At 46.2% G+C, this 58,606-nt stretch overlaps 3 protein-coding genes across 3 annotated transcripts; 1 reads left to right on the forward strand and 2 right to left on the reverse strand.

Moving 5' to 3' along the window:
- The first annotated feature begins 4,057 nt into the window (after positions 1-4,057).
- CCDC78 (coiled-coil domain containing 78) lies at positions 4,058-17,820 on the forward strand. The gene is made up of 14 exons (XM_078152600.1): positions 4,058-4,274; positions 4,940-5,026; positions 5,479-5,658; positions 6,860-7,039; positions 7,691-7,741; positions 8,541-8,629; positions 9,651-9,729; positions 10,121-10,246; positions 10,778-10,992; positions 11,369-11,534; positions 12,450-12,493; positions 14,471-14,531; positions 16,981-17,081; positions 17,737-17,820. Exons 1-14 carry the CDS (start codon positions 4,206-4,208, stop codon positions 17,789-17,791), a joined length of 1,503 nt encoding a protein of 500 aa, XP_078008726.1. The 5' UTR covers positions 4,058-4,205; the 3' UTR covers positions 17,792-17,820.
- Positions 17,821-18,313: 493 nt separating this feature from the next.
- ANTKMT (adenine nucleotide translocase lysine methyltransferase) lies at positions 18,314-24,628 on the reverse strand. The gene is made up of 6 exons (XM_021006672.2): positions 24,106-24,628; positions 21,436-21,599; positions 21,247-21,351; positions 20,325-20,465; positions 19,344-19,394; positions 18,314-18,813 (listed from the first exon to the last, which is right to left on the reverse strand). The coding sequence occupies exons 2-6, from the start codon at positions 21,595-21,597 to the stop codon at positions 18,613-18,615; spliced, it is 660 nt and encodes a 219-aa protein (XP_020862331.1). The 5' UTR covers positions 21,598-21,599; positions 24,106-24,628; the 3' UTR covers positions 18,314-18,612.
- A 1,734-nt stretch (positions 24,629-26,362) lies between these two features.
- Positions 26,363-46,086, reverse strand: METRN (meteorin, glial cell differentiation regulator). The gene is made up of 4 exons (XM_021006703.2): positions 45,715-46,086; positions 40,387-40,808; positions 38,219-38,278; positions 26,363-36,753 (listed from the first exon to the last, which is right to left on the reverse strand). The coding sequence occupies exons 1-4, from the start codon at positions 45,810-45,812 to the stop codon at positions 36,437-36,439; spliced, it is 897 nt and encodes a 298-aa protein (XP_020862362.1). The 5' UTR covers positions 45,813-46,086; the 3' UTR covers positions 26,363-36,436.
- Between the last annotated feature and the right edge of the window lie 12,520 nt (positions 46,087-58,606).

The raw sequence follows: 58,606 nt of genomic DNA on the forward strand, positions 1-58,606 counted from the left end.
TCAACTGAAACTACCCTTTTCAAGGTTAACATATAATCTAATTGTCAAACCCAAAGACTTTTTCTCAATTCTCATGCTTTTTGATCTCTGTGTAGCATCTGATACTAGTAAACACCTTCTTCTCTGACAGTTTCCAGGACCCTGCTCTCTTGGTTCTCTTCCTGCACATCTAATTGTTCCTTCTCAGTCTACTTTAAGGGTTCATTATATCACACTTTCTAAATGTGGATATAGCCCAAGGCTCTGTCCTGAGAGCCCTTTTCTCTTTTCTCTCTGTATTCTTTCACTTGGTGACTTCATTAGCTCCTATGAGCAAATGATATATGAAGATGATACCCACATCTATTTTTCCAGCCCGGATCTCTAACCTGAGCTCCCATCTTGCATTACTACCTGCCTATTGGACAGTTCAAACTGGATGTCCCACAGGAATCTCGAACTCAACATGTGCAAAATAGAATTCATTATCTTTCCTTGAAAACTCTTCCAAAGCTTTCCTGTTTCTGTCAAGGGCACCACCTTTCTTCCAGAATCCTAGATTTACAATCTTTTCATCCTTGATTCCTCAGTTTCAGCCCACATATTCAATCAGTCCCCAAATCTTATCATGTCTATCTCTACAACATCTCTAAATATGTCCCCTTCTCTCCACTCATACAGCTACTACCCTAATTCAGGCATTCATCAGCTTTGCTTTCTAGTTTAATCGACTTCTAATTGGTCTCCCTGCCTCCAGTCTTGCCCCCTACTCCAATCTATGCAGCCACCAAAGTGATTTTCCTAAAGCACATGTCTGACCATGTCACAACCTCTACTTTTCTCCCCAGTAACTCCAGTTAACCTCTACTCTTCCAAATAACTCCTTATTACTTCGAGAATTAAGTATTAAACTACTAAGTTTTACATTTAAAACTCTTCACAACTTTGCTCCAATATACCATCCAGCTTTATTACACATTACTCCCCTCCATACCCTCTTATAGTCCATCCAGACTGGCCTTGTTACTCAAACAAAACCCTCCACCTCCCTTATCTGTACCTTTTACACTGGCTGTACCACAAGCCTGGAATGCTACCTTTCCTCACATCTCTCCTTGGGTCTCTGGTTCCTTCAAAAACAACTCAAACTCTACCTTCTGCATGAGGCCTTTCCTGGTTCCCTTAGCTGCTAGTCCCTTCCCCTATTTTACATAAGCCTGTTTATGTACTTGTTCTCTCTCCAGATAAAATAAAAGCTCCTGGAGGGCAGGAACGAGCTCTATCCTCTGTACTAAGCACAATGCCTGAACTGATTGACAATGAAACCCCACATTTGGTTTATAACATCACAGTCCCATATATGAGAGGTAGCATTGTGTAGTGGAAAGAAAAGACTCCGAACCCTATTCTGACATTTACTATGTGACCTTGGGCAAGTCACTCAACCTCTCTGAGCCTCAGTTTCCTAATCTGTAAAATGGTAATAATAATGCTTGTAGGGGCAGCTAGGTGGCGCAGTGGATAGAGCACCGGCCCTGGATTCAGGAGGACCTGAGTTCAAATGTGACCTCAGACACATAATATTTGCTAGCTGTGTGACCCCAGGCAAGTCACTTAACCCCACTGCCTAGCCAAAAAATAAAATAAAAAATAAAGGATGTCATCAGAGAGCTCTATGCCCAGAAAAGAGAGTGAGCCAGTCATGGGACAAGAGCAAAGGATAAGGAACGGAACAGCCTACACACATGGTCCAAACTGTCAGGAGGAAGCCCCTCAGCATGTACAGTGAAACCCCTCTAGAGGATTTATAGTCAACAAGCACTGATTAAGCACCTACTATGTGCCATGTATTGTGCCAAGTACTGGGGATACAAAGAAAAGCCAAAAAAAAAACCAGTCCCTGCCCTCAGGGAGCTCACAGTCTCAATGGGGAAGTCAACATGTACTATGTACAAATTGGAGATAATCAACAGAGGAAAGGTACTAGCATTACAATTAGGAAAGACTTATAGAAGGTAGGATTTTAGTTGAAGGAAGTCAAAGAAAAGGCATAGATAATAGGTTGCACTATGAACCACTGTTTACATGAGCTCATAAATCTATGGAATGATCAAATTATCCATCTTTAGTGCCCACCATAGTGTCTTGCACTTTGTAGGCACTTAATAATTATTTATGGCAAAGAACAGAATATCTCTATGAGAAAGATCTTACTATTGTACATTGGAAAGAGGCTTGGAACCCCTAGTTTTCAAGTCCCCACTAACCCACTGTGTGACCTTAGGTAAGTCACTTTTTTTCTGAGCTTCAATTTCCCTATCAAAATAAGTGATTTGGGTGAGCTACTGATGTTCTATGGTTCATGCTTCCCTCTTCCTTTTTATAAAAGAGGAAACTGAGGCTAAGAGACACTGTGACTTGCCCATAGTTCACATGCACATATATGTCCGTGGACTGTGTACAAGACATATTGACACAGTCCTCCTTTAGGCATCTTCTGGAATGCTGGTAACATGCCACCCAGGGGGAGCTTCATCAGGTGACGAACAAAGATGCAGGCAACAGTTCCCCCAGCAACCGGCAGGTGTTGGCAGTAACCGTACGGGTGACTAAGTGGGGAGGTGGCTTCCCTTCCACACATTTCCTCTGTTCCCCTAGACCAAGCTCTACTCGTCTAGAATTTTCTGTGTTTCATACCACAGAGAACCAGAAGGCAAGAACTATCCAGTGGGCACAGGCACCGCAGCACAACAGCTAACAGGCAAGCAAGCGAGTCCCTGCCCATCCCTGGGGGTGGGAACTCATCACCCAGCCCCACCACCCTCCTCTTCCTTTCAAGCCTTCTGTCCCACACTGGAAGTTGAGAAGGGGCAGGAGTGTTTCTGCTCCAATTCACAGATGTTGGGAAGTATGAAGTAATGGAGTGTTGGACTTGTAAGCACAAGCCCTGGGTTCCGATCCCTGTTGCTGTATGACTGCTGGAATCACAACCTTTTGGGGGCTTAGTTTCCAGATCTATAAAATGAGGGAGGATCTAAGATCCCTTCCAGTTCTAATACTTTGTGATTCTGAATCAGAAGCCTAGAGACATTGAGGGATAGGGTTGCAAAGTAGAATTGTGTGTCCATCATCATCTGACTAGATGGTTGGTAGAGGGAGAGGGGCATAAAGTCATCAGAACTGAGATTGTATAGACAGACTCAGAAAGTGTGGGGAAGAGGTTTGGGGAAAATCTGATTTTCCAGCCTGGGTATGACCCATTCCTGCAGGCCCTTTGTTCCACAGGAATCCCTGCCCTGTGGCCTCTCCATGGGGTGGTTTGAGGAAGGCCAGGAGAAAAGAAGTTACCTATTCAGCTCCTGTATGACCAGCTCTAAGGAAAGGTTGAGGAGAGAGTGCTGCTATGGCTAAACTAAGGTTTGGGGATGATCCATGTTTTTCAGTTCTCCAGATCTTTCTCCTGCACCTATAATGGTGGGCTGGAGGATGTTCATTCGCATTTACTGAATTCCAGCATCTAATGTCCTTGGGATGAAGGGGATTGGAAGAGAGTGGGGTGGGGTGCTGGGGAAAGGAATGAAAGACTCAAGGGAACCAGAGATGATACAAATGAATAACACCCTAGCTCTCTCCTTTTGTCTCTAGAATTATAGGACATCAGAGGTCAGCATTGGAAGGTACCTTAGAAACCATCTTGTTCAATCTCTTTTTTCAAAGAAGAAAATAGGTCCAGTGAAGGGAAGGGACTCGCCCAGGGTCCCACAGCTAGTTAGTGGCACAGCTGGGACTAACTACAGTACCTAATTTCCAGGGCAGGGTTTTTTCCTCTCTAAGACCACATGTGTTAAATACATATGGTAAGGGGAGGCCCCTAAACCATACATAAGGATCCCTGTGGGCCACATATTGACTTAGTTTTACAATGTAATAATAATATTATCTGTTTTCTTGTACTAGTACTTATTTTGTTAAATATCTCCCGATTGCATTTTAATCTAGTTCTGTATCTGACACTTCTGTTCTGACTGAAGAAGTGGACTGAAAAACAGTCTCCCCTGTCTGGTCGGTCAGAAGGTGGTAGAGAAGGGTGTAGGTGGAGGGAGGGAAGAAAGAGACTCTCTAAGATTAGTGCACCCGATTCCCCCTTCTCCCTGCTGGCGTAGGTCCAGCTGCTGTAACGGATCCATCAGCTGCCAGGAAGGCTAGGGGAGCTCCACGACACCACAATGCAGATGACCAACTCCAAGACTAACCCCTCCCCCCAGCTGGTGCTGAGTGAGGAACAGAAGCTACAGGTGATCCTTGCAGGGGTCAGGGAGGGCCCAATACAAGAGTACTAAGCAAAGCTGGGTACCCATGGGAGCTCATCCTCCATCACAAGACCCCAACAGGAAAAAGTTCAGGCCCCTTGTTTGGCCATTCAAGGCCCTCTTTAGCCTGCCTTATCTCCCCCTCCTCCCTCACACACACCTTTTGCTACAGCCTGTCTCCTCAATGTCTTTGAATATGCATATCCCCATCTCACTGCTTTGCTCACATCATTTCCTTTAACTGAAATGCCTGCCCTCTTCTCTACTCAGCCTGACCCATTCTTTCAGGCCCTGACCATTCCATAAGTCCTCCTCTGAACTCCTAATTTTCTTGCTGTATATAACCCTCATTTGACATATGCCATACACTCACAGCATATATGTTCATGTGTGAGTTTTGTCTCCTCCTCTAAGCTGTGGGTGAGCTCTCCAAGGTCAGGGGTCTAGGTCCCCAGAATATGAGCTCCCCGAGGACAGTGAGCCTAGGTCTGTTCCTTGTTTGTTTCTGTAACAGTGTGCAGCACATAACTGGGCACGCAGGGCTCCCCATTTCCCACAAAGTACAGGAAGCCACACAAATAATCTTTCCCCCAAGAAACTCAGGACTCGAGTAGCCTTATGACCCACCTTCTTCACCTCCTTCCCACCAGATTCATAAGGCACTCATCGACCTCCAAATTGAAACCAATCGCTTAAGGGAGCAATATGAGACTGAGAGCTTTGAGCTGAAGTGTGAGGTGCCTGTGTCTATGCATATTTGTGTGTATTTGTGTCTTCGTGATACCTTCTTCCCCATCCTTCTCTTGGACTAGAAACAAGGACCTGACACAGAGTCCCTAGTTGGTAAAATGGCAAGCAGGGGAAAGCCTAATTAGCACTATCCTAATCCTCATCCCCACCGAGATAACCTTTTGCAATTAATGTTGTCCCCATTTTACAGATGAGAAAATGAATATGAGTTTGCCTAATATGTCCAAGATTGCATAGAATAAGAAGTAAAACCCAGCTCTCCTAACTCCCATCCTAGAGCTTCTTCCATGGAACTGTTACCAGTCCTAGAACCTACCAGTCACCCTGCTGGGTGACCTTGGAACCTTGGATGGGGAGAAGGATAGGATGGGGTTATAGATGAAGAGAGGGGAAGAATAGGGCCATTCTGCCCTTTCATTGTGGCCCTGCTCCTCCACAGATTCTAACGCTGGAGAGCAGAGTCCTAGAGCTGGAACTGACTGGGGAGAAAGCTGGTCATGAGCAGGCAGGGCTGGCAGAGCAGCTGAAGATACTGGAAGGCAAGCGTCAGGAGCTGTCAGATGCTTACATCAGCCTTGAGAACGACTACCAGACCCTGGCCAAGCAACATGAACATGAGGTAAGGGTATAAGAAGTGAGATGGGAATCCTGGGCTTCCTCCTTGGGTTTCTACCCAGCCCTTAGACACCTAATTCATTTTGGGTCTGCCCCATGAATTCAGCCTCCTCTGAGCTGTCCTGTCCTGTCCCCAAAGAGCCAGAGTAGGCTGTGCAGCAGAGAGGCTCAGGTAATGGTTGTTTCTTCCCTATCTCTACTCCTAGGAAATGACCCACTTGACAGGGTCCCTTCTAGGAATAAGCTCCCTTAGTCCTGAGGAATTCACCCCAGGCACACTGCTCTTAGCTTCTCTACCCACCTCAGTTCCATCTCTTCTGGGCCACATCTGGAATAATAACAATGAGTAATAACAATATATCTTTATATCTTTATGTGTCTTTATGTCTTTAAATGTCTTTATATCTTGCTTTAAGGCTTACAAAGTGTTTTACACATGTTATCTCATTAGCTTCCTAACTCTGTGAAGTAGGTTGCTAATATCTCCATTTTACAGATTAGAAAACTGATGCTAAGAGAGAGTTTAAATTATATGTTATATAATGTCTGAGCCAGGTTTCTAATTCAGGTCTTCCTGACTCTTACATATTCTGCCACCTAACTGCCTGAGATGAGAGGAAGAAATCTAGACACCTGAGTTCTAGTCCTTACTCTATTTAATTTCTATGTAACCTAGACTAGATCACTTCCCATCTCTGAGTCTCATTTTCCTCTTCTGCAAACTGAGAGGATGGACTGAGTCTTTAAGGATTCTCTCAGCTCTAACATTCTATAATATGAGCTTCCCTGATCACAAAGATGCAAATCACCTAATTTCAAATATGTAAAACACTCACATGACTGGGATAGTGAGAAGGGAGAGAAATGTAACTTAACTTACTCATTTTTTTAAACACAATATCCTTCCCACCTCCATGTCCTTTCCCAAAAAGTTACAATCAAGTTGGCCTGGGCCTTTGGTAGAATATCTTCTGCATTCATCATACTGGCAAAGATGGTATTCATTTTGAGTACCTCAAAACCTTTCCTGGTAAAAGGGCTCATCCTGCTCCAGCAGCCTAGGTGAAGCTGAGACCCAAAGAATAAAGACCTATCCTTGGCCCCAGGATAAGGCAGGGAGGAACACTGTTGTGAGTGCTGAGCACAAATGGAGGACCAAGAGTTGGGGTACAATACAGGCCTTTCTTCCCCTTGGTGTCCTGCAGGTGCTCCAGAGGAAGGAGCTGAACTTAGAGCTGTTCGCCACATCTAAGAAAAAACACTCTTTTCCAGCCCAGCCAGAACCATCATCTTCTTCCCAACCTTCAGAGCCTGGGGTAGCTGACAGGACAGCTGCCAAGCCAGAGAGATCTTTGGCACAAGGGCTCACTCACCAGAAACTCAAGGTGGGCTATCCCAAGAGATCCCTCAGCCAGCACCACTAAATGAGAGTTTCCATTGAAGACAGATTCCTAAACCAAGAATGCTAGGAATTGGGGCAGGGGAGGGGGGCGGGGAGGACACTAATAACAGGAACTAGAATTTACACAGTGCCTTAAGGTTTGCAAAGTGCTTTACATGTACTGTCTCAGTTGATCCTCACAACAACCTTGTGAAAATATGGGCTACTATTATCCCCAATTTCAGATGAGAAAACTGAGGCTCAGAGTGGCTAAATGTTTTGTCCAGTGTGACACAGCTAGTAAATTTCTTGGAGTAGAATTTGAACTCAAGTCTTCATTGCATCACCTAGCACTTCTAAAAGTCACTGCCCCGACCCTCACTGAAGTAGCTATTTGTTTGGAGGGTTGCAGGGAGAGGAAATTGTATTATAACATTTGATAGGCAACATATCTGGGCAAATGAGCGTAAGTTTCCTGAAAGAGCATATAGAGTAAGGCAGCGGACTAGAATTTAATCTGGGATAACTTCCTGAAGGAGGAGCATTTTGAACAGATGTTTAGGAGGACAAGGACACAGCTTAATAATTAAGACCATGGAAGCAGCTGTTCCAACAGAGCTAGACATCTTTCACTTGCTTTTCCCACTACCCTCAGACAGAAGACGTCATTGCCTCTGAACAGGAGCAGAAGAAAATGGAGAAGAAGGTAAGTGTATGAAGCCCAAGTTCCCCTCCATTTCCCTTTGGGGAAAACAAGGAAAGAATCTGAGCTTCCCTGATCACAAAGACACAGTCAAATTTCAAATGTACAAAATACTCACATGACTGGGATAGTGAGAAGGGAGAGAAATGTAACTTAACTTACTAATTTTTTTTAACACAAAATCCTTCCCACTTCCATGTCCTTATGATCAAGTTGAGCTGGGCCTTTGGGAGAATACTTTCTGCATTCATCATACTAGCAAATATGGTGTCCCTGTCCCCAAGGAAGATCACAGTGTAGTCAAGATGATCAAGAATGTTTTCATGAGTTCGAAACACTCTATATTTGGGGAACAAGGGAGTGATCAGTAGATCAAATGGGTAGGGTTTCTCCAGGAGCATGTCCCAGAAGAGAGGTGAGTTTGGGAGAGCATTATCTAATGCTTGGGTGGGTCCCTGAGTCCCTAGCAGCACTGTGCTCCCAAACACTGCCCTCAGAATATCTCAGTAGTCTCTGGACCAGAGTTTTCAGGGCTCTGAAAACTGGACTAGAAGAACATAGGTCTGGGCATGTGACCTACAGTATGCCAAGTAAGGCCTTAAAAGATGCCCACTTCTAATATACAACCTGAGGCTGATATATACAACAGCTTCCAACAAGCCAGTTTATGCCAACTTTGAGTATGCCATCACGTATAAAGGAGTATGTAACTAGAAGCAAAGCAGTGGCCAATGACTGAGAACAAGAATTGTCTCACTACAGTCTTTACCACCTGTATCTCTCTTTCTGGGGATGGCCATAGTTGCTGGCTAGCCAAGAGTACCTTCAGGATGAGATGGAAAAGATGAAGCTACTGCAGAAGATTCATCAGGAGAAGCTGGAGGAGAGAGTGTAAGTGGTCAGACCAGCAAGGGGGGGTAGCCTTTGGGTTCCAGTATGAAAGAGATTATTTTGAAAGGAAATCAAAAATTGTTCTATTTCATCTGCAGAGCAGTACACTTTTTAAAGAACTTAGAATCACAGCACATAGATTGTTAGAACTGGAAAGAACCTTAAAATATTCAATACCCAAACTAGAAAAGGGACCTTGGAGTGAGATCCAGAGGGAAAATAATTTATATAAAACTTCTCATTGAGTTAGTTCTAGAACTGGGGCTAGAACCCATGGTTTCTTATTCTCATTACAGATTCTTCTCATACCACCACCACACAACCTTTCGTTACATCCACACATACCCCCCAAGAGACTGTATAGGTCCAAAATATCAACCAGCTATAGAAGGGTAAGGTGGGAGACAGATCCCTACCCATAGATCCATGAGACCAGAATCATTTCCATCTTGGCAGTGTACTACCATTGGCTCCTTGGGGGGCCTGATGCAATCCCCCAGGGCCAAGTCAAGGGTCCGAGGCAAGGTCCAGCTGCTAAGTTCTGCCTCTCTCATCAGCCTAAGCACTAGAAGGTCAAAGTGATGAGGAGATCCTTCAGGCTCTTGCTCCCTTCTCAGAGGATGAAGCCAGAGAAGAGAGCATGAGCTGGGCCACCCAGCCATCTAACCAACCATGATTCCACCCTCTGACCACCTCATCCTTGACTGCTGAAGCAGGGCCATTGGTGGAGAGGAAGAAAAAAGGACAGACATCCTGAGGCATACCTAGGTATAGAAAGATCTCATGTTTAGGCACCAGAGAAATAAAGAGTTTCCCCCAAAGTGTCTCTCAGTCCTACAAACACACACACACACACACACACACCCCACCCCACCCCCCATTAGACTCTAGATTGGAAAGACTTTAGGGATGATTATGTCTGGTCCCATGGATTGTGTTTGTCAGAGCTGAAGAGCAGGATTGCTAGTTTATGGCAATCACTAACCCTGCCATGACTCATGTTTGCCCACCCTGTCTTCAGGGCAGTGCTAAGAAAAGAACTCCAGGATGCCAAACAGGAGATCCGTGGCACACAGCACAAGATGGATGAACAGGCTATGGTGAGCCAGCAATTACTTTTTTCCTAGTGACACTTCACAGGATGGATCAGAGAACATTTGGAACTGAAAAAAAAAAAAATATATATATATATATATACACACACACACACACACACACACATATATATGTATATATATAAATATGTACACACACACATATATATACACATGTGTATATATGTATATAATATATATGATATATATTTATATATATGTTATATATATATACATATACACACTCACACACACACACATATATATTTTAAAATATGCAAACTAGTTTGAGCTATGGCCCAGGAAGCCATGTAGAGGTTAGGAAGGAGGACCTTGGCAAGTACCATGTTACCCTCAAGCCCCTGCCTCCTAATGTGTCCTTCTCTACTTCCTCCAGGCACTGTCTGCTTCCCAGAAGCAACTTCAAGAAGTAGAAAAGGAGAATTCTAGACTGCAGCAACAGCTGAAGATGATGAATGAAGAGTATCGCACCAGGCTTCTGCACTATGTGAAGAAGATGGCTGTAAGAACCTACAAGGACAGTGAGATAGGCAGGAGACTGAATGGGGTCCGGGGGAAGTGGACAAGGCCATTTTTTCATGAGGATTGGGTAGGGAGGGATTAAGGGAGACAGATCCATGTCAGGGCTTATCTGAGTCAATTGTGGTCCAGGTTGACCCAGTCTATAAGAATCCTGATGACTGGATAATGGATTATCCAGTATGAAGTACTGGGATAATTCTTGCAATCATGGAACATTTGGGGGTGGTTTGAGGCTGGGTTTTAGAGAATTTCTAGCAGAGTTCACGGTAAGTCCAAGTAGGTTGGCAGTGGGTTCCAAGAGTATTACAGGTGAGTTCTGACCATGCCGTCACGATGATTTTTCTTAATGAGAACTGCTCTTAGGAGAGCCCTCCCTAAGGCAGTCTCACAAGCCCTTGGAAGAAGTCTTGTTCTACCATTGGTCCAGTTCAGCAACATTACCTACTGCCCCTTGGGCTTCCATGGCTTGTCCAATTAGTCATGGTTTCCATTTTTCTGGGGACATGGATAGTCTTACATGGACAGCACTACCCAGGGCCACCAAGGGCCTCATCAGACAGATGCTGCAGAGCCAGGAGCAATGAAGAAACTCTTGGATGGAATGCTAAATGACATGCAAGCCTCAAACCGAAGCCGAGAACAACAACTAGCCAAGGTTGCCCGGAACTATAAGAAGAGGATGGAGAGCCTGATGAAAAGTCACGAGATCCTGCTCAATGCCTACAGGTACAGTCTTCCAACACCTTCCCCTAAATGGGCCCAGAGCTCCACCAGGCCAACCCTCTCCCAGCTTTCTTCCCTAATGCTTCTTCCACAGGGTAAAGAGTACAAAGTCAAAAGCCTCAACCGTTTTTTTCCTCTCAAGAAAGAAAAATCTGAGCATGTCCATTTTAGTCCTTTTGTTGGGGTAAAGCATGAAGGGTGGGGACCTCCTTGCAAATATAGCCTTCATCAGGAGGAAACTGTACAGAGAGCTTACTGGGACAAGCTGGAGTTGGGTAACTACCAAGTCTGAACAGGGCCACATCTAGATCCTTCTGGGGTTCTGTGGGCAACCATCAAAGAAATGGGTGACAGGGTAAGCCTGGCTTAGGGTCCACAGGGAGCAGATTAAGGTCCGGGGTGGTCCCAACATGGAACCTGGTCCTCCGGAAGTCCACTTCACCATCAACAAGGTTGATCTTCAGTCCAACCTAACCCAGGAGCTCAACAAGCTTCGTGAAGACAAGGCTCAATTGGAGACTCAAATTCAGGAACTGCAGGCCAAGGTAAAGCTCTAAACCACCTTGATCTCAACTGAAGCCACATGACACCTCAAAAAGGCTGTAGAATTTATTTACTCACAGTTACACAAGGCATCAAATACAAACCAATGTTTCTGGGTGTCCCACACAATTCTATTCAGCCAATTCAGAAAATCATAGAATGTCAGAGACGGAACAAAGGATAGAAGTTACTGAAAGGAAGATTTTGACTTCATGAAAGGAAAAATTAGCCAGTAAAACTATCCAGACAAAGACGGACTACTGAGATAGTGAGTTTCCCATCGCTGTTCAAGCAGAAGTTAGATAATAACCATTTGTTGGGAAATATTCTAGGAGAAATTCCTGCTTGAGGTATTGGTGAGACTAGATGAACCATAAGATTCCTTCCAACCCTGACATCCTATGATACGTGGGACATAGCAAAAGCCTGGACAATCCAAATAGTCTATTTTAGCCTGTAGTTTCATCCTCCTTGCCCAACACAAAAGCAAAATGGAAAGGTTTTCCTTCTTCTTGACCTTGTGCCCCCAGGAAAGGGCTCATCTTCATAGATTATAGATTTATAGTTGGAAGGGACCCAAGGAGCTGTCTAATCCAAACCTTTCATTTTACATATAATGAAACTGAGTTGCAGGGAGCATCACACCCAAGGTCACAAAGGTAGCAAGAGGCCAAGCCAGGAACCAAACCTAGACACCAAATCCAGACCTCATTCCGCTGTGCTATGAGTTAATTGAAAGGTAATCAAATACCTTTGGAATACGTTCCTAGTTTTCTGAGGCTATCTCCAAGGGCTATTCCACAAAATGTCAATGTCAAAGATGTCATACAGGATTGAATGAGTCAAGGACCCGAGAAAGGGAATAGGGAAAGAAAAGAGGTACTAGAATTGTTTGTGACTTTTTTTGTTTCCCACAGAATGGATCCATCAAAGCCACTGATTTGGGGGCATCTTTGCCACAGTGAGTGTCCCTAATATGTCTGGGACCAGACATGCTCTACAGCCCAACACAGGATCTGTGGTAGAGATGAGTAGGAGTGATAACTGTACCTTTATCTCGGGCTAACAGCCCGAGTTAAGTGCTGACCATGAAGAGGGGAAAAGAGGCAATAAGAAGTGGATGGGACAAGTCAGGGAATGGGGCAAGAGATATGTGGGATAGACCTTCCTCCTCCTGACCTCATTCCTCATAGACTTCACCTCCTCTCCCTAACTGTGCCCCACCTAGGAGGACCCCAGGCAGACCCAGAAAGCACTGGGCTCAGTCAGGCAACCTGCATTCTAATCCTGGGGCAGCTACAGCACAACTATTTGATGTTTGATGGGTCATGACAATTTTTTGAACTTGAAATTCTTCATCTATCAAGTGGAAATAGTATTTGTCCCATCCCTGCTCATTTAGGGGCCCAAATGAGCTAATAGGTGCATAACCACTTATTTACTCATTTAACAAGTATATATTGAATACTTTCTGTGTGCACATCTTGTCCTTGATGCTGTGTGGATGGGAATCAACTAATTATACACCAGGAGGTTAGGGTGGGCATGTTACTGCCTGAAGTCAAAGGCAGGGGTTTTCTCAAGTGAGCCCAGCTCCCTGCAGGAATTCCACTGACCACCAGAGAGCATCTGTGCGGTAGCAACGAGACCTTGGAGGCCTAGAAAACAGACTTTGAAAGGAAGGGCCCTCAAATGTAATCTTATCCAATTGTTCTCGAAGCTTGGATCTCTTTCCTATAATATCCCTGACAAGAAGTCATTCAATTTCCAGTTTAAATATCTCCAGTGACTATGAATTCATTACCTTTCAGTGAAGTCCATTCCTTTGTGGGACAGCTGAAATTTCTAGGAAATTCTTCGTAATACTATGATTAAGCTAAAATATGCCTTCCTATGAGTTTCCTGTAACAAATGTTACATTTGGGGGCAGCTAGGTGGCATAGTGGATAGAGCACCAGCCTTGGAGTCAGGAGGACCTGAGTTCAAATGTGACCTCAGATACTTGACACCAGCTGTGTGACCCTGGGCAAGTCACTTAACCCCAACTGCTTCACCAACAAAGGGAAAAAAGTTACATTTGATACTATATTTCCATAACTATAGAATTACACTGTATTTCACGTAGCACTTTTTAGGTTGACAAAGCACTTTCTCCACAACAATCCTATGAGGCAGGCAAAGCAAGTCGTATCTTCATCTTGCAGATGAGGAAGAAGGGCTTAGAGATTCATCATGGTCATACAGCTGGCTAAATGTTGGAGGCAAGATTCAAATCCAGTTCTCTACCTCCTGCATTCTTCTCACTCTTTTGTCAAATATGGCATTCAAGACCAGACACACTACTCTAGATATGGTCTGAACAAGGCAGAAGATAGAGCATGGTCACCTATCATGTTCTGAATCCTCTGTTTCCATTATTACATGCTGGCTACAATCTATAATAACCCTGTATTCTCCATGATGTTATAGCAATACCTTGATCATTCTTTTCATACAAGTCATTCTTATCACTTAACACGTAACTTCAGAAGGAGGATTACAATACTCATAGCTGACATCCTGATAGCACAAAGCACTTCACATTTCCTCATGTGATCTTCACGACAACCCTGTGAGTTAGGTTATGTATTGTTGTTCCCATTTTACAGATAAGGAAGCTGTGGTTAAGCTTGGAGCCTATAAGTGGCAGAGGTGAGACTTTCCACAGTACCATGAGGAAAGTGGTCAGATCAAAGGAGGCCCAAGGGTGCCAAGTTCTTGCTCCACCACAGCAGAGATCTATTATATAACAAACTTTCCAAAGCAAGGGGCAATGAGTAGGGAGTGGGACCAATTGAAGCCAGAGGATAATCTCCAAATGAGTGGTGAGTCCCATTGCCTGTCTTGTGAGATCAGAGACCTTCTTGCATTCCCCACAAGCTCTTTTCTTCTCTCCTAGGGATGAAGTGGTCTGGGCCAAGATCCAGAAGCAGCTTCAAGAGTTCACCCAAAACACTCAGGTAGTAGATGTTTCAGAAAGAAGACTCCAGGGCTGATCCAGTTATTTCCTTAGCCTAACAATCTTCTAATCCTCCTCTACTCACCATCCACCATCAAGGAGCCAGTCCAAGGGGTGAAGGAGTTAGAAATTCAGATCAAAGATGCTTCCTCCTCTTGAGAAATGACAGAAAAGCTAGGGTTCCCATGTCAGATCCTTGGACACAAGTCTCACTGTAACCTGGGACACCACCCTCTGTCAGGGAGATATGCTAAGGCTATAATTGACCTCCAGTACAGATGATGAGTATGATCTAGAAATAGTTCTCTATTGTCCCAAGATCGACACTTATTTCTTTAGTTCTGTTCTGACTAGAGCTAAATGACAGTTTCGTAAAATCTTACCATGAGGCCATCTAGCTTTCTTCCCACTTAAAGCAGGAATAGGCAACCATATTGCCTCTGCTTGAGCACCTCCAATGAAGAGGAGCCCATAAGGTGTCAGTCCATTGCTGAGCAGTTTTGTTTTTTGTTTGGTTTTTTTTTTAATCAAAGTTCTTTCTTATATTGAGCTAAACCTGTCTCCAACTTCCCTCTATTGATTCCAGTTTTGCCCAATGAAGCTGAACAAGCCAATCCCTCTTCCCCCTAAGGGCCTTTCAGACATGTAAACACTCTGATTATAGTTGGGATTTGGGAGATCCATTCCCAATCATCACATTTAATTCTAAGTAATTTAGCATTCATAACCCAGCCAAGATCATTTGCTAAGAAAGGGATGAGCCAAGTTTGGCTGGGCAGAGGGCGGAGCAAGGGAAGAAGCTGCTGCCCCTGCTAACTCTAACGAGTCATTCTGTTTTGGGGAGGTCATTACTTGAATCAGCAGGGAAAGTAACAGTCTGAAGGTGACAGTGCGCTTCCCTGCTAAATAAGACCCTAGCAATAGCAATAGCACTGTTGCTGTTGTTTCATCAGTCACGTCCAACTCTCCATGACCCCTATCCATCCAGAGGGTTTTCTTGCAAATATTAAGTAGTTTGCCATTTCCCTTCCCTGTGGATTAAGGCAAAGAGAGGTTAAATGATTTGCCTAGGGTTCATACAGTTAGTGTGTGAGGTCACATTTGAATCCAGGTCTTCCAGAGTCCAGGCCCAGGGCTCTATCTACTGAGCCACCTAGCTACCCACCAACAGCATTAGCTATTAGCAATAGCCACATTGTAAAAGCACCACTGATTAGCTGGATTATGCCCACAGCACAAAGAGGATGGTGTGGGAGAGGTCCAAACCCACTCAATAAGCCTGTGTTATCTAATCTGTGCCAACCCCAGAGTTCCTGTTCTCAAGGTGTTTGAAGCTAATAGCTTGGGTTGGGGGATGGGGAGAGAAGAAAAGGGGGGGGGGAAGGGGCGGGCAAGAGGAGGAAAAGACATGTGTACCAATAGTTCACTCTCCCTTTTATCACAAAGGAGAGGTCTAGACTAAGTCCTATGAGAAATGTTGAGGGTGGAGAGAGAATTTTGATTAGTGGGATTGTTTATAAAGCATGGAAATGGCAGAGGGCAGGGCAAGAATAGGGAACAGAAGGGGCAGCTAGGTAGATCTCCGGCCTTGGAATCAGGAGGACCTAAGTTCAAATCCAGTCTCAGACACTTGAAACTTACTAGCTGTGTGACCCTGGGCAAGTGATTTAACCCCAACTGCCTAAGCAAAAAAAAATTTAGAAAATAGAAGGTAGTTTAATTTGGCAGGAATAGAGGTACATGAAAGGAAGTTAACATGAAATAAGACTGGAAAGATAAGCTACAGCCAGTGTATAAAATATTTTCAATATGAAGACTAGAAGAAGCAGGTTAGAGTAGGGGAATGAGTGCTCAGCTTGAAGTTAGGAAGACCTGTGGTCTGAGTTCTGGCTTAGACACTTACTAGTTATGTGACCCTGGAAAGACATTTAACTTTTCCCAACCTGTTTCCTCATCTGTAAAATGGGGACAGTAGTACCTACCTCACAAAATTGTTGCATCAAATGATGCAATATGTGCAAAATGCCCTGCAATCAACTTTATTTTGCAATCATAACAGACAAAGATCAGTTGAAGTTACTGTAAACAATTAGCCTGGAAATGAGAAAATGGCAGGGGACATTACCACTGGCTTCTAATATCTGAAAGACTACCATGTGCAAGAGAGATTAAGCTTGTTTTCCTTGATCCCACAGGGAGGAACTAGAACTAGCTGGTGAATGTAAGAAACAGGACCTAACAACTATAACTATTAAAAATATGGAATGGGCTACCTCTTTAGGCAGTGAGTTTCCCATCACAACAAGTGTTCAAACTAAGCTGAATGGTCAATTGTCAGGCATGTTGTAGAAGGGCATCTTGCTTTAGATAGAATTTGCACTAGAGGACCTTTGAGATCCTTTCCATCACTGAGCTTCTGTGAGTCTGTTTTCTCTCCTTGTCACACTCAGAGTAAGCTAGAGAAGGAGAGAAGCCATTTGTGGAGCCGGGCCTTGGTGGCAGAAGAACAACTCTCACAACTGCAAGAGTATGTGGATAAACACCTAGGCAGGTGAGCCAAGGTGGAGCTGCCCAGGGGAGCCCAGCACTATGGCAGTATGGCTCTGCTGGGATGGCAGGGCCACTCTCCCCATCTGACCCCTTAAGAACCCTCAGACTTTTATCATCTCACCTCCCAAAAGCCACCTTCATCATTTCACTTGATGAGGCACAAGAATGTAGCTGTTACTCTGGGACCCTTATCTCAGGTTATTCACTACACTCAACAGCCCTTCTGTCCCCCCATCTTCCACAAAAGGAGTACAGAGTAATAACCTTCCTTTTCAAAATACCAGGCAACCAATAGCCTAGTGCTAGCCCTATCAAAACCAGGACCCAGACCTCCTGGGGATTGTATGTTCTCTCCCCATTATCCTTCCCTGCCTCTCTTGGCAGAAGCAAGTAGAGAAGAGTATCCTGGGGGTGGGGATATTGTTACCTAGAAATTTAAAGTCACCTAAGAACTAGGATGATGCCACTGGAATAGATGCTAATCCCAGCAGCAACATAAGGAAAATGTGAGTGGTCAAAGCTGGCAATGTTCAGAGGCCTAGTCAATCACTGAGGGAAAATGACCCCTTGAGTGAAGGCTCAGAGCTCCCAGGAGGGGTTCAAAGGGATAGAGACCTGACCTAGAGCAAAACTGTCTTCCCCAACCCTCTCTACAGGTACAAGCAGGAGATCTTGAGGCTGAGGAAGCTCCTGGGGAATGAGTCCTCATAGGCAGAGCCAGTTTCCTTAAATCCCCAGAGCCAAAGCACCACCAACCACTAGCTGTGCCTGCTCCGCCTACTCCCAAGAAACAGCTGGAGGAACTGGCCCTAAAAGCCTATGGGCAGGGAGCTCCACATGGATTTCTGGAGCATTAGGGATGGGAATGTACTCTAAATCTGCAGATGGGAGGAGTCCAATTTTCTCAGAATTCTGTGCCTACCATTACTGTTAATGCCTTATGCCTTTCTACAGTGGTGCTGGACCTTGAACTAGGCCATCACTGCCACACCAGGAGCAACCTGGAACAAGACTCCAAACTTTGGGGCCTCGTACCCTGGAGTGCTCTGAGTTCTCTGTGCCCTGACGCCCACCCACGTTAAGGTATGACTGGGCTACCTAATTTGGTGTCTTTGAGGGGAAAAGATATCAGAGAAAATGAAACAACCTGGAGTTTAGAAAAAACCACAGGGGGAAAAAAGTAAAGTAGTTGTGGGGAGGGGATCCTAAGTTCCAGTGGCAGTCAAAAGAATATCAAAATGAAAAAACTTTTATTGTGTTCAACTGTGAACCATAGGAAACAAGTTTCAGTTCTTGACCTCAAGTTGCCAGTGAAACTCTTCAGAAGTAGTACTGGACTTCCCTCAATGTTGGCTCCTCATAATTATTTGAGCCTGAAGTACAGTGACTAGGATCAGCTCTAGCTTGGAGCACATCCTGCTTCTCTGTGGTTAAGGGAGGTGAAATCCTTGGTTCAGACAAAAGCTGCTAAGGTACCCTTACACGTAAGGTAGAGTGCCCCTCTCATGAAGGGAGCTCTATTTCCCAAAAACCTAGACAGGTGTTCCCTGTAGAAAGGTAGTTTCCCTCATCTCCATGTTTTGCCGGATGAGTCCAATATCATAAGCCCAAACCTTGTCCAGACCCTCACCAACTGTGGCTATTGGCTCCCAATTGGGAAGGGGGAATCGACCAGATACCACTCGGGCCTCGTTGGGCAATTCCGCTAGTAATTTGGTTTCCAGGAGAGGGAGCTGTGGAAAAAGGCCAAGTCAGAAGAGAAGTAACCTGTAAAGGGGATTTGGGGATGGAGGAAGGGGAGGCGGGGAGTGAGGGGGTAGTGAGAAGACCTGGTAATAAGGATAGGCTGGTTTGAAGCACAGGGTCATAGGAGCTAGGAAAAAGTTGATTTGGTTTCAGCAGGCTAAAGTTCAAAGCTAGTAACTTTGTGGCTGGTCTGCCACCCTAGGGTCAAACAAGGTCTTCCAAAGGATCTTTAAATCTGGTTGCTACACTTTCCTCCAAAGTGTTCCCATTCCATCTCACAGACATTGAGATGTCTTTGGGGTTCCTAGCAACATCCAATGCCAGCCCATTTGGGAACAGCCTGCTGATTTTTCACGGGGACTGCTAGAGAAACAAGCAGATGGCTTTGAAGCCAAACAGATGGGGCACTGGCCCACAATGCAACAATTACTTCAGTTTGAATCATTCCCTAGCCCTGGGAATATTTTAGTTCAACAAATCCCATGGCCCTAGAGCCTCTGAAAGTGCTCAGACATACCACACTGGGAGCCAAGAAGACTGTGATGTTTTTGCAGTCAGCCAGGTTTACCTGCAGAAGAGATAGGTCTGCTTAGAAGAGATGAGGACAAGATGACAGCCACAAGGGACTCAGAGACTGCTTTGCAGAGGTCTTCTACTTTTATAACACCTAGAAAAGGGAACCTTTGTGCTCTACCTGGGGAGCCTAGAAACCTCTAAATGTGTATATTTCATGTTCCCAGCAATTAAGATGGTTTCTTAACTCCAGGGGAACCAGGAGATAGTAGGCTATTGGCCTAAGGCATCTTCCCTTGCTCTTCTTCCTCTGTTGATGGCCTCCAATTCCAAGGCCAAAGTTATGCTAAACCAATGACTGTTTCTAGCCTTTGAAAACATCTACTTGGCTCTGCTTTCCCTAAAACCTAAGGAAGTATCTTACTAGCAAGTGAGGAAATATCTTAAAGTCATCCAAACTAGATTGTATTTAGTCAATTCAAAAAGCAAAAAGGCCAAAGGTCCAGAGCTCATTTCCAAGTGGCCTGGAAATCTATGTTATTCCTCTAACACAGATCTGACTAAAGGTGCTAGATAAAATAAGGTCATGGAAAGAGGATTAAACTGTGAGTCGGGAGACCTGGGTCGAAGTCCCAGCTTGCCACTGATTCACTGTGATCTTAGAGAAGTTATTTCCCCTCTCTGGGTTCTCATTTCCTCCTCTATAAAATGAGGGGAGTGGGGGTTGAGCATATGGTCTCTAGGATTCTTTTCAGGTCTGAAAATTCTTAACTCTTCAAGATGGGTGGGAAGAGGAGAAGGATAAAATAACTACCTCCTACAACCAGAATCACTAAGTAAGTCACTGGCCCTGGCCTCATAACTGTAGCTTTGAGCTTGCTGGTTTCCTGGGCCAATCAGTACTTACGTGCCCCCTGTTGCCCATCCCAACTAACTGGAATCCTGAACTAAGGAGACAGAAAGAAGAGTACAGAGTTGCAATTACCTTCCAGAGATCCTCCTTCTGGTAGGAAACCTTTCGAGCACAACCAGCCCGCCATGCATAGAATCGGGAAAGCCGAAGAAGCCAGGGGTTCAGTTCATAACCCACGACAGGATACAATCCTTGTCTGTATGCTGCCAAAACCTGTAGTACCAAACAATGAGCACTCCCTTCCATATATATATATATCCCTCAAGGATCAGGGAAGGTGTTGGCTAGACAAGGCAAAGCTAGGTGTCATGAACTCGAACAAATATAGGGATAGGGGAAAAGCAGCATAGAGGGAATGGTATCCAGAAGAGCCTCTCACCTGATGCAAGGGACTGGGACCTACAAGATGGAACATGAGAAAAGAAACCCCATTCTTTAACCTGGCACTCAAGGCCTCTACATTCTAGCTCCAAATGACTACTTATTATTCTCTGAGTTTGGACTACTTCATGCTTTGGCTGATACCCTTCCCTTTGCCTGGAATGTTCTTCTCCCTGACTGAGACTCAGCCCACTGAAATCCTACCCGTCCCTCAAGACCCAATTCCAATGCCATCTCCTCCATGAACCTGTCCCTCTCTCACAAACTGGAAATGATCACTGTCTCTACAAATCTCTCATTACATTTTGTTTGTACTTTTCTTATGCATTCATTATTATTTTGTATTAGCTAACCCATGTGTATATTTTATCCCTATTCTCTAATAACTTCCCCTGAAAACACTAGACTGGACTCTCCTTAAGCATAGTAATGAATTGTTGATTTCTATATATCCCCCAGTGCTGGACTCTGCTAATAACAGGTGGTCAATAAATGTTTTCAGAATATGCTGAAATGAACTGAGAGTAGAATAGTCTGAAAGGAACTCTATGCCCTAACCAGAAAGAACAGACAAGGGAAGGAGCCGAAAGGGGAGATTTTTTTGCCTTCTTACAATCCTGCCATCACCAGAGCCCAAGTCCACCATCTTGCCAGAGCGGTCCCGGAGAAGACTTAGAACATTCTCTACCTGCTGCCTACTTGATGGGACATATGGCACCTGGAAAAAAGACAGAAAGAGCACAAATTTGGAAGCTGCTCTTCAATTATCATCTTCCCCTCCTCCCCACCGAGGCCAACTTACCTGAAGCTTCAGGGGCACTCTTCGGAAACCAGGCATAAGGAACCCTGCCCAGAAGGTATAGGCAAATAAGCCAGTGCCAGCTGCTACTTCTAAGATACCCAGTCCCCCAAGGTGGCGCTCCTGTAGTTCTGCCATGGCTTCTCCAGGATCATCTTGGTCCATTTCTAGGGGAACAATATGTAGACAAGCTTCTAATACCCACCTTTCGGCCCCTATTCTCTATTGGCCCTTGATTATACTTCTTCTCCTCTCTCTTCCCCATCCCCCTCCATTTCCCAAGTCTATACCCTGTTGGGCACAAACCCCTTCCTATCTGAGGAGGGACCTGACCAGTCAAAGCAAGGACAGTCAAGCCCTAGGCATACAAAAAGCTTAATAATCACACTGATAATGAATTACCCCATTCTACAGGCAAGCATATAAAAGGAAAAAAAGTGTGATTCAGAACCACTGAGTCAGCCTGCACAATACATTTTATGACCAACTCCAGTGTATTGGGTCAATCTGACAAAGAACAACCCACTTTGGAAGCCACTGGAGCTCAAAAGGTATTAGCACATGTTAGGACAGTGGTTCTTAAACGTTAAAGTACTGGGGCCATGCTGATTTTTTGCACAACAGAAAACCCACTAAAATTTTTTTAAAATCATTATTACCACTGGTAAAAAAATAACTACTTATTATTGTTATTAAAATAATTGACTTTATTATGAAATCAGAGGAATTAAGTATAAAACTCAAGTCAGCTCACTCCCAGCTCCTCAATGCCCCCCAAACCATGCCCCTATAATCATCTACAAGGCCTGATCTGAGCCCTCTACTCCATACCATATCCAACAGAAGACTGATTAATGCAATGTGGATGTGCCTTACTTTAGGCAAGAGATTTTTACAAAATTATAGAAAGTCAGAGATGGAAGGGGCTTCCCCTTAAGAGAGCCTCTAATTCAAACCTCTGTTTTGCAGTAGTCACTGACATCCAGAAAGAGGAAGAAATTTGCTCAAGCTCCTTTGGTGAGTCAGTAGCAGAACCAGGTTTGCAAACCTGGGCTCCTTCCATCATGATGAAAACATCTAAAATGAAATTCTATGATGCCAACTCTATTTTAAATATCCTATTTGGATTTGCTATTTAAAGGGACGATGTGATGTATCCTTTTATAATCACCCCTTCCCTCAACCTTGTTTGTCCTTTATGCATGCAATTTTTAACACTTGCCTAAAGCAAGATTCAGAATCTGAGAGTTGGGTTAGACTATCTAGTCCAAAATATACCTTAATAAGAATCCCTTCTACAACAAACCAGACAAGTAAAGAAACATTTTAAGTCATTCAAAGGAGACTCTCTAACCAAATCATGGTCATCCAGCCTTTCTTTGATGACCTATAGTGACCAGACCCACTACTTGGCAAGGCAGCCTATTTCCACTTTTGGTAGATAATTGTTTGCTAGTTTTTCCTTCCTAGAGATCCTAAATCAGGCTCTCTGATACTTTCACCTATTGCTTCTAGTTCTGTCCTCTGGGGTGAAGCAGAACAAGTCCATTCCTCCATCTGACAACCACTCAAATAGTTGAAGTCAGCCATCATATCTCTCCACGTTTTCTCCAAATGACCCCCAATTCCTTTCATTGATCCCTTTAAGGCATGAATAGCCCTTCATCAAAGGCTCATTTGGATGCTAAAAATGCTCTTCTTTAAATGTAGTGTCCCAAATGGAAATATTCCAAATGTGGTCTGGGAAAGGTACATAGAATACATCGGGCCTATTTATCACATTCCCCTCTCCCCACTTCACCTCCTGGAGATTGTGCCACTTTTTTTGGGGGGGGTGGGAGGCAATCAGGTTAAGTGACTTGCCCCGGGGTCACACAGGTAGTTAACTATCACGTGTCTGAGGCAGGATTTGAGGTCAGGTCCTCCTGACTCCTGGGCCAGTGCTCTATCCACTAGAGGCTGTGCCACTCTTAATGGAGCCTAAGGATAATAGCAACGGTGTGCCTTTTCCGCAGCTCCACTCTGCCCTTCTACTTTGCCCAGAATGATCTAACTGTGGGGAAAGACACACTGGGCTGAAAGGAAACACCTATTCGAGCCTCCAGCCCCAGTAGAGAAGTCTATCAATGAGTGAATGTGCTTGGGGGGGAAGGGAAGAGGGGGCAGGAGAAAGGGTAACACATGTCAGTAGAAAGCAAAAAAGTGTGCCTAGGGGCAGCTAGGTGGCTTAGTGGATACAGCACCGGCCCTGAAGGCAGGAGGACCTGAGTTCAAATGTGGCCTCAGACCAAACACTTAATACTTACTAGCTATGTGACCCTGTGCAAGTCACTTCACCCCAATTGCCTAAAAATAAATAAATAAAAGTGTGCCTAATAATCCTCCCCCTCCAGTGCACACTGAAGATCTGGGCAATATGGGCCTCTTCATGGCACTTGCCTGCCTGGACCTCAGTTTCCCCATCTGCAAACTGGGGGTATAGTACTGGATAATCTCTTTAAAGAAATTCCCTCGAGAGGCTGGGGCCACGCCGAGGCCCGGGGCACACAGGCGCCCGCCTCAGGCCTCTCCCCAACACCTACCCCTCCAGGCCCTTTTCTCCGCGTCAGGAGCCTGGGGGCGGGGTCTCTAGCGCTGCGGCAGCGCCATCCACCATCCCTTCCAGGTTCCCACCTCATGCAGGGGGCCGGAATCGGACCCCGCTCCCCTTCACCACTGCTCCTGCGGGGGAGGATTCAGCCACGACACGCCCCGGAAGCAGCAGGCAGAGCCTGGGCGGAGAGAGACTCTGATCCTCCGTCCACTCTGTTCTGCCTGGAACTCAGGGCCCCCCCTGTCGAGTTCGGGGCCAATCCCCTCAGCAGGGCGGCAGCCGTTGGGGCGAAGGGGGCGGGGGTGAGCGGAAGGACAGGCAGGTCGCCAACTGTCACCCGGAAGAGAGGGCGCTTGCCCGGTCGTGGCGACCCGGCGCGTGACCTCCTCAGGAAGTGGAGCGCGTGCGCAAGAGTCGAATGTGGAGGTAGAGAGAGCTGACTGTTCGCGTCGTTCGCCGTCACCTAGGAGACAACCAGGGGTGGGAGCGGGGGCGGGAGGAGGAGGAGGAGAGGAAGGACGAGAAAGTGGAGCGCGTGCGCTCACTCGGCGACCGCGCCCCTCCTTCCTCGCGCACCTAACGGTCAGCCGGCCCGCAGAGGCAGCAGGGGGAGGAGCACGTGGTCAGCCTGCCTTTATCTACGCGGCTGACGGGGGGAAGTTGGGGGTACGGAAAACCTGGGCAGTTAGTTATCTTCTGGTTAGCCCCAGACGTGCTCCTCCGGTTTGGCACATCCTCCTCACAAGCCCTTTCTTGACGTTATTAAACAGCTGTAAGAGACTTTCCAGCTCATTTGAACTAATCAGTCCAAGACAAGCATTTATTAAACGCCTCTTAGGTTGCGGGCACTGCCCTAAGTATTTGGAGCACAAAGACAGACGTGAGACAGCCCCTGCCTGCCCTCGGGGAGCTTATATTCTGTGGGAGGGATGGGGGCGCACAACAGGTACACACACTACATAAAAAAATATGCAAGAAATAAAAGGGGCGGGGCAGCACGAGGAGCTGGGGAAATCAGGAAAAGCCTCATATAAGAAGTGGTTGGTATAGCTAAACTTTGGACCAACACTCAAAAGCGCTTCTGGAGTCCTGTGTACCAGGTACCACGCTAGGTGCCGGGGGTACAAATGCAAAAAGGAGACGACCCCAACCGAGTACCAGAGTGTTCATTAAAAAGCCTAGGTTCCCTGCTTACACAGCACTGACCTTACTGAGACAGAGAAGAGGCATAGCCAAAACTTAGCCCCAGGCTTATCTAGAAGGCCCCCAGATTTCGAATCTTAAAAAATCATTGATACAGTAAAAAAAATAATAATGAATGCTGGGGTTCAGCAGCCTAAAGCAAAACAGCTCGTTCCAGTTTTAGGTCCGCAGTCCTGATTCAAGTGCCTGATTCCTGTACACACAAAGAGAGCTATTGTTGCTTGTGACCGAGCAGTTCTCCAGAAGAGTCCTCTCAGAATGCGGAGGACCGGGTGTTGAGGGAGGAAAACTCACCACCACCACTACCCCCCCCCTTGGTGCCTAATCTCAAAGGAGAAAACAGAGCTCATTATATATTAACATTCCACACCTCCACTGGTTCCAAGTCCAGAGTTCCAAAGACAATACTTCAGAAAACTGCATGATTTTCCTCTATGTGGCCCCTTGGTACTCCCTTTCCTGATGCAACTCTCAAACCTAGTAGGTGGTCTGCTGGAGTTGTTGTAGCCAAAAATGCTCATCGTCTGGTGGTCCACTTCTGGAGCTGAGCTTCTCCACAGTGAACTTGGCTTGTTCTTTTACTACGCTTGTACTGGTTTAGCCTGACTTTGCATCCTGATGACATAGCCTTAGGGAGCCCAGGGTCACTTCTGCACCATTATACCTCATTAGAGAAAGACTAACTTAGTGGATGCTTACAAAAGATAAGAACAGAGACTGGACCTGTGATTTCACTGGTGTTGGGGAACTTCCAGGGAGGAAACTCCTTCCACCTATGTATGTCATCACCCCTCATTCTTAAAGAGTAGTGTAGAGCACTTAAGAGTTCAAATGACTTGCCCAGGGTCACAAAGCCATCATGTCAGAAGCAGGACTTGTTTTGAACCCAGGTCTTCCAGGATCTCAATTCACTGCACCATGTTGCTTCATATACAACAGTTGTCAATGTTTTTTGATGAAGGCCAAAAATAAAGGCACAGCAGTACTCTCTATCTTGGCACAGTATTAATAAATCATAATCTTTTATACATTTATATGGGCCTTTAAAATTTACAAAGTCATTTCACACATATCAACCTTATTTGAACCTCAGATCTCCATCTTACAGACAAGGAAACTTGAGGCCAAACAAGATGAAGGAATGAATGGGGGGGGGGGAACCCAAAAAAACATTTATTAAGAGCCAAGCACTATACTAGTTTGTGGGGATACAAATGGAAATTAGACACTCCCTGCCCTCTAGGAGCTCACATTCTACCTGAAGAAGACAACACATAAAGGAGGGTCCAACTTCAGAGCAGATGCCCAGGGGTCAGCAGGGCAGGTGGTAAGGCCCAGTGGGCCAGAGGCTGCTGGAATGGCCCGTCCCACAAACACTAGGAAACAGACAGTAGGTCTAATGGTCATAGAGCATCAGGGGCTTTGGCTTCTTCTCCTGAAGGAGTGCAAATGGGAAGGGGGTTAGTGTACAGATCTGTAGGGCAGTAAATTCAAGGGTACCAGCTCCCGGTGGGCCCTCCAGCTTTAATACTTTCTGACACTTAATTCAGGTTCTTTTTGCTACACCGATGTCATCAGCCCCAGCCCCAATTCCTGTTCTACACCACCTCACCATTGTTGTTTTGATGATCTAAAGGCTGGGGTGGGGGGGCAAGAGTCAGGGGGAGTGGGAAGAGATTGTGATAGTCAGAGAGGGTTGCTTTCCTAATAGCAGGTGATATAAAGGCCTTTTCTTCTGATCCTATCCCCCTTAACCCTTTATCCTCTTTCCTATGCTACTTTCCCCATCTCTTCCATCTCCCTGAATCAGAATTCAACTGGAATTTTCTCCTTCCAGGTGTCCACCCATTCTATTCTTTTCTGTCCCTCAGAGCACTTAAAAACCAGTGCTAAATTAAAACAAAGCTCTTTCCTTTGAGGTCCCATCTTGAAAGATTGAAATTTATATACATTATCATATTTGATTATCACAACAGCCTTGTAAGGTAGGTACAGCAACTATCTCCATACCCATTTTGTAGATGAGGAAACTTGAGGCTCAGAGGTGATATAATTTGTAAACAGTAACACAGCTGTTTAGTAGTATCAGAGGAATGGAACTTTGTTTCATTGACTTTCAAGTCCAGCCCATTATCCTCTATGCCATGGTAATTCTTAAATTCTCTAATCTAGCCGTATTTGGGGGCCCACAAAAGGAGTCAACCACCCTCACCCTCACTGTTTAGTTCAGTCCCAGGTATACAGCCAAGGGTATTTCAGAGAGCTGAAAGTCTGAGAGGCAGAGAATGAATGGTGCACATTTTTAGCTTGAAAGGAACCCAACTCGTTGTTTGACTTTTTGGTGAGGTAGAAAGAGGACTGGATTAGGAATCCTAGCTTCTTTCAAATCACAGCTCAAATATTGCCTCTTCCATGAAGCCTTTTCTAATCCCTCCACCTGCTAATTTTTTCCCTCCTCAAAAAAAAAATACTATCTTGCATTTATTTTTTAATATATTTCCTTTAATAAGCTCCTTAAAAACAGACAAGGACTGGTTCATCTTTTGTCTTAGTAACCCTAGTGCCTATCCTAGCACAGAACATCCTTTTAAGTAGGTGCTTAAAAAAATATTTCTTGATTGAAACCGGGGTTTGACTCCTAGGTCTGCCACATGTGAGCCTTGTGACCTTGAACTTCTCTGGACTTCAAGTTGCTCATTTGAAAGTTGAGGCTTTTGGACTAGCTGATCTCCCAAGTTCCTTGCTGTTATAAAATCTTATCTTTCTCTGTTTTGCAAGAAGGTTCTCTAAAAGAAAGATGGTTAAGACTTGAGTTTTCCACTAGCTTTAAGATGCTGCTTTTCAGAGCTAGTGACCAAACTCCTAAAGAATCAGATTTATCTCTTAACATCATCAGAACAGTTCCATGTTCCAGGCATGTATAGCACATGTCATTAGAGTACGTGCCCAGGGATTTGTATTTATTTTTTTAGAGGCAAACATTTATTGAATACTCATTCATAAAGGACATATTTTATTCATCAAACTAAAATTTAACTAAGCTCAATTTTTAAAATTAACAACTAAAATTTAAAAGTACAAACTTTGCAAAGTGCTCCTTTTAATCAAACCCTTTCCCTTACCCCAAATATAGAATAACCTTTTTAGCCTTATCTTGTCTAAAAAAAAAAAAAGCACCACCTGGACTATCCCCCTGTTCCCACACTTTGCCTAAAGAGCAGGGTACATCCTTTTAAAGCTTAGTTTTTGTCTTATTTGCCTGAATCAACCACAGCCCCAGAGTCCCACACTAAAACAAATTAGCCAGGCAAAGGCAAAGGGGGAAAAAATGTCTAACTGATTTTTCCCCGACCAGGCTACAGGGCATTCTAGAGGTGGGGAGGAGGGCAGATCAACCATCTAATCAATCCTAATAGGAACCAGATTCTAACACATAAAAGCAGCACCATGAGAACAGCCCAGGCAACACCTCAGAGAGATTCAGGAGGAAGGTGGCAGAGGGGCTTCAGACCTCCAGATGACCAAGTTACTAGATAAACCTGCATCTTCCTCCTGCACGAGAGAAGAAGAGGAAGGAAACAGGAGAAGCACAACAGCTGCAATAACCAGGCATTCCCAGAGATAGGGAAAGACTATTTGTTGCTACAGGCTTCAGATCCCAGGTGGCCCTATTGCAGCAAGAGGCCCCAGCCCGTACACATGCCTATGTTATCACCAACTGCTTTTTGGACATCTCGGACTGGATGTCTCATAGGCCCCTCTCAAATTCAACATAACCGAAACAGAACTCATTTTCTTTCTTCCCAAACTCTTACCTCTTCCCGACTTCCTTAAGATATCACCATCCTCCCAGTCACCCAGGCTCATAACCTCAGCATCATTATCCTTCACTCTTCTCTCCACATATCCAATCTATAGCCAAGTCTTGTCACATCTACCTTCATAACATCTCTCTACCTATGTAGCCACCATCTTGGTGCAGGGACTCTTCATCACCTCCAGTATGAACTACTGCAAAGAGCTTTCTGGTCTTTCGGCCTCAAGTCTCTTCCCCCTCCAGTTCATCTTCCATTCAGCCACCAAAACGATTTTCTTAAAGTGCAGGTCTGACCATGTCACTTCCCTACTCAAACTCCAATGACTCCCTATTACCTGGAGAATCAAATACAAAATCCTATTTGGCTTTTAAAGCCCTTCACAACCTGATCCCTTCCTGTTTAATCTTTTACCATACACTTTCCTCCCCTTAACAGCAACACCTTCAAACCATTTTACATGATTATCCATCTCCCAAATCCACCTATTTTCACTGTCTCTCTCCCATGCCTAGAATGCTCTCCCTCCTCTTCCCTTTGGTCTCCTGGGTTCTCTTCCATCAAGATTCAGCTCAAATCTCCCCTTCTGCTAGAGGTTATTTCCTGGTCCTTTCCTCTGCCTTCCAAAATTACCTTTAGTCTACTCTGTATGCATGTTGTATGTACATAGCTGTTTGCATGTTGTCTCTCTGACTAGAATGGAAATTCCATGAGGGCAAGGACCATGTTTTTGCCTTACTTTGTAGCTCCAGCTCTTAACATAGTGCCTGGTACAAGGTAAGCACGTAACAGAAATACTTATTGACTGACAGATGATAGGTGGCAGAGCTGGGACTGGAGCTCGGGTCTTTCCACCATATCATATTGGCCAAAGCTCTTTTCTCTGGTGGTCCAGGTGGGGAATTTACAGGAAGTTAGAAATCTTTTCCCAAAGGGCCAGCAGACAGGCCTTCTGGCCCACTTTCAAATGGAGGAGGGAACTTAAATGGGACTGGGAGTCAACCTCCTGAATTCCATCATTAGCTTCATGCCCTAGGCTTTCATACCCCTCTTGTTTGTGCTGCTGTCACCATCAAAGCTCACTAGCAGTGGAAGGGCTATGGAAATTTCTGCTGAGAAAGCATTTTGCTTATGTCCAGCATGCTGTAGAAAGGCATAATCACTGGGCTTAGGCAATTTGAATTGGGTCCAGAGAGGAAGGACAGATGCACTGGGAGCTGGAGGGGTTGTTGATCATAGTGGGCCTGTCGAAGCGCAAAGAGGGTGATAAACTTTATACTCAGGACTCTTTCCACCAGCCACCCCTAATTAGGGCTGGGGCCTTGGCCCCTCCTAGCTCCTGTTCTGGGAGAACCAAATAGGGCTTCGCTAAATAAAACCATCTTGAGCCCTAACCCCAGCCAAATGAACCGCCACGGAGACTTCTCTGATTTTCCGGTTCTCTCCTGCAGCTGGAGGCAATTAGCTTGAAATCTGATGGAAAATCAGGCAAAGAGAAAGGGGGAAATGGGGGGGGTGGAGGCTCGAGCGGGTGTAGTACAGAGAGAGCAGGAAAACAGGGAAGTATTGAGGCAAAGGGAGTGTGGAGACGGAGTGAGCCCTTTGGGAAGGAGAGAGAAGCCAACAAAAATAAAGGCCAAAGGACTTAGCGAGGGGGCTGAGGTTAAGAAAGATGATGTGTAAGTGAAACTGAAAATGAAGTGAGGGGAGAAAATGAGGCGCCTGAGTCCAGTTGGGCGGACAGGAACTGTGAGAGGAGGGGAGGTGGAGGTGGAGGGAGTGGGGGAGGAGGGATTGGCAGAGCGAGGCCATTCCCTAGGTTCAGGCTGGATCCTTATGACTCCTCACTTCTGAATTTTCCAGTTGTCCAGGGAGAGAAAGAAACTGGAGAAATTTCCCACCCTAGGCAACATGTATAAAGGGATTTAGGAATACCAAAGAAATGACCTTTCCCAGCCTGGGGGTGGGAAGAGGGGCCACTATTTGGATTCCAAAGGATTTAAACAGGGGCAGGTGAGGACTGAGTAGAGAGGCTTTTATGCTCCTGGTAGGAAACCTCTCAGAGCCAAAGACCTTTAATCTTTCACCCTCCTAGGTCTTTTTTTTTTCCCTCCTCCATGCTGTAAAGTAGCCATGAATGTCAGGAATTTGTCACTATGTGCTGGGAATAGCTCCCTCCCCAGCTGCCTGCAATCTCAGCCGCAGCCCTGAGAGCCAACAGCCAAAGGGAGAAAAAAGCAGATTAGATGAGGGGAGGCTATTTCCCAAGCCCACCTGAGTACTCAAAATCTTGAGAGCCCATTCCCAGGCACTGGACATAGCCTCAGGGAGAGGACTGAGTCCCCTAGGCCTCAGGGCAGAGAGCCATCTCATTTAGCTTCCCAAGCACACACAGCCTACCTCCCCCACCCCCATACCCCCACTCCCACATGGGGCCCTGGCTGAGGCTGCCACTTAGATTTCTGCAACTACGCACTCCCAGATGATGGGAAAGCCCTGGACCTTGGGAACAGCTCCAGAAAAGAGAAGTGACCTGGCAATGTTCTAAGTAATGGAGAGAGAGCAGGCCCAGAGACCTCAGCCCAAGCCCACTCACAATAGCCCTTCCCCTTTGGAGACTGCTATTCATTACTGGCCTTGCCACCCTGGGGTGACAAGAGGCTGCCCCTTCTAAACCTTAGAAGGATTAGTCTGGTGCGGATCAATAGCAGAATGAGTCCCAGGAAGCCACATGTGGAATTTGTACTTAATTCTCTACACTCTCGTCCAAGAACCAATTACACAGAAAAGCTCCCAGGCATGCAGACCACTTTCTCACACACCCACAGCCTCACCCAAGATGTGTCCCAGACATTCTTGTAGAACCTTACTCCATACCCTTGTCAACGTGAACCCACCCCCACAACATACACTGGGGTACACATGCATGTGGGATCACATTTGCCACCAGAGGCACAGGAAGGTACTCACACCCACACGTTCTTTCACACGCATCTTCTTCCATGAAGACCAATCTTAGTCTCAACACTTCTACCACTGCAGTTAATAGAACCAGCAGTGAAAACCCCGGACAGAAAGCAAAGCCAGAGCATCATTTTTCAACCCTTCCTTGTGGGCAAAAGACCTACAGCTTTGATTAAAAAAAAAAAATCATGGATCCTCTGGAGTCATCATCCCCTGGTGGAGATGAGTAGGTTAGGCTCTTCCAGCCCAGTGCAGCCCACCACCTCACCTACCCCCTTTTTCTTTCTCTCTGGAAAAAACAGAAATCATTTGTAATCTCTTCACTACCAATCATTTCCAGGGCCAGAACTCCCAAGCAAGTGCAGGTTCAGATATGTGGGTGGGTACTATAGGTGATGTGAATATTAAAAGCTGACATTTACATAGCATCTTAAGGCTTGCAAAGCATTTTATAAATGTCATTTTTTCTCATTTGGTCCACAGAAAAAACCCTGAGGTAGGTGCTATTATATTATCTCCATTTTTCAGATAAAGACACTGACGCTGAAATTAAATGACTCCCCCAGGGTCATATAGCCTGAGGTAGGATTCAAATTCAGGTTTTCCTGACTCCACTAAGGCTTACTGCCACCCTAAGGTTTGGGTAGAAGGTGGAGCAGTGGGATGAGGGTTAGTGATAGGGATAGTTAATTTAGAGCTGGGAGAGACCTTATAAATCAACTAGTTTAAGCCCCTAATTTTACAGATCAGGAATCTGAAGACCAGAGTTCAAGTAACTTGCCCAAGATGACCCAGCTCTTGTCACAGCTAGATAAGAACACAGATTCTAAGCTTTAACTCCAGCCCCAAGCTTTCAGGCAATGAATCTTGGTTAGCCCTTGCCAGGGAAGCCTCTAGTCCTCACTTAAATTATGAAAAGTCTTTCCCCAATACTTGTCGACTGCCATCTCTTGAAAAGACTAAGTGAGGGCCACTGGTTACCAGGAAACGGATGGTTTCAGACACTGGGATGCAATTCCATAGGGCAAGTTGGGCCAGAGTCTGGTCCTGAATCCTGGCCTCAATGGAACTAGTGATTTTTAGGGAAGATGCTCTTTTCTCCCTGGCCTGAATGCTTGGCTGCTTTAGAACGCAGCTTCCTGTTCTGTCATTTTTAGCTGGGCTGCTCTGCAATCTAGCCCGGAGAGACCGCCTCAGACAGTCTCTAGACCCTAATGTCTGAAAACATTAAGAGCACCTCTCTAAGCAACATACTGGTCAGGGAACCTGTTTCAGAGGTGAAACCTGAACCCAGGTCATGCTTGCTGTGAGGCCTAGTTTCCCTCCTCTCTAGCAATAGTGACAGGAGGAGCAGCCTTAGGCAGAGCCTCCTTTATCTCTGGCTGTCCTCCCTGCTCATCCTCCCTGCCCATCCTCCCTGCCCCCCCAGCTGCTTCCCATGAACTCATCTTGATTCTCCCAGCTCCCCACACACACATTTGTCCTTAATCCTCTGTGTTGGTACCAACTCTCTCTCCACAACAGAGTACCTTGGGGCCTCAGAAGGGGGTGAGGGAAACCTTGATATGATATGTGATCCTGGCATTTTCTCCAAAATAACTCCAGCTGCTGTTTTGGTTGGTTTTTTTTTTTCCCCAAGAGGCACTCTCTCCTCACTCAGGCTCTTGAGAAGCTGTGGTGGGGTGGGGGACTGGGGGAGTGGGGTTCTCCCCCTGTCACAGGGGACTGGGAGGAAGTCAGCTATGCCACCAGAGGGATTCTGGGGTCATCCTTCTTCCTGGCTTTGGCTTCATAGTTGGGGGGGGGAAGAGACAGGGGAAGCAGCCACAGTCCTCTGCCTCTTTCAGGCTTTGTGCCGCCTCCTCTTTGTAACCCACCAATTCACCAATTCAGCCCTTTATCTGCCTGAAAGAGCAAGGAGGAAGGAATGGGGGAGGGAGAGAAAGGGCAACAATGGGGGGAAGTGGCGGGAAACATCTCCTTAGAGACCCCATTGTGTGGCTCCCCCTCCGGGGCTGGTAAGTGGGGGGGGGGGAGTTTGAGGAGAGCCCTGAGCCCTTAGCCCAGCTGGGTGAAACAGCTCCCAGGCCCCTGCAAGGAAATTCAGCAACAAGTGGCACATTCTTCCCTGGAATGTGCTGGACTGCAGAAAGTAGGGCGAGAGCCCTTGCCTCACAGGCCAAGCTTGGGCCAAGGATGGGGTTCCCTCTTGCTCCCTGTCCCTTCCTCCTCAAACCACAAGACATCCTGACACTGTCCTCCAAATTTAGAATGCTCCCTTTTCCCCACCCACACCTTATTCCCTTATTTTCTCTTGCAAATCTGCTTTCTCCTCTCTAGCAAGTATCAAGACAGAACGCCCATGGGACTGAGAATTCATCTCACGTCCACCACCACTGAGGAGCTCCCAGCACATCACAGACATCCTCTCATTCATCCCCAGGAAGGTGGGCCGGAGCCAAAGATGACTATCCCCATTTTACAGACAGGGTGACTAGGGCACTAAAAGGGGGAAGTGACTTTTTACCAGTCATTCAAAGTCAAAGCTGAGACAAAATTCAACCAGCTCCAGGAGTTCTGAATTTCAGGCCAGTATACCATTCGTAATATGCTCTAAGTCTCAAGGAAACAGGCTTTTGGATCCAGCTCTTTCTAGGGAACATTCACTCCTTTCTGCTGATCTTCCCTCTTTCTCTGCCTCCCTCTGTGCTTGAGGCTCTCTCCAGGCATTCTTACTCAATTTGGATTAACCCAATCACCTAGGAGAACTCTGAAAACTTGAGTTTGTCTGCTTGGTCTGTCTCTCTGAGATATGGGTTCTAAGAGAAAAAAAGAGAGAGAGGGAAAGGGGGGGAGGGAAGGAAGGAGGGAGGGAGAGAGAAAAAGAAAGAGAGAAAGAGAGAGAAAGAGAGAGAGAGCATCTTCCTCTCCTTATCCCCTCAGTTGCCTTCCTGGATGGTGGCCAGTGTGAGCTCAGCCTCCAGGAATCTCTCCATCCTTCCAGCTTCAGTTCTCAGAGATGGAGAAGAGTGGCTGGGGGAAGATGTTCCTCCCGTGTGTGTCAGGAAGTGGGAGTTTTTAACCCATTTATCAGCTCCCATCGTGGGCGGCTATAAAATGCAGGAGTTGAGAGAACTGAGGTGACTTCAGTGCAAGATAAAGAAGGAAAATGTGTGTGTGTGTGTGTGTGTGTGTGTGTGTGTGTGTGTGTGTGAGAGAGAGAGAGAGAGAGAATGTGCAAGGAGCATGTGGGTGGGTGTGACAGCCTGTGTTTGAGAGAGTGCATGTGTCCTGGGATGGCCAGTATTACATATATATATATATATAAAAATATGTACTGTCGAATACCTAAAATACAGGGTGAATGTTAATAGAAACAACATGTACAAGGCTGTGAGTGAGGGCCACTATAGGCTTGGAAGGCAGGGGAAGATGAGATGTGTAGAAAGGGACACATAACAATAAATAAGGTACCAAGGGAAAGGGGATCGGACTCTCTTCAAGTCATTTCACATCCTAATCTATAACCCTCCCCAAAACGTTTCCTTTCATTGAATTCAGTTCCTTTCCCCAAAGGGGTTTGCCTAAGAAACCCCAGCAAATAGGCTCTGAAGGCTGGAGAACTCAGACAGAGAAGGGGCCTTTGGAAGAGGAGGAAAATAACCAGGTGTCTCGCCTTCTCCCCCCAGTGCTTTCACCAGCCAAGCCCCAACCCTCCAATGAAAGCAGGAAGAAACCACTAAGCCAGGTATACTTGGCAGAGAGTTTAGTTCCCCCAAAATACCACTGTCAGCACATACATTTGGTATCAGGATAACTGTAGTGCACCCAAGGCCTCTTCTCCACCTTTCTGCCTCCCATCCCTGCCCTTCCTAACCCAATCCATTAAGTCATTTCCAAGGTGAGATGCCCACCAAGCTAGGGTATCCCGGGCTCTAGCAGCAGTGTCTACCTGGAAAGGGGAAGTTAGGGTGATGGGCCAGTTCAGCTTCCCCCTCTAAGACCCCTCTGATCTGCAGGATAGGGGGCGCCTACCCACTGGAGGAATTCCATTGGTGGTGGTGGTGGTAGTGGGGGAGGTCTACACAAGGGGTTATCACTTATCTCTCCCAAGGAAAAGACTGACTTTTCCTACCCAAGGCTAACCCCACCCCCCCAAATTAATCGCCCAGAGTGTGCCCACTTGACATCTCCCAAGACTGGCATCATTCACTCTGCGCTTGGAACACCAGGATGTATGGGAATGTGCCGGTTGTTAGACCTTGCTGAATCCTAAAACAAAAGCTAGGATCAAAGCAATTCCTTTTTCTTACAGCACCTCTGGACAGATGGCTCAAGGTAGCAACGGTCTTGGGCACTGATAGCTTCTTAGAAGTGATCAGAGGATAAGTGGGGTCCTTTCTTACTTTCTCCCCAACCTCAGAGAGCCTTAATCCAGGGCCATCTCACAAGGGTTACGATGAGCAGCCTGGGCTGCCTCATACATGCGTCGAAAATCTTGGTATCGGGGAGCACAGCCCAGCCAGGCCTCCCCAAAGTGGCTCCAACCAGTGAAGAGGAAGATGCCAGGGCCAGGCCTGACGCCACAGCGCAAGGGGGTGCGGATGGTACCGGATACTCGGCTGGAGGACTCAGCTGGCTGGAATAGCGGGAACTTCTGACGATGGATTCGAGGAGTGCTGACGCTGATCACTGACTCCTGCAGCTCCTGGTCGTGAGTAACTCCACAGATCGTCCCTCGAACCACTGCCAGAGCAGAGGGGAAAATATGTGCTGTCTCTAGGCAATGCTGTACAGAGGGAAAGGAGCTGAGAGAGGCAGAGGGCTAGTGGTCAAGAGAAGGGTCATGGGCTGTGCAGGTGAAAGGACAGGGGAAGAAGGATCAGCAAGAGGAACAGCAGGATAGACTGCATGCAGAAGGGAAGACTCAATGAAGAGCTGGGGGCTAGAAGTTCCCTCTTCCAACCTGCAGCTTTCTTAAAAGCTGGTGACTTCGAATCCCTTCACCTGTCCCAGACTCCTGAGATAACTCCTCTCCAGCCCTGCCCCACCTGCGGCAATCCATTGATTTCTCAGTTCAGTAGGAAAATCCAATGTTCCCAACTGAATAGGCTTCTAAAGTGACGTTGGGAAAGTGTGGGCTTGTCACTCAACACATCAAGGGGCCTGAGGGATGCTTGATGCAGATAAATCTGCAGTAATATCCCCTGAGGACTCTGTGGATTCCAGTCAGAGAAGCTGATAATCAACCTGGCCTCAGACAGAAATCCAATCTGAACTGTACTCACTTCCTGCCAAGAGCAGACCCTCGCTGACATCCCAGCCTTCTTGCATAAATTCATCATCCAGCATGTCAATTGAAGCTGCTGCTTCTGTTCCATCCCCCACCCCTGTGTGCCCCCAACTCCCCCTAGATCATTTGACCTCTGACCCTAGTGCTTTCTCTCCTCAGCCAGCTCTGCTGAAGAGTGTCTGGATTTCGGTCAGAGGAACTAATAAACTCTCTGACTTGCCATGGCAACTAGGCCCACTCTCCTGGGCAACCCGAAAACCCTGATTAGACCTGGCCCTCCCCCGCATCTCCCATCCCAACCAGGAACCCCTGGCAGTCACCCTGCTTCTGCTCTCCCTGCTCCTCTTTCCAGGACCCCTGTATACAGTATGATATATAGCTAGAGCTCAGATGTGCTGCTTGTCGCCCTTCTATCTCTGGGATCCCCCAGGAGGTTGAGCACCCTTCTTATTCTGTTGATGGGCTCAGTTGATGTCTACTCCACATTCCTCCCCTTCCCCCTCCCCCAGGCCAAGCCACCCCAAACCCAGAACAGTGGACCTTAAGTCATTCCTCTATCTGTAGGATCCCCATGTCTGTACCGGTCCCAAGCCCACTCTCCCTCCTATATCACCTCAGAGGCACAGATCAAAGGTTGGACCTGTTTTTAGCAGCAGGGGCTATACTTACTGAGGGTTCCAGACAAATAGCTTCTCTCCCTCCCAGGAAACCTAAGACAAAAGGGAAGCAGAAAGAGGGCAAACACCAGCAGGATGGGGACAGTGGCCAAGGGAGATGCTAGGAGAATCCAATCAAAACCCAGAATAATCCTGGGAAGGGGAAAGGAGCCTGGAGGGAGGAGGAGCAGGGATAAGATGGAGGTGGGACTGGCAAAATACACTGAGTTGAACAAGTCTGAGGGGCCAGAACGCTACTTACCAAAATCGCTGGTACACACAGCCATGAGCACCTCAGCATCACTGCACGGGCGACAGGTCCCTGTGGCCCAGACAGAAGCATGAGCTGCACGGGCTCCTCACCCGCCTCTCTTCCCCCAAGCAGCCCTCCCCTCAGGAGAACAGGAAGGGCCATTTGAGCAAGAAAAGGCCTCAGGGAGGCTGCACTGTCCATAGCCCAGTGGGGGGGGGGGGGCAAAATTATTTTGGGCCCCTCCAGAGAATCCTCCAGCTCCACTGGAATTCCTTGATAAGGACTCCCACTTGTATAGTGCTTTAGCGGTAGACTGTTTATTATTCCCACTTTACAGGCAAGGAATATGGAGGGGGTCACACCATTAGCTAGGTAGTAAAGACCAGCTTTGAATCCAGGCCTTTTGACCAAGTCCAGTCAGTGTTCTTCCTGCTCTGCACCAGCTGCCTCTTGAGCCATGCATGTGTAAACTTCCAGCGGCTACCCTGAATTCAAGGAACGGAGCCCAAATACACACACACACACACACACACACACAAGTATACATACATGTACAGAGACATATGAATACATCATGTGCTCCATACTTGTAACTCAGGTGCCAAAATCAACTTCTACATTCCTTACAAGAGTTAGATTTCCTTCTTTAAGTCTAGGACTCTTGGCTTCTGGTCCCTAACTGTTATGATTCTATCCTTCATCCTCAAAAAGAAGCCATAAGGCTCTTTGGCCTAAATGACAAACACTGGCTGACAAAGGGCTCTGAAATCCTTAGTAGAGGCATTTTAGAAAATTAAGGCAATTTGGAAGAGCCAGGGCCCTTGGGATAAGACCAGAGGCCTCTGGAGAAAAGAGAATAGGATCCTTTCCCCTCTACCCCCATTCCCCTAAACCTCCCACCCCCTCAACAGATGGGTGGGGCTAATCCCATCATATCCAGCAATGGGGCTCTCAAAGGATGGGAATGAGCTGCCTTGCCCAGCGGGGGAGATGGCGGGGGAGTGCCCATATCACCATGGAGACCAGGCAGCCAGGCCACAGATAGTACACTGGACTTTTGTTGGCGGCATGCAGGGGTTGGCGGAGGGATGAGAGGAGGGAGGTCATGGGGCTACAGCCCCTTCTGGGCCCCCAGCCCCTGTAAGGGAGCACACTCTAACCCTGGTTCTCTTCTTCCCCTCCCCCTTTCAGGCAGAGGAGAGAAGGGGACTCAAGTTACTCCTCCTCCCCCAATGGGAGGCCTTGGGTCAAGGCAGGGCTTCCCACATGCTCCCCAAGGCCCAATCACTGAATCCTAAGGCTGAGAGGAAGTCTGAGAGGTCATCCAGCCTCAGAGCTGGACTGTATTCCAAACAGCCTAGGGAGGTCACTGCCTATACTTCCCTCAAACAAATCCAGGGTAGATGCCATGACCTCCCTTGGTAACCCTTGCAGTCAGTAAATTCATGTCTAACCTAAATCCCTTCTGCTACAGTTGAGGTCTGTTTCTTTTGCCTTGGTTCCTAGAACATTCGGAGGGCAGCTGCTGCTCACTACCACTCTTACAATATAACACTCCACACCCTTAAGAGCAACCAAGTCCTCCCGCCCCACAACACCTCTGCCCCAGGGCCAGCAATCCCAGCCACTCCAGCCCATGAAGGCAACTGTTTCTCTTCCAGGCTTCCTCCAATTTCTCCTGATCTCATTCCAGCCAAGGGTCTTGTCTGATGCCTGAGTCACACTGAGTATCAAAGACAGGTCACCCACTCTCAGGCAGAAGACCCGAGGGACAATGAATTCATGTGGAGTGAAGGGAAAGAAATATAGCTCAGCATTCAGGATAGAGTTTGAAACTAAAGCCAGGAGCCCCAGTCTGATCTCCTCAATCTTTAGTCAAATGATCTCAAAGTACTATTATTTTCCATTTAAGGGGTAAGGGAAACTGAGGCCCTAAGAGGATAAACATCTACTGGCTAGAGGATGCCCAACAAGTCAGCTACAACACAGGCTGGCAAGAAAACCCAGAAATTCCAACTCCTTGACACAAAAACATCTTGCTTTAGGGTGCAAGTTTCAGTTCTAATTTCAAAGGACTGTGGTAAGATAAGAGGAGGGAGATGGAATAGGTACATAAATGGTGCCAGCAGAAAGATGCCCAATCCCTAGTAGGCCAGAGTGGCCTTGATCTTCCTCACCTTCCATGCTAAGGTTGTGGGTGAAGAGGGGAAGATGCAGGTGCCAGTCCCCTCGAAGTTCATAGCGGAAGGCTGCTACCCGGCGACTGATGTCCCGATGTGGGGTAGACTGCACGAACAGTGCCACCCTCTCCTGCGGCTGCCAGCTGACACACCGGCCCCTGGGCGGCCCCTGGGCCTCGGCCAACAGCAACTCCAGGAGTCCATCTCTCTCCACGTAGACTTGGGCCCCCCGGAAGGGGCCAGAGGACTTGATGCAGGCTGTGATATGCCTGGGACTCTGGCCAGCTCCAGCACTGCCTGGGGGCAGCCTGGGGGAGAGGGTGAGGCGAAGGGCACCTGCTGGGTACAGCCACTCCAGGGAGCCCTCGGCACAATGCAGGGATAGCTGTTCCACGCTGTTCGTCTCCTGGGATAAGCCACTGCCAAGAACCCCCCACCAACAGGGTCAATATAGCACCCACAAAGCAGTACCAGCACCCACAGCACTTCCCATCTAACTCTCCATAAAATACTATCACATCTGTCCTCTAACATAAGTCTCATAATTGCCCACTGAGGTAGGAAGGGCAGGAGTTAGTATCCCCATTTTATGAAGGCAGAAACTGAGGCTCTGAGAGGTTTACCCTAGAGCCTCACCCAGAGCCCAGGTTTCCTGTCTGCAGCCCCAGTCCCTGCCACAGATCACAAATACAAGATGGAAAGTGATCTTGTATTTGACACAATTCTGTGTGAAAAATATCTGGGGAGAGGGGAGGGTTGTATACCATGAAAGTTCAGAATGAGTTGTCATTGTGATTTGGCAGCCAAAATACTGAATGTGGTTTTAGGCTGGCTTGAGAGAGGCTTGGCATCTAGGAGTAGGGAGTAGTAGGGAGAGGAAAGCACAACTGTACTCTGCCCTGGTTAGACCGCTATAGAGCAGTTTTCAGTTTTGGACACCACCTTTTAGAAAAAACATCGTTGGGGCAGCTAGGTGGTACAGTGGATAGAGCTCTGGCCTTGGAGTCAGAAGGACCCGAGTTCGAATGCGGTCTCAGACCGGACACTTGACACTAGCTGTGTGATGCTGGGCAAGTCACATAACTCTGATTGTCTCACCAAAAAGCCAAAGGAAAAGAAAAAAGAAAAAAATATCGTTAAGTTGGAGTTTGTCCAGAGGCAGATAACTAGGATGCCTTGAGATCAGGCCACCTAGGCATCGGCTGAAGGAACCAGGGATGTTTAATCTGAAGAAAAAAAGAGTGAGGGGAAAAATAGCTCTTCCAAGTAAGCACAGGCTGTCCAAAGGAGTTAGACAGTGCTTGACCTTCAAAAGGTAGAATTGGGAGCAATGGGAAGCTGCAAAGCAGCTTGGGTAAGGAACAGCTCATTTCCTAGCAATTAAAATTATCCAAAGTAGGTGGCTCAGCCTAAGAAGGTAGTGGGTTCCCCAGCAACAGAAGTCTTAAAGCAAAAGCTAGATGGTCTCTGTGTTCTCAATGGGGTTCTTAATGTTTCTGGGGTAACTAATAGACCCTTTCTTGAAACAATGTTTTTAAATGCATAAAAATATTCAGGATTACAAAGCAAAGCCATTATATTGAAATACAGTTACCAAAATATTAAAAAACAAGTTCACGGACCCCAGGTTCAAGAACCTTTAGTGCAGAGATTTGTTATTTCAGGTAATAGATTGGTCTAGTAGGCCTCTTGAGATTCCCCAAGAGCTGAAATGTTCTGAGTCTATGTGAAACTTGCTCCCATCTATGCAGTAGAGGGGGAAGGGTGTAGGATTTGGTGAAAATCCTGACCATAGCACAGCAAGCCACAGGAATCTTAACCATCAGAAAAAACCACTAGCTCTCCCCCTCCCTTTCTCAGACCAATGCCAGGTCATGTGGCAGTGACCTAACAAGTCTCTGCTACTTTCTCCTCTACCCTCAAAATCATTGAATCTCCTATTTAAAGGAACCTCATTCAGAGGCCATCTAGCCCAACCTTTATCTGAACAAGAATCTCCTTTACACCACACTGAATCCATGGTTAACCAGCATTTGCCAGAAGACCGGTAGCAGGGGCAATACACTAGATCCCAAGGCAGCCCATTTTATTTTTGGATAGCCCTCACTGTTAGGATAAGTGTAGGTTACCCTGCAGGCCACTGGGCAAACAAAATCATAGATTCACAAGATCATGGAATATTAGAATTGGAAGGAACCTTACGGATGGGGAAACTAAGGCTCTGAGGCTAAACTTCCTGATTTTAAGGATGAGGAAAATGAGGTTCAAAGAAGGGAAAAAATAATAGCTAACAATAATGACCAGCATTTATATAGCACATTAAGATTTGTAAAGTGCTAGGGGGCAACTAAGTGGCAGCTAAGTGGCGTAGTGGATAGAGCACAGGCCCTGAAATCAGGAGGACCCGAGTTCAAATCCAGCCTCAGACCAAACACTTCAGATTACTAGCTGTGTGACCCTGGGCAAGTCACTTAACCCCCAATTGCCTTTAAAAAAAAGATTTGTAAAGTGCTTTAAAATATTATCTCATTTGATTCTCACAATAATCCTGGAAGATTGGTACTAGTTTTACCCCCATTTTACAGATGAGGAAACTGTAAATGGCCCAGAGTCACACAGCTAGTAGGTGCCTGAGGTCATATTTAAACTCAGGTCTCCTTGTCTCCAAGGCCCAGCACTCCATCCCCACAAGTCAAGTTAATGGTACAGAACCAGGAAGCTAGGTCTCAAGGCTGCTGCCTCAGGTCCATTGCTCTTTCTTTTGCACCATGTTTTATAGTCACAGATTCTGAGAGGTGGAATGGATCTCAGAGGTCATCTAGTGCAATTCCTACATAAAAATCACTATTCTCTATCCAAAAGCCCTAACCCATATTTGTCCCACTTCTACTTGAAGACCCCCAAAGAATACTCACACTACCTCAAGGCAGCCCAATCCACTTCTGAACAGCTCTGTGAGGAAGTGTCCTTATTTAGGGCTGGAAGGGATATAATCCAACTTCCTAACACCAGGGAAAGGCTAGCTTTTCACTCCAAGCTTAGACCAGTTGCTATGCACATTGATATACTGGGTGATGCAGACAGATGTACCAGGTGACTGGAAAGCCTGTAAATGTATATTGGGGGAGAGGGAGGGGAGTGGGGAGAGACTGGCAGGCAGGCAGACATAGCAGGAAGCTAGAAGATGTAGGGCAGACAGAGCAGGCGGGAACCTTCAAGCCAATGGAAGGTTGTCTTATGAGGGACAGAGAACAGCTGTTTTCCCAGGGAACAGTTTAAGTAACAGCAGGAAGGATTTCAGTAAGATTACATGAAGAAATGTAAAGAAATGTAAAATGTAAATGTAAAGGGAAAGAGTGGTACCTCAGTCCCAAGGCCAATTTTTGTCTTTTTTTGAGGAAGAGTTAAGGGGAGAAAAAATGTCCTGGCTTGAGGCAGAGGAATGGACTAGATGACCTTTGAATGTCTCTTCCACCCTAGGATGCTCTTAGGGCAGAGACTACACTGAGGCCCCTTGCCCCCCTCCACCCCCACCCTTCCCTGTCTCTTCAGTTACTCAGCCTCAGAGCTGATTCAGGCCTCACAAGTTGTTTGATCAGTGATTTGTGGATCCTGAAATGTTAATCCTCCCAGGGGCCCTACAGACAGCATCCCTGCCCAAGATCTTCACATAACTGCATCGTGCTGGACTGAGGGAGGGGGAAGGAGTAGGTGGGGATCTTCATTAGTTTGCAATCTAGGCCCAGGACAGAAACTAGGTGTATATCTTTCCATCCTGGGTACAATGACTGCTTGGCCTTATGAGGAAGCAGGGAAGCTTGGGTGATCATTTATCCTATCCCCTACCCCCAGCTTCCCCAACTTGAAATCAAGGAGCTGAGCTCAAAACTCTAGTCTAAAGGTACTTTCCTTCCAGAGAGTTGGAAACTGAAGCCAAAAAAGACAGAAACTGACTTGTCCAAGATCACTCACTGGAATTAGGGGCAGGATTACAGGTTTCCTGACTGCCCAAGAATGCATCAGTTTGCAAGGGATTCTAGTCTTATTTTCTCCTATCCCCCAGTTCAGGGATCAAACTGGTACTCTGGAGTTATCTGGCACTGAGTAAGGGAGCCATTGGCCAAGATTAGGTCTTCTTGCTCCCTCATGTTTAGTCCCTTTTACCTCATTCTCCAGTGACTACAGTCACCTCTATCCCACGTTCTCTCAGGAAAGAGAAGTGAACCCATTCACTAGTGACAGCTCTTCAGATGCACAGGTCCCCCCTCCCAACTTCGAGTTCACCACATATTTTTCCAACCCTTCTCCCTAGAAATACTCTGAGACTCTATCCTACAGGAAAAGCTAATTCCCTCCTCACCAACACTAATTCTCAAATAAATGAGGACAGTCAACCATAGCACCAAACAGGATGGCAGCTTCACAAAGAGGGTTCTGTCCGCTCCATCTCTGGGTTCTGTCTTATACCTTCCTAGATGGTGGTGCCCTGACTAAGTTTTTCCTCAGTGCTCCCCTCCCCATCTTGCTCAGACATTTAAAACCCATTTCAAATACTCTCAACCTACCATCACGACTTCTAAATCCCTTGCCTCACTCCCAAGCTCCTAGGAACCAGAGGACTGTCTGGGTTAGCTTTCAGCTCCTGAGAATCAGGGGAGGGAAAGACCCTTGTGGAGGGACGGGGAAGCAAGTGCAGGGGAGTTAATTTCTTCAGAATGCCAGGAGAAGGAGGACAGGTTTCCCTACTGCGAGAAGGATGTGTGTGCATATGTATGTAGTGGGGAGATGAAACAGAGGGGGGGCCCACCTCAGAGGACCCGCCAAAAAATCCTAGGAGAACAAAACCAAGCTGACTTTGTGACTTCTCCCTCCTCCCGCCTGCCTGCCAACCCCGCCCTCTCCTTGGAGATGCCTCAGCGCTCAATCCACGAAAACCCCTGCTCCCCACCACCCCATTATCCATTGCCGCTGTTTCCAGGTACCAGGGATGGGATACAAAAGGAGATCACCCCCTGAGCTAGGGGAGACATCCTAAAGGTGGGAAAGTCCTTCCCTTTCCCCGTGTCGGGAGAAGGGGGGCGCCCCCCACCCCTTCCCTCCACCCTATCTTTAGAACAACCACATTACTATATATTTCTCCTCCTTCCCTCTTCTATAGCTCAGGGAAAAGGGGCAAATTAGTAAAGATTCTAACACTTCCTATAAACAAGAAGGAGGGACGGAGATAGACTGAGAGGCGAGAAGAGGAGGATGGGGGAGGGGGATTCCGAGCTGGGGAGGGATGAAGGCAGAAGTCAGGCGTGAGAGGGGCGGGGGCGTCCATACCTCCCTCTCCAGCTGCACTGATCCTCCGAGTAACTGGCCAGGGCCGCGGAGGCCAGGAGGCCGCAGCCCAGTAGCCAGAGCAGTGGTGGAAGCGGCATGGCCAGGCGGCTGGAGCCGAGCCCTGGGGCCCCGGGGCGCTCAGGAGCCGCAGCCCCGCCGCCGCAGCAGCAACAGCTGGAGCCGCATCCCCAGACCCTCGCACCTGGCGAGCCTCAGCCTTCGCTAACCTCAGCCCCCATCTCCTTCCGCGGAAGCGCTTCAGAGCCCGGGGGAGGCTAGAGGCGCGGCGGCGCTGCCCCCCAGCCCCATACCCCCAAGCCTCGCTGACCGCCGCGCCGCCGGCCACTTTCAACCTGGGCCGGGGGATGCCAGCGGCTAGGGGAGGGGATGGGCAGGGAGGCGGGGACCGACAGAACTCTCCAATCGAGACCCAGTCCCGAAACTTTCCTCCAATCAGGCTGTGGAGGAGCGGGGAGGTGGAGGAGGCTGGAGTGGGAGCGTTCCTTCCCCTGCCCCCGCCCCCGCCGGGCCGGTCAGAGCCGAGCCGAGCTGAAGCAAGCGGAACGGAGAACAATATCGGGCTATCGGGAGGGCGAGAAGAGGGAAGCGTGCGGCCCTGGGGACTCCGGGGCTTCAAGCCAGATGTGGGGGCCCGGAAAAGGCGGCCCCAACTTCGGCCACTACGACCAGTCGTCGCTGGCCCATCACCTCCTCCCCACCCCTCCTGCACCACCCGCCCCCACCCCAGGTCCCGCTTCGCTGTGTGGAGCTTTTCTCCAACCTAGAAATAAGCACAGTAAATTGTTGAATTAAACTATTCATAATTATCATTAGCAAAAGTCACCTCATTAAGCAACCCATTGCTCTCCCCCCCACCCTACCCTCGACCTCTATCTAGTCTGTACTTTTTCTTCCTCCCACTATCACTGCTCTTTAACCCCCACCTCCTTCACACTCCGTGCTCTCGAAAGGGAAGCCATTCAGTCCTAACGTCTTACGATGCTTGGGTTTATGGGTGTCTGTTATCTGTACCCCTCCCCACCTCTCCCGAGAGCCTGGAAAGATGGGGGTTGGGGGGAGGAGAGTTGATGACTAGGGAAGAAAGGAGGTTACTACCGAAAGGAGGTGCACACACCCCCACCCCCACCCAGCGGAGATGCTAGAATAAGGGACCACCTGGCCTAGGTGTGTAAGAGGGCCAAACTAGGAACAGTTGGGAGGGTGGTACCCCCCAGGAGGCAATGGAAGACTGGACACACCTTCTCAATCCCCACTCCCCCCCCACCTGTCCTGCTGTTGCAGATCGTGGGAACCTGCTTCTTTCCTAGAATCTGCCTTGCCTTGCCCTGGGGAGAAATTACAACCACCTTTGCCGTAGTATCTTGCTCAAGACGCCCACTACTAGTGGAATCAGAAGTAAAGGGGCAGATAAAGCAATAGGACTGGAATACTCACTTAACACAAGAATCTGCTACGTTCATCATAGAACTGACCAACAGAGAAGTAATTGGAATTCTCTCTTCTGCTGCAGGTCTGAAGGGCTTGACTGAAATGAGGAATTGAGCTGAGTAAAGCTTGTGCAAACCTTTCTGGTGCTGGGCCACATCCCACCCCTACCAACTTAATAACTGGAAGTGCTATATGCCGTCTAGTTTGGGGCTGACTCTTGATCAAATAAAGTACTGGGTAGGGGGTGTTAGTCAATGAAGAGGGCTTAGAACTGTACTGTTTAGCCTGGTTCAGGCTCTTAATAAGTGCCATATCTTTCTCCCTATAACTATCTGCCTATATACCCATCTGTTTATCTATTGGAATAAGACAAGGGGAACTCTTTCTTGGTCTTATCTGACAGAATAGATTTTGTTCTGAGTGATCAACTGATAACTCAATTGAGCAGCTGACAATCTAACTTCGAAAAACCACTAGACAAAAACCTCCAGATCTCATAGTCAAATCCAACAATCCTACTCTTTTTTTTTTTCAGGCAATTGGGGTTAAGTGACTTGCCCAGGGTCACGCAGCTAGTATCAAATGTTTGGTCTGAGGCTGCATTTTAACTCAGGTTCTCCTGACTTCAGGGCGGGTGCTCCATCCACTGCACCACCTAGCTGCCCCTCAACAATCCTACTCTTATTCCATCTGCGTCACACAGATCTTCTGGTTCCAAACAGTCCTGATGTTTCAGCCAATGGATATCTATCTACTCTACTCCCATTTCATCTTTATTCAGCTAGATCAGCAGAAGTTTGGAATGGTGGATACTGCGATTGTGTGGTCACTTTTTCCCCTTTACTGCTTAAGTTTCCCCTCTGAGAGCAAGCATTAGACACCCTACTCTGCCAAAGACACCGTGGCCAGACAAGAAATGTTGTACAAACTTTGAGGTCTTATAAGGAAAGGAGCTCGTGTCATGAAAAATGACTTTTGAGAAATAATTTACATGAACACTGCGGTAAATGTAAAGGATATCAATGCTGAAACTTCAAGATGCTGATCAATGCAAGAAAAAAACAACCCATCACTTCAGAGGACTGAAGATGAAGCATGGCTCTGTTCTCAACTGAGAGGTCATAAACTATAAGTGCAACATAAGATATACATTTTTGGATTTTGCTTTTATTTCAAAGAAAGATTCTTTCGGTATGTAGTTGGGGGTAGGGAACTGATTGGGAAGTGACCATCAAGAACATCCACAAAAAAAGAATGGGCAATAGAAGTGAGGAGGAGAGAGGGAAAACTCCCTACCCATAGGGTATTCTCCCTAACTCACCCTCCCAGCTGAATCTACCTTTTTTCCTGGAGAAAACTGGAACAATGGGAGATGTACAGAGGGAGGCATTTGAAGTCAGGGAGATCCTAAATCCAAAGGCCTTGTCATGCTGTAAGGAGAACTACAGGGGAAGCAGGTGGAAAGGGTCATAAAGCTTGCTCCCTGAGCCCTGAAGCTGCCTAGAAGAAGTAGGGCCCTCCAAATCTCCCTATATTTGTGGAAGGTCCCACCATCCTGCTAGTCACTCAACTTAGAGTCATCCTTGATTCTCCCTTCTCTCTCCTTCCCCATATGCAATCACTCCCCAGATCCCATCTTTCGGTCTGCCTCCATACCATCTTGTTGTATACACTTCCCCTCTCCAATCACACCTTTCCCCCTAGTTCAGGTCATCTTCACCTCTCACTGGGGCTATTGCAGCAACCTCCTTCAATATTTGATGTCAATAGGTATTTAAGTGCCTGCCATGTACCAGACCAGGGATGGGGAACCTGTGACCTCGAGGCCACATGAGGCCTTCTAGATCCTTGGGTGGGGCCTTTTGACTGAGTCCAAGTTTTACAGAACAAATGCTTTTATTAAGGGGATTTGTTCTGTGAAGTCTGGATTCAGTCAAAGGGCTGAACTTGAGGACCTAGAGGGCCACATGTGGCCTCGAGGTCACAGGTTCCCCACTCCTGTACCAGACACCGTGCTGAGTGCTGGGGATATAAAGAAAGGCAAAATACAGTCCCTGCCCTCAGGGAGCCTACATTCTAATAGAAGAGACAATGTGTAAGTGTCTAGGTACATAGAAGACATATATGCAGTACATCCAGATAATCTGAAAGGGGAAGAAGGCCTTAGCAGCTAGAGGACCAGTAGAAAACCTCTGCCAGAAGGTTGGATTTGAGGTGAGATTTGAAGGAAGCCAGGGAAATTGAGAAGCTGAGGCAAGAGGACCCTTGGTCTTGGTGCTTTCAGTCCTTTCCTTTTCCAATCCATTCTCCAAACAAGGTCCAATTTTGGGGGGAGAGAGAGGATCAGGTCCTGTGATTTCGTCATCAGTGTAGGAAACTCCTAGCAGAAATTGCCTTTACTGATGTAGACCTGAAACTGGGCAATAGGAGGTTAAGTGATTGATCATGACATGGTCATACAGCTAGTATTTGTCAAAGGGAAGGCATAAACCTTGAACTTTCTGAATCCAAGCTTTTCTTTCTCTCCAATATGTCAAGCTGCCAATTCAATTCAACTAAATAAGCATTTACTGTAAATCAAAACAACTCTGAGGTACCATATCACACCTATCAGATTAGCTAACGTGACAACACAGGAAAATGGTAAATGTTGGAGAAGATGTGGGAAAATTGGAACACCAATGCATTGTTGGTAGAGTTGTGAACTAATCCAACCATTTGGTAGAGCAATTTGGAACTATGCCCGAAGGGCTATAAAACTGTGTATACTCTGACCCAGCAATACCACTTCTAGGTCTATATGCCAAAGAAATCATAAAAATGGAAAAATGACCCACATATGGTTGATGGTTGTTGTCCTTCATCATGAACATTTGGGGCAGATTCTCTAAATTTGCACATCTTTCATTTCTTTTGAGTTATTTCAACTCTGCTTTGCTCATAGAGGATGAGCACCTTCTCTGATGTGGGCATGCCATACTGAGCAGTCCTGTGCCAGTGTCTCCCATGTCACACAATCAATTCCAAAGTTCTTAAGAGAGACCTTGAGAATGTCCTTGTATTGCTTCTTCTGATCACCATGTGAATGTTTTGCATTTGAACGAGTGACCAGCCCATCAGAGTTGTGCTCTCTGAAGCAGTTTGAATGCTTGGCAGTTTAGTTTGAGAAAGGACCTCAGTGTCTGGTATCTTCTCCTGCCAAGTGATCTTCAGAATCTTCCTAAGACAATTCAAATGGAAGCGATTCAGTTTCCTACCATGGTACTGGTATACTGTTCAGGTTTCACAGGCATACAGCAATGAGGTCAGCAAAACAGCTCTGTAAGACCTTCATTTTGGTTGTCAAATACCTCTTCTCTCCCATACTTTCATAGCTCTGCAATTCATGCATCACCTCATTATTAATGTGTACATCCCTGGAAAGTACACTACCAATGCAAGTGAACTTATCCACAGCATTCAAAACTTCTCCATTTGCTGTAACTGATAGTTCCACGTATATAGATGGTGTGGTGGTGGCTAATGGAGCATGAGTGTTTTCTTGGTGTTAATTGTTAGGCCAAAATTAGCACAAGCAGCAGAGAATAGATCCATACTTTGTTGCATCTCAGCTTCAGAGGCTGCATTGAATGAACAGTCATCTGCAAACAGAAAATCATGCACCAACACTCCTTCCACTTTGGTCTTGGCTTGTAGCTTTTCAAGTTGAAGAATTTACCATCAGTGCAGTAGCTGACCTTGACGCTGTGTTTATCCTCATCGAAAGCATTTGACAATATGGCTGAAAACATCAAGCTAAAAAGCATGGGAGCAAGCACACAGCTTTGTTTCACTCCACTGGTGACTGGGAAAGCACAAGAGCATCGTCCATTACCCAGAACCCTTCTGTCATGTACAAAAATATTTATAGCAACTCTTTTTGTGGTGGCCAAGAATTAGAAATTGAGGGGATGCCCATCAATTGGGGAATGGCTGAACAAGTTGTGGTATGTGAATGTGATGGAATACTATTGTTCCATAAGAAATGATGAACAGGCTGACTTCAGAAAAACCTGGAAAAATTTACGTGAAGTGAGCAGAACCAGAACATTGTACACAGTAACAACAGCATTGTTCAATGATTAACTGTGATAGACTTAGCTCTTCTCAGCTATGCAAGGATCTAAGACAACTCCAAAAAGACTCATGATGGAAAGTGCTATGCACACCCAGAGAAAGAACTATGGAGTCTAAATGCAGATTGTCACATACTATTCTCTCTCTCTTTTTTTTTTGTTTCTTTTTTCTCATGGTTTTTCCCATTGGTTCTAATTCTTCTTTACAACATGACTAATGTGAAAATGTGTTTAATACGAATATATATGTAGAGGCTACATCAGATTGCACACTGTGTTGGAGAGTCAAAGTCTTATGGAAGTGAATGTTGAAAGCTAAAAATTAATTAATTAATTAATTGATTAATTGAAAATAAAATAAATAAGGATTTACTAAGTACCTACTATATGCCAGGCACTGTACTAGGTTGTGGAATAGAAAAACAAAATGGAAACAGTTCCTGCCCTCAAGAAGTTTACATGGTACTGAGTGGGGGAGGCAATTTATAGAAAAATAATGTGTGTATGCATATATTTATATTTATATGTGCATATGTCTATATATGTGTATATATACATATTTAACATTATATCATGATTTCATTGGTATAGAGAACTCCTGATGAGGAAATTCTTCCAGTGCAGATCTATAACTCATAGTCCTTAGAGAGTTGTTTCAGGCATTAAGAGGTTAAGTAGCAGTGTCTAAAATCCCAGGGCCAGGAGAGTCAGAGGTAGGATCTGAATTCCAGTATGACTTCAAGACCAGCTTGCTATCCACTATACCACATTGCCTTTATACAATCTTGTATAAGATTTATACAAGATAGATCTGAGCTTAAACCAGTTCAAATAAGAATTTTTTTCATGTTTAACTTCTTACCGGTTGTTACACACCTGTGTTTCCTGTTCTATCAACTTGATGAAGTCCATAATACATACGCAGGGCACTGTAGAATAGAATTATGTTATGTTTCAATTTTGCTGGATTCCAATTGTTTTTATGGTTAACACAAAAAACAAGAACAAAACTGCATTTACCAAACTGATATTCCAAAACAGACCTGACCATGTCATTCTTCTACTCTGAAGCCATCAATGGATCCCCATCACCCAAGGATAAAGTACAAAATCCTCAACCTGGCATTTAAAGGGAAGAGAATAAACATTTATTATGCACTGGACACTTTTTACAAATATTACTTCATTTGATCCTCACAACAATCTGTGAGATAGGTGATATTATTACCCCCATCTTACTTTTGAGGGAACTGAGGCCTGGGAATGGTAAGTGACTTGCTCAAGGTTGCACAGCTCATAAGCTTCCAAGGCTGGACTTGAACTCAAGTTGACTCCATGTGGTTGCCTCTTATAACCCTCTATAATATGGCTCCTATTTAGTTTCTTTTTTTTTTTTTAGGCAATTGGGGTTAAGTGTGGCCCAAGGTCACACAGCTAGTAAATGTCAAGTGTTTGGTCTGAGGCTAGATTTGAACTCAGGTCCTCTTGACTCCAGGGCCAGTGTTCTATGCACTGCACCACCTAGCTGCCCTATTTAGTTTATTTCATATCGTTTCCCATCATACGCTCCCTTTGTTCCAGTTGAACTGGCCTGTTAGTTCTCCCATGTCTTTGTACATGTAGTCCCTGTCTGTACATGTAGTCCCTGATTTCTGAAATGCAATGCTTCCTCACCTCCACCTCATATGATCATGTTTCCTTCAAAGCACTGTTCACCTGTCCCAGCCTAAAGACCTTCCCTTTTGCTTATTCTTTTGAACAACTCTTACTATATTTTCATGGAAGCATATATCACTAAGATTTCAGTTGTGTCATAAAAACTGTGGTTGTGGTTTGCCCTTCGTTCTCAGACAGGACTATGACATCAGGAAGGTAATGACATGACTTGCAATTGAATTGGATTTGAGGGAGGGAGGGCTGTGCAAAGTCACCAGCCTCATTTTCTCCTCCTGAGCCATCTGGGTCCAGTGGCCAGATACAGATCAAGATGACTGGAGATGGCCCAGGATGCAATGGGAGACCTTGGCCTTTTTAAGCTAAGGTCTTTCCTTTTGACTGAGGCAAAGCCCATTCAGTCAACAGACCTGTTTAAGAAATGAGTCAAGGGAATGGAAACTTTAACTTAAAAAAAAATGAAACTGTGAGGGAAAGCCCCCAAGGGTTGCTATTCACTCTGAGCCAAGAGGGCCCAAAAAATAACCATTAAGTGGCGCTTGGGAAGGGACCTATTGTTGTCCAAACAATGAGAGCCTGGGTGAATTGGGTTTAAGGCATGGTCTTTTCGACAGAAATCTAGCCAGTATACCCCAAGGTAACTAGGTAGGTTTCAGCCATCAAAATTTACCTTCCTTAGCATTTATTAAGTACCTACCAAACACCAGGCTTTGTGCTAAGCATTGGGGATACAAAGAAAGGCAAAAACAGTCCTTCTCAAGGAGCTCACAGTCAAATAGGGGAGATGACATGCAAATGACTCAGTCCAAATAAGATATATAAAGAATAAATTGGAGATAATTTCGGAGGGGAGGTACTAGCATCGGAAAGGATTAGGAAAGGCTTCTAGCGGAAGCTGGGATTTGAGCTGAGATCTGAAGGAAGCCAGTGCAGCTGAGGAAGAGTTGAAGAGGACTAGGAGATGAATGTCTTATTGGAAGAATATCAAGGAGGCCTGTGTCACTGAATCCCAAATTCCAAAGAGGGGAAGGGAATGGAATAAGGCACGAGAAGATCAGAAAAGGTGAGAAGGGGCCAAGGTACAAAAGGCTTTCCAAGCCAGAGGATTTTACACTGGTTCCTGGAGGTGATAAGGAGCTGCTGGAGTTTATAGAGTAGGGGAATGACATGGTCAACCAGAGTTGTAAGATCATTTTGATAACTAAGTGGAGTGAGACTTGAGACCCACCAGCAATAATTCAGGAGCGAGGCAAAGAGGGTCTGCACCAGGGTAGTGGCAGGATCTGAGGAGAGAAGGGAGGTAGGAGAGAGAAGTCAGAAATCAGCATGACTTAGCAACTGATTGGATGTAAGAGAGGCATTCTTTGTTTGCTGTTGACCAGATGGAAAGGAGAATTGACAAAGGAAGTAGTCAAGGAGGGAGAAGCTGGTTTTCAGAAGTTCGAGATATTTTCTCCCTGGATGTACTGGCTTTCACTGTTCTATTTGCTCTGTCTAATAAGTTAAAAAATCCTAAACTTAAACTGACTATCTTTGTTTTATTTGGAAGAGGCATTTCACCTTTTGTTCGACACTTACTCTGAAATGTAAATTGGGAGTCTCTTGGGTCAGAGGGTGCCCTGATGACTAGCAGGAGCTATTCTGACCTTCTGAACCTCTTTCCAAGCAGGAATGTTTGTGTGTCTAGTCATTCTCTCTAACAGAGAATTTGGTTAAAATGCAAAGTCGCCATCTTTTCCTGCCACATTTTATATTCACGTGTTTCACTCTTGTCTCTGTCTCTATAACATGAGCTCCTTGAGGGCAGGAACTATTGCATTTTTGTTTTTTAATCCCTAGCACACAGCGAGTACATAATAAATGTTTATGGAATGACACTGAATTAAGATCCAGCTCAAAAACTTCTCCCTCCGTGAGGTCTTTCTTTATCCTATCCCTAGCTAGAAGTGATCTTTCTTTCCTCACACTTCGCATTTATCCCCTCATCCTATTGAACTGTGATGTATTATTTTTATTGCTAAGTCCATCTTATCTCCCTTTTGGACTATGAACTCCCTGGGGGCAAAGATTATGTCTCACTCATCTTTAGTATGTCCCGTTTTGGAATGTAAGTCAATAAATGTTTGTTGCATGAACAAGGGAAGGAAGGCACCTAGGCCTGGGCACAGTAAACACTTTGCTCTTAGGTTGGGCCTACTAGTTCCTAGGTTAGAAAGTCTCAATTTGCTCCATGGAATCCAGGGAAACGTGAGACTGAGGATCCTCCTGGCAGCTAATCAAGCTAGGACAGCTAGGTCTTCATCATTTCCACATCTGCTCCCTGAGTCACTACCCCTTGTTGAATGTGACTACAATAACACAGGCACACCAATGCTGAGTTCTTATGTCCCTTTCCACCTCTCCTCCAAAGGGACAAAGTCTGGAGGGGTTGGAACGTAGACTGTCCCACAGAGCTGGATGTGACTGAGCCTGGGAGGAAAGAGTCATTCCTCGGGTCTCCAATCCACCCCCGCGCCTGTCCATCCATCCCATCCTGGGCTGGAGTATTTACAGGGGACTAGTTAATGGGCCATACAATTAATGGAGCATGAAGTTTATAGGGAAGAAGTAATAAAGTCAAGGATTTGTCTACCAAACAGATTTGTCCATGGTGGGATCTTGGAAGCCGGGCTAGGAGCCAGGACACCTGGTAGTTATCTAATAAGTCTTGAAAATCAGTTTTCTTTTATTGGGAAGGTGAGTCAAGTTGCATCCCTGGGGATGGGTGGTACAAAGTTGTATTGAATGAATGAATGAAAAAAATAGTTATTAAGAACCTACCATGTGCTAGGCACTGTGCTGAAGATATAAATACAGCAGTGGGGCAGTTCTTCCCCAGAGGAATTAACTTTCTAATAGAGAGAGACAGCATAGATGGGGGAATGAAGGCCAGGAAAGGGCATTTTGGTTTGGTGAGTATTTGGAATGGTGAGTAGAGCCACAGTGTAGTCAACTCTCATACCCTTTTCCAGAAGTCCTGGTAATATTGATTTACTGTTAAAAAATATATATATATTGATTTACTGTTCCCAGGGCCAGAGATATTTTTGGCAGCTAGGGATAAGTGGGAGGATTCAAACAATTCAGAACTAGAGAGGAGTTCCAAAGATGAGTGGATTAACTCCTCACCCCTGGGACATAGTGTCTGGAAGTCACTATGCAGAGAATGCAGTCCCAGGTAGGGGGAAGGGGACAGAAGCAAGAGAGGATGTGTTACATGGAATGGGGTGGCAATTACACCATCATTGCTACTATTCCATGCCAAAGTGGTGAACTTTGATGCCTTTCAACCTAGTAGTGATGAGAACTCTGACCTTGGGTTAGATGTCTATCTGTGAAATGGATAGAACTGTGTCTCCTATCTTGGGGCGATAATAGTAACATTGTAATAGGTTTACAATGTGCTGTACATATAGTATCTCAATGTGTCATTCAACAACCCTAGGAAATTGGCGCTATTATTATCCCCATTTTTCAGGTGAAGAAACTAAAGCAATTAAGTGACTTGCCCAGGGTGACACAGCTAAGTATTTGAGGCAGAGATGGAGCTCAGGTCTTGATCCCAAGTTCAGCTTTCTACCCATTACTCCACTTCCTTAGAAAGGAAAAGTATGGGGCAGCTAGGTAGTGCAGTGGATAGAGCACTGGCCCTGAAGTCAGGAGGACCTGAGTTCAAATGCGGCCTCAGACCAAACACTTGACACTTACTTGGGCAAGTCACTTAACCCCGATTGCCTCACAAGAAAGAAAAGAAGAAAGAAAGAAAGAAAGAAAGAAAGAAAGAAAGAAAGAAAGAAAGAAAGAAAGAAAGAAAGAAAGAAAGAAAGAAAGAAAGAAAGAAAGAAAGAAAGAAAGAAAGAAAGAAAGGAAAAGTAGGTTGAAAGGTGAGATTGGAAAATTTGGAAATCAAGGGGAATTGAGTGAACACAAAAGGAGAGGAATGGTGTTTGAAACAGAAAAGGACCACTTAGGCCCCCTAAGGGCTTGGCAAAGTATTTGGGGGTCAAGGTCTCTTTCCATAGGGTAGTCTCATTCTTTCTAATACTATCTCCAGGTCCTAGATCCTGATCCTCCCTCCAACTACCATCTCTTTCCCCTGCTTTGCCTTGTCAATCTCTCACAAAGTTTGTTCTGAGAAAGAGACAGATGATTTAGGATGTGTGTCCACATTTAATTTCTCTCAGGCTAGCTTGACGTGCATTGCATGGGAGTTACAGTCTAGAACCGGCTCAGTTTGGCAGTTGGAGGTACAGAGTTATATACCCTTCGAAGAGTTCCCAAGGGGTGCCAATCAACCCTGACTGGTTAACACATTGGGAGGTAGGCTATATTAAAATGAGGATCTTGAGCACATGATTTAGGTCACTTAATCCTGGTACAATACCTTTTCAACAGGGGCCTATATCACCCTGCCATCATTCTACCTCAGGACAGAGGAAATACCTGTTCTATCAAACCACCCTCCAACCAGACCTTGGGCTCTCAGCCTTAGGCTGTCTAGGCAGAACAATCTGTCTCTATCCAAGCCTGAGCAGGATAAAATCTATTCAGTTTTGGGTCAGGTTTGACCAGAATAAGACTCATTGCAATCTCATTATTAGTAATGCCTTGTGAAGAACTTTAGAGCAGGAGGCTGAGGGATGGAGCTCTGAGCGTCCAATGTTGAGGTTAAGGGGTGCTATTGCCCCCAAAATCATGACATGCAGGTCCTGACCAAATGAATTCGACCCAAACCTTCTTTTAGCCAAAGACAAGGTTTATTAAAGATCCAACATATTGGTCAAACTACATTTGTGAGCTATTAGGTAAATTACAAAAATCAGAGCAGTAGCTAGATTTTAAGAATCTCAGCATTTTAATGGAGGCAAGATGGACCTTATATACAGAAAGATTGTGGGAGGGGTCTAGGAGTGTTCAAGTAGTTTGGGGTGACTGGAGGAGGGGTCTAAGGAAGATCTGGATGACAGTGTCCAAGAAGCTGGGGTGAACAGAAGGCCAGGGACCTGGACCACCTGGCCGAGGGAGAATGGAGTCTAGATAGGATTGAGGATGGGAAGTGGCCAGGGGCAATTGGGTGGTAAGACAATGGAGGGCTAGGCTAGGTTAAGGGTAACAGAATTGGGAGATTGGGTGTAGCCACAATGAAAGGCCAGTTAGGTAGATTACAGCCTCAGGCAAATGCCCAAGATTTGGGAAAGTCCAAGGATTTTCCTTTTTGGGGTCCAGATCCCAAAGACATGGTCTTTTCCTTCTCAGAGTTCAGATCCCATCCCCATCACCAAGAGAGAAAAAAATCATTTTTCACACCCTCTATAGTACCAAGCCCCGAGGTAGGGCCTGATGGATGAGAGACAGATTGAGGGGGACAAACTTCCCTATGACTTCCTGGTGAAAGTGTCTCACCCTAGGCCTTGGGCCTCATTGGTCCTTGCTCCACATCCAAGGGTTCAAGTTCCTATATTTGGAGTGTTGGGCCATCCAAGAGACTTTGCCTTCCATCTCAGAACTTTCTAGAGCACTGCACCCTAACTGGACTTTGAACCTCCTGAACCTGATATTCTGCGCACACACACATACAGTTCCATTTCTGCCACTGCCCCTATCTCCTGGTGCTG

Source organism: Phascolarctos cinereus, unplaced genomic scaffold, assembly GCF_003287225.1.
Source record: "Phascolarctos cinereus isolate Bilbo 61053 unplaced genomic scaffold, phaCin_HiC Scaffold_4;HRSCAF=312, whole genome shotgun sequence".
NCBI lineage: Eukaryota > Metazoa > Chordata > Mammalia > Diprotodontia > Phascolarctidae > Phascolarctos > Phascolarctos cinereus.

Excerpts from the sequence above, each read along its gene's own strand:
- CCDC78 (XM_078152600.1), top strand. The coding sequence starts at position 4,206 with ATGCAGATGACCAACTCCAAGACTAACCCCTCCCCCCAGCTGGTGCTG. Across the intron at positions 4,275-4,939 it reads GTGAGGAACAGAAGCTACAG|ATTCATAAGGCACTCATCGA; the intron begins GTGATCCTTGCA and ends CCTTCCCACCAG. Across the intron at positions 10,247-10,777 it reads ACTATGTGAAGAAGATGGCT|TCTTACATGGACAGCACTAC; the intron begins GTAAGAACCTAC and ends GGACATGGATAG.
- ANTKMT (XM_021006672.2), bottom strand. The coding sequence starts at position 21,597 with ATGGACCAAGATGATCCTGGAGAAGCCATGGCAGAACTACAGGAGCGC. Across the intron at positions 21,352-21,435 it reads GAGTGCCCCTGAAGCTTCAG|GTGCCATATGTCCCATCAAG; the intron begins GTAAGTTGGCCT and ends TCTTTTTTCCAG. Across the intron at positions 20,466-21,246 it reads GCTCTGGTGATGGCAGGATT|GTTTTGGCAGCATACAGACA; the intron begins GTAAGAAGGCAA and ends TTGGTACTACAG.
- METRN (XM_021006703.2), bottom strand. The coding sequence starts at position 45,812 with ATGCCGCTTCCACCACTGCTCTGGCTACTGGGCTGCGGCCTCCTGGCC. Across the intron at positions 38,279-40,386 it reads CCACAACCTTAGCATGGAAG|GGACCTGTCGCCCGTGCAGT; the intron begins GTGAGGAAGATC and ends TCTGGGCCACAG. Across the intron at positions 36,754-38,218 it reads TGTGTGTACCAGCGATTTTG|TGGTTCGAGGGACGATCTGT; the intron begins GTAAGTAGCGTT and ends CTGCTCTGGCAG.